Below are 72089 nucleotides of genomic sequence, written 5' to 3' on the forward strand. Positions count from 1 at the left end.
ATTCCTTTCTGAAACGTTGGTTCCTCTCCCCTTCCGGTTTGCTATGAAAATGTCTGTGGAACCGACCTCTCTCCAAAGTAAATGCTCACCCAAAATTCAAACTAAAACTCTCTGCTGGTTAGAAGCTGGACCACTGTTCACCTCCCCTTGACTTTATAAATACTGGGACTCTCCTGCCAATTCCAACAGGCGTACAACCAGAAGACATGCTTTCTGGACGTTGCAGCTGAATACCACCTGTTCCCCCCTAGACAGAGGAACACATTCTGGACGAAGCTATTCTGACTGTGCCCTGGCCGGCCTACTTAAAATATTATTCGGTACAGCAGATACACTCTAGCATGAGGAGGACATCAACTTCAGCCCTCAGCCAACCTGCCAGTCCTCCAGAGATGCCGTTTAAGTGCGTACTGGTCGTGCGACTGTGGAAACGTGACAGGACCGACCAGGCAACAAGTGCAAGTGAGAGCCCTGTTGTGACCTTACCAGGTAGGCAGATTGTGGAGCCTGCTCTGATGGATTTCAGGGCTCCAATTGTAGCAGCTGTGGTATTTTAGCTCTGGTGTGTTGGGGTCCTCATACCATTTCAGTTGCTGCTGTACTTTACTTTAGAAAGAAAAATGCGACAATGCACAAGCAGGCAAAGCTTCTTCTAGACTAAAGACTTGCAAAAAATAAATTTTTATCAATATGGCAAAAGAATGAACCGGCTAAAAGCATTTTTGTTGTGCACATTAGCACTACGGTGTTCACGTAGCCAAACTGCGGTTGAAGGAGCATGTGTACACCAGGTTTGTAGTCGCATGGTGCAATTGTGTTTCACCATTGAACGGTTGCCTCTACAATTTACTCTTCTCTGGGGGTATCACGCACCACATAAGCACCCCACCTAAAGAGGGATGAAGAGACCAGGCACTCTTGAGTACTGATTCTCGTCACAAATGTAGTGGAAGATGTAGGGGTGAGGGGTTTAGGGTCACAGGAGTAAACTTACTATGAGGGCCAAGCTGATTGCAGTGCCATCCACTGGACAAAGCCCACTCCCAGGGCTTTAACTTTGGAGCACTATAACTTTGCAGTCCACTTGAAATGATTATGACTTTCCAATGCAGGGCTGATCAAAGACAACTGCTGATCATGTTCAACATTTTCTCATGCTAGAGGGTGCCCACTGATCAGGAGGTTTGGACAGGGGGTGGGACAAAGCTGTCACGAATCCTAATTCACAAGCAGGAACCTGCATGGAATCAGATGTGGTTCAGTCAGCATTGCCTTGCCTGGCTAAATTACTGGAACTCTCTAGGACATCAGGTAGGACTAAAGTTATCCTCGCATTCCTATGGAGGCAACTAAGGACACTCTGGGGAGCTGCAGATCAGGGATGAAGGGGGGCTCAAAACAGATTCTTACTGCACTTCTCCTGAGCCCTAACCAATGGAGTTGTAGATTGTTTCTAGTCCCTCCTGCACAGCTCCCATACCCTTCAGGCAGTTGGAGTGTTGGTCTTCTCTTCTAAGCAGGCTCTTTGCTGTGGGGGCACTCTCCTGTAATCCTTTCCAAAGCAAGCCGGGCACTTCTCCCCTAAAGGCAGTCCTGCTGCAGTCCTAGCAGGAATCAGGACCCTCCCCTTCTCAGTTCCAAGCCTGATGGGGAGGTAGCATTCACAGATCGTGGCCTTCAAACGCAGTAACCTTCTCACACCCCGACCCAAACATAGTAATCTTCTCAACTACTCGAATGCCCTGGTACCCTTTGGTTAGTGAGAAATTCTGGAACAGTGTACTGGGCAAGCTGGCCAGTATTTATCCAAGAACTAAGTAGTCACTTTGGGGGCAGAGGCCAAACTGTGGGATCCTCCAATCCAATCCTACATGGCTCCTGGGAGATGAGTGCATCATCAAAACATGCTAAGGTGGTGTTCCACAGGATCCCCTCCCGAGCTAGTTCCAACTAGTACAAGTATGGATTTATATTCTGGCCCAGACAGGAGACCAAAATGTTTGTGCCACAGGTCAAGGCTACAAGAGGGCTGCAGCTGAGCGTATGGTGGCAAGGAGAAAAGGAGGAAACTGCCACCTGCTTCCCACAAGACACAGCAACCTCTTTAGTTACATCTCTTGTGGAAGGGAAGGAGTGTTGAATGGAGGTTTCCAGGCTCACAAAGACTTATGTAGCCTCACCCAAGGCCCACCGCCATCTTTTATTCCATTCACACAAAGGGAAGGCTAAATAAATTCTCCATTGTACTTGGGCAGAGAACGCAATCGTTGCAGTCTAAAAGACAGGTGCCATGCTCTGGGGTCTCGGTCCATGTGAACAGCTCAGTGGAAGTATGTATATGGTATTTATAAAGCCAGGCACTAGCTGACAGCCAACAGAGCACTGTGAACATGCATGACTATCATGTTCACTGAAGTGAAAAACGCATAGAGTGACACTGCTGTGACATGCCGGGCGATCAACATCGGAAAAGGGTGCATATTCTCCAGAGCCTTGCAGGGGACATTTCCAAGCCAATAATGACGCTCCCTGTAACAAGTAATTCTTGCATCCACCTAAGCTAATCTTTTCCTCAGCACTGCAACACACAACTCCATCCACTCTGGATGTTCACTTGCGATTGTCAGCTTTTTCTTAGTGACCTCGGGGGACCAGGCCTCGTTATCTGAATCTTTTTATTGAAGTTTTCTTTAAAGTTAATAGTACATCATCTCTGTGGTGCAGAGTTTTCGGGCATAAACTTATAGACAAAAATTATCACACTGAAATAAGTGAATACTAGAGATTTCAGCTAGCTCGTGCGTTTGTGTAAAACTAGGAACAATAAACAACAACTCTACTATGAGCACTATAGGAGAGCAACATGCACAGTAACGTAGCAGGCTTATTCCAATGGTTCGCCCCATGTATCAGAATGGGGGGAGGAAAATGAGAGGACAGGAGAGGGTAAGTCATCACTTCCCTGGGACAACTCCTTGTGATATTAGGGTGATGCGGACACACATGTAAACAAGCATTTGCAATGCAACGGGTCTCGCGTTTGCTCATGTTAGAGCTGATAGCGTTGTAAACTCCTAACCCGACTTTTCACCTATCGGCAAAAGTGCATTTATGTACGTAACCGAAAAAGTGCAATTAACTATGTAAAGCGCTCGACTTCTACCAAGCGAAATCACGCTAGTAAATTAGAGAAAAAGTAGTCCACGAGCCGGACAGAAAACAGCGAGCCTCACATGTTTTCTGTACTTGGTCGATGCGCTGGAGGCGGGCTAGCCACCGGAAAAGGCATGACGTATGCATGCCTTCGACTAATGAAAGCAAGCAGATTTTATTAGGCAAGCCCACGAACCAATCAAAAACACTGACGTGACGTAGACAGGGCTCCGAGCCCTTTTCTAAACACTAAAGCATCTCGCTGCGATACGCATGCGCAAGCACATGCAACGCAGGCTCGACCCTAAAAATGTAACACGTATGGCAAACAATATTGTTCACAGTATCAAAGTAGCACCTTCTAAATTAATCTATATGTCGCTATGGTTTTAAAAGAAAATCAGAATTGTACCCCATTCCATTGAAATGCAGTGCTTACGAAAGCCACCGGCTTCCTCCCTTCGCAATGCTCCAGGTTCCGCTTCAGCCTATTGCACCAAAGGAAACTGCCATAAACCAATTGTGGGGGGAAACTGAGTGCGGCATTGTAGGGTAAGCATAGGTTTGGCCAGTAGTGAGGCCAGGTCAATGAAGTGAGCCTCTACCTTATTTGCTGTTGTGCGTTCAAAAAGCTCTAGAGCACATTCTTCATAGGTGTTGGGCATACGATATTGGGCAGTACTGGCTTCTTTGCCAATACCGTGCCAGAGAGGCGCAGCTCCATAAGGTGTTTGATGCCAGCCTGCGAGGAGTTACAACGGGGACACAGGAAGCTTGCATCCAGGAAAATATGGCTAAGGTTATCTGACGTAAAAATGTGCCCTGTGGAGAATGAATTGGTGAATGCATTTTAATAGGACATTAAGAGAAGCCGTTTGAGGGTTTGCACGTGCCCTATACCACTGAGAGTCATGCAGCGCTCTGCCTATGTCTGCCTCCCAAACATCACAAAGCCCAACTAATGACACTTCTCAGTACAAGATATAACCAGGTGATAAGGCATCTCCCACTGCAAAAGGTTAGTATTGCCTGAATTAGCACATGTAATGGTCCAATGTGTGGGGCAAGGTTTGCCAATCACCCCGTATGTTAAGAATTAATCTCTGTGAAGCCCCAAGAAGTAAGAGAGTTATTTAAAAGTGAGATACTGGCCCTCCTGGAAAACGCTCAATAGCACAAGTAGAGCTCCCTCAGTCCAATCCTGCAGTTCGTGGCTGTCAAATAAACCTGGTATTTGCATAGACCTAGGTGTGGTATAGTTGAGGCGTAGGGAATAATGTTGGTGGTCAGTGGTGCGCTTCTGCTTCAACAGACATGTGCCACTCCTACCAAGCGAGACATTGTGCAATTAGGATACATTCCATGCAGTAATCGTTGAGTCAATGAACCAGGCGAAAGTGGACCTAGTCCATTGCTAGATTCACTTATCAAGATGCTCTCCATCCATTGGAATACCCACCACTGCTGCACTGCTAGGTAGTGCTGTTCAAAAGAAGGGGTGCTAAGGCCTCCGCTGTCAATAGGGGGCTGAAGTTTAGCCAACTCAATTTTGCAACGGCCATTACCCTATATTAAGTCGATTAGTAGATTATCTAAGTTTTGAAAGACATTTTTTAGTAGGAATGAGTGGGATATTTTCCAAATAATATAGCAACCAGGGACGCATGATCATATTTAATAGGGCTACACAGCCAGTGGTAGCCCCTTCCAAAAAACCAATCTGAGAACACAGGGATATCATCACCCCAATGAAATTCCCTTCATATGGGTCGAGGTCAAATTCAAACTCCAAGATACCAGAAGGTTGACCCCTCCCACGGCAGGGGACTGCCTGCCAAGTCGATGTCCACTCTCTTTGTACCAGAACGCAAAAGGAAGACACATGATAGTCCAGCTAATTTTGAAACTTTCCAAATTCGAACAATGTACCACCTATGCTCTTGTAAATAGAGAAGCATGTTATTGTATATAGCAAGACCATTTACATCGTGTCATCTTAGGGGATTCCCCAATTCTGCCCGTTTTGATGCCACCAGGGTTCTATAATCAGTGCAAAGAGAAACGGTGACAAGGGGCAGCCCTGCCTGGTACCCCTGATGGATCACAAATAGAAAAGGTATAAGCCTGCCAAGCCGGATTCCAAAGGTAGAGGTGGTATGGAGCAGCTCTGTCAATGGTGAGGACCGAGCCTCATTACGAATCAAGGTCACTCTGGTCCATGGACACCATAACATGATCCAGAATGAACTCCGAGATAAAAGAAAAGTCCTACTGTGAGTGTGAGATCTTGAGATACTGACTTTCAAAGATTTCTTCTATGCCCCAAAACTAAACCAGAAAGTTCTGCGGACGCAAGACATCATCATGCCACCAGAAAATCCGGACCATAAAGAGTGTATTTTAGAACAGAAGCCTGTTATCCTGCCGGGTGTCCTCGAGCTTCATCCTGAGTAGAAAAGGACCGCATTCACACTAGGGTTACCTTAAAAAGCAAGTTTGAAGCGTAGCTTCTAAGTCGCATGTTCATTTGGCTTTTCTAGGAACAAAGGAAAGACCAAGACTAGAGTTGGCCATCAAGTAACCTCTACCAGATAGACCAGTAATACAAAGTTTTGTTTTTAATGTCATAACATAGTAACATCAACCACTGCGTCAGACCTTAATGGAGAAATCAGAGGAGCTACCAGTGCTACCTTGGTGGGTGACAGCCTTTCACTCAATGCAACTTAGTAAAGATCCACTGCTGTACTGGTAGGCATTACCCATCAGTAATGATTTACGCACCAGGCCAAAGCTAAGCCCGAGTGCTTTACACAGACTGAAAATCCAAGTGCTTTTGAGGCTTCCTGAAGACCTTCAACAGAGTAACATTGGCCCCATCGATTTAAAGCCACCATACTTTGCTATGTTACGTTATTCTGTGTTACATATTGCACTAAGTACATGGACCAAAGATGTTCGATTCATACCAGGGATCACCTGTTTTACTGTTCTATTCATGCATGTGTGTAACAAAGGCACAGAGGGTTACTGGCAGACCACCAAGTCGCTGGGCTGTCGGACTTATGGCAGCCTACCCCCCATACTAACAATAGCTTGCAGCTCCAGCAGGCCATTTTTTAATAAAGTGCTTCTGCTCACTTAGTGGGAGCTCTCTTGCTAGGTGGGAGGGAGAGGGGCGCCATTAAATCTTTCTCCTTGCACTTCTGGGTCATTTCTGTCTTTTCCGGACTTGAATACCAATCCTGAGCAGAATAAAAGAACAAGGCTCCGGCTAAATAGCATGGGCCTTCCAATGTTCACACAGCAGCAGCTCTGTAGAAGATGGGCTACCTGTCAAAGATTTCCGAGGTGGAAAGCCATCTGAGGCTCTGCCGTCCATTCTGCTGCTATACATATCTAAATGAGGAAGGGAACTGCAGTTTGTTGATTTACGCTAGATTTCCCGCTACCTCAAAACCTATATAACCACTATATTCTTACAAAGAGTAGCACCTCTCATCGTAAGTCTGTCTTCTATTGTAAGAACCTGTTAGGCTATATTTGTAGCAACCAGCCCCTACATTGTATTGGTAACAACTAGCACACCACCTCCTTTAAATACACCTTATCTGCTCAGCCGCAGATGGTGCCGGGTGGTCAGGAAAACTGAGGCAGTTCTGGCTTGCCCCTGCAATCCTAGCAGCGATTATCCTGGGGCAATGGGAAGGGCTGGCAGGCTCATCTGTGTGACTGCTGGTTGGGACCCACAAACATGTATTTAATGTGTGCCAGTGGTTGTAGGTGGTCAGCACTGCCACTCGTTTTTGTAACCACCTGACTTTGATCTAGAGCAAGAGAGACAGCCCGGAAATTGGAGAAAAAGAAAGATAGGAAACATTGACAAAGGAAGAAAGCAGTGATGAAAAAAGAAGCTGCAAAAATGACAAAAAGCAACAGGAGGCACAGGGTGGTGGAAGACAGAAGCATGGGGTGGAATCAAGACTACGAAGTGCTAATGTTCAGGAACCCAGCACTTCTCTGTGCCAGGCCCCTGTCATATTTTTTCACGAAGTAAGCACTGGTACAATTCAAAGAAACTTGAAGAAAGACCTGATATCAAGGAGCTTCACATAAGTAGAAACTGGAGGAAAGTAATGAAGCTACCAACAAAGCAGGTCAAGTTTGAGGAACAAAAGTGCCCTCCCCTCCCCCCCCCCCCCAAACTGATACATAGAAAGTATGGCAGAAAGGACCACCGGGAGCATTGCATTTGCCCACTTCACTCATTCTTGGTCCGTGGAGACCTTACTGTGTCTCTGGGCTGCACGACGGCTTTCTTTCTACTTCGGTTGCCCTTCATGAGTCGCAGGCTATTCGGTCCCTTTGAAGCCCACCCCGTTCATACAGAGCCGGCGAGCCGAAAGGCTTTCACCGGCCATCAGCCTAATTTCCATGCGGAGCAGAAGTCCTCGCGCGGCTGCTGCCTCGAAGGGACCAGGCATCCATCTCCAAGGCTTTAATGAAGGTCAGAGAGCAGCTCCTCGAGGCAGGCCTGCTGCCGCTCTGACATACTGCCTTTTAAGAGCAAGGAGAAAGCATTATGCTCTCAAGTGCTCATTAAATTTTATATTTCTGACAAGGGTCAGTGCAGTTACAGACAGAGAATGATTCTCGAATAAATCAGGGGGAAGGAAAGCGGTGTCTTGATAATACAGAAAAGGAGAGAGAAAGATGGATTAAAATAAGGGAGGGAGAAATATTGGAAAGGAGAAGGGGCGAAGGAGGGAAACGAGGCAGGGGAGAGCCGTGGGCATGGAGCGAAGGGAAAAGTTAAAAGAAAATAGAAAACGAGAAACAATCTGAAGTTAGCCAAGGGGAATGAGGAAGCAAATGAGTAACGAAGGAAGCAAGGGGTGAAAGAGACAGATGAAAAATAACAGAGAAAGGCAATTGAGGCAGAAAGGAAAAGGAGAAACGAATGACAAAGTGGGAAGATAAGCGAGGGTTGTGAAGACACAAAGAAAGCATGGACAGTGAGGGGAAAAGCAGAAAAAAGGATGGTGGAAAAAACAGACGGAGGAAACAAAGCACATGGGAACGGTAGACAATTGAATAAAGAAACCTGGCACGCAGGAGAGGATGAAAAGCAGGCTTGGTAGAAAGAAGAAAGCGTAGAATTAGGAATCAAAGGAAAGAAAGCCCTAAAGGAAAAGAATAGGGGGGGCGATTTAGCGAAGGAACGAGGAAAGGTAAGGAAGTGGGAAGGGGATTAGAAGAAAAGACTGAGAAAATGTAATGAGAAAACTAAAAGAAGAACATAAGGTATTGAAGAGGTGGAGACAACAAGCAGATTGAAAGAATATGTCTGAAAATTAGGAGAGCATGAAAGAAAGCCCCTACAGAATAGGGAGCACTTTAGTGAAGAAAGAAAGTGAATGGATTGGGATGAACAATGCAAGATAAAACAAGAACTGGAATGAGGCAGCAAAGGAGTGAAAGGATGAAAGTCCAGTGTTTCCTGTGGTATGTGCGCCATTCTGTGACTTTTTGACCCATATCTATACTTTTTTAGCACCGCATTTGCGTCATTTTTTGATGCAAAAGCGGCGCAAACTTGCAAAATACAATTGCAAAAAAAAGTTCGTTTTTTGACGCAAAATCAGCGCAAACTTACAAAATACAATTGTATTTTGCAAGTTTGTGCCGCTTTTGCGTCAAAGAATGGCGCAAATGCGGCGCTATAAAAGTATAAATATGGGCTTTTGTCTTTTCGATTGCTTTGTTGTGATATTTTTTAGCTGGTGGTCTGGTAACAGCCAAGCACTGTTCGGCTGGCCTTTTAACTTCCCAAGAAGCAACCTCTTTGGCGGGCTCCAGCGTCTAAAGGCGCAGTGTGAACTAACTGGAAGAAAACATTTTCCTTTCCTCTTAAGGTAAGGTCCGCTGACTTGCAAAAACCGGAGGTGGTCAGCTCTAATTACCTGTTCTTTTTCCCTACTTCCCCAAGCAGATTGAACGAATGAATAATAAAGGCTACCAGGCCCTCTATTCCTCATGTCTCCATGCTGAGGTAACCCAGCAGCACAAAGGAAGGTGATCTTCATGCCACAGCTGCAAAGAGGTTACGTCCTCGAATGACCCATTTGACATTCTATATTATTTATTCTGAAACACAGCTAAAGCCTTTAATGTGGAAACTTTCCGTGTAGAAACCTAAAGCATCCCAAGCACGACACAACGGATGATTCTCAGAAGTCCTTCTTGATTCTTGAAACTTGAAACAAAGAGAACGTTATGGGGAAATGCTGCGCCTCCCTAGCTGTGAAACTACATGTTACATCAAAGACCTTGTGTATAAATCAGTTATATGTAGCTAAAAAGGCATACCACCAGCTTTGAAATGCTGATAACTTTGCCTAACAACTCTTTCAAATTTATGAAGAAACGTTTGCAACCCACACTTATACGCGTGTGCAACTCCCACAAAAAAGCTATACTGGCTGGGTGCCCATCTCCAGCAGTAACACGGCAATGCTCAGGTTACTCTAGGTCTAGATCACAAATCCCTGGAAGATCGTAGTGTACAGGTAGTCAATAACCAACTAAGAACAGGTCTTTAGCTGTGTCTCAGGATAAACTCAACACCATCTTGAATAATCTCAACCTGTTGCCTCAACCACAGATCCTTGTGATGAAAAAACATCAAACTCTGCCAGTCTCTAATCAAACTGATCACCATAAGCTACTGGGGATTGTCACACAAACACTTAGATGTCATATTTACCCAGCGTCTTCGGAGACTGACTGCCCATCGATCAAACTAACCCAACTACACATCAATCTCCATCTACCACCTAGCACTAAAATCCTCAGAACTGTTGTTACCACACAATTATCAAATTACCTGGAAAGTAGAGGTAACAAAAATACATTACTAAGCATCAAACAAGAATTGCTCTCTACCAATGACCAGAGTCAGAATCCTCCTAGACATGTTCTCTGTATTCATTACAGTCGATAAATAAAATTAATCAAACTTGCTAGGTGAACACTTGTGGCACCAATGAAATTGCACTCTAGTGGATACATTATTCCTCTCAAACTTTACCTAGGAAGTAAAGCTGGTTCCCATACTCCTTAAAATATCACAAGTGACATGAGGGATCCCAAGAGTCTTCCTTTTCAAATGTCCTACATGTCACCACTAAAGGCCTTTCTCAGTAGCCATATCACTGATTATCATATGTATGTCAACGACGCCCAGATCCAAATCGGCACTTCTTAAGACCTAGAAAACTAGTGCATGCACAAGGACTGCCTCTCCCACATTTCAACAGGTAATGGCTATCAGATCCTTCTTTAGCACTGAGATCTTGGGAACATTTCTTTCATTTTGACTCTTGCTCTGTATACTCCCCATAATCCCTCAGGCATGATTAGAAAACATGTGGTCATATAATCTCAAATGTATCATGCACCACCCAAGAAAATAATGTGAACAGGATCCTTGCAAATATCAAGGAAATGACTCCCCATAAAATCTACAAGCAAATTTCAAGGTGCGCAAACTATTGTTTCATTGATCATATCACTCCAAACAGCTATCTTTCCAGTGCCTGCCAATCAGTGCTTTGCATGGCATCACTCCAGTCTATATTTCCATACGTTACCACCAAACACCTAAAGTTATCCTCCCAGTATTGTCACTCAATACTTCCCTAAATATTCAAATGGTTTGGAGGGAGGAGTTTACACTGTTACATTTTATATTGTTAGAATTGATCCCCGTGAGACTCACTTCCTTTGTCTCTTCACACCAGAGTGGACCTACAAAAATGCAACAACCATCTGCAGGCACAACCTTTACCACATTTTCTTTTATTTCTTCATTCCCTCTTCCTTTCTTCAACTACTGGTCTAAAGTATCCATTGGCTGCACTGGGCTTTTACAAAATCACTTATTAATAAACATGTATCTGATGTTGGGACTTGAGCAACATGCAGCCATGGGTAAATCTAGTTCTCTGGTGTGGAAGTCTAGGGAACACCCTGCAAAATCTAAATTCCTAAGTTATGAGATGATGATAGAACTTCTGAAGGCTCCACAGTCCTTGACTGGAAATGGATCCCTGTCCAGGACTCTTTCGAACTGAAATGCAGCTCATGAAGTGGAACAACTTGGGAACCCATCACCAGCTCAGCTAAGACCAAGGTGAGCAAATCTGTGCCTGAAGCTTGCCTGACTGTCTTCTTGGCTTCTCGCGATTGAAGCACTTCCCAAAAGTCTGGAACCGCCTGTCTATTGTGCCCAAGAAACCCTGGGTTTTCCCTGAAAAAAATATGGAAGAAGAAATCCATGGATCCAGAAAACACATGCAAGGATTTCAAAGCCAAAACTGCAGATAAGAAGGCATTGACTCGTATCCTTGCCTGCAAGCTTACTACATCCACAGCACCACAGTAAAGAACATTTGATTCTTCCACAAGGGAGTCCTGCCCATTCTGGTCCAAGGTCCAGTGGCCTGCCTCCACTGCTGCTAAACATGAGGGATCAGTGGCTTAGACATTAGTGGGGGTGTGAGAGCAACTGTAGACATGGGCTCCTTGAACCCATAACATGGGTCACTTTTTAGTTGTGTGGACCTTGGAATGTAGAATCCCATCAAAAAGTTGCTTTCTGCCTGCTCCCACCCACAGTTTAAAACTCTGATAGTGACCAGCCATTCTCAAGAGATTGAAAAAGTCGAGAGTGAACACCTGCCTGCATGTATGTGATTTATAGTGCAAATCTAATTACAAAGCAACAGAGTGATGACACATTGGGGTGGGTAGTGTACTAATAAGAGTGGGAATTACAGTGGAGAAAGAAAGTGTGCTGCAAGGTCTTTATGTGTGCTAGAACATTTGACGTTTAGACTGGGGTAGGTCAGTAACTGAGTAACTTTTTATTGAAGTGGCATTGAAAATATTAATGCAGAAGTAATCCCATGATCTGGGACCTCTGCAAAGAAGTCTGAAAAAAAGTACCAAGTAAGATTCACGTACACTGACAAAGCTCAGTATTCTCCAACTTTCTCGGCCCTTGAGAAAAGGTCAGACAAGGAGCAACCAAGTAAAGAGGGAATTTACGGAAAAAGGGTGTGAAAAGGAAATAAAGAGAAAAAAGAAGGGACTGGGGAAACAAGTGAGCGAAGGAAAGAAAGAAAAGTAGGAGTGTGTGACAGTTGCAATTTTGTTGCACAATTTTGGTGAGATTTGACACACTAGCCCTCATTATGACTTTGGCGGTCTTCCTTGAAGACCGCCAAATCCACGGGCACCAGGAGACCGCCAATGCTGGCGGTCTCCCGCCCGCCATATCACGGGTACCTGTGGGTGGAAATCCGGCTGGCCGGCGGAGGCGCTCTAGCGGTTCCACCACCAGCTCTGCCCTGTCAGTAGGACACCGCCCGCCATATTATGGGCCATAATATGGCCTGGTGGTGTCCTGCTGGTGGGATGCTGCCGGAGGTGGAAGCGCCCCATCCCGTTCCCTGACGGACGACCTTTCTCCCTGGACCAGGTGAGGTGATAGTCCGACAGGGGAGGTGGGAGGGTGGGGGTGTAGTGTGTGCATATGTGAGTGTGCGGTGTCTGCGTGTGTATAAATGTGTGTATGAGTGTGTGTATGCGACTGTGAGTGTTGTGGTGTCTGCGTGTGTGCATGAATGTGTGTGGGTGGTTGTATGCGTATCTGTAAGTCAGTGTGTATGCGTGTCTGTAAGTCAGTGTGTAAGCGTGCCTGTATGTTAGTTTGTATACGTGTGAGTATGCGTGTTTGGATGGGTGTGAGTATGCGTGCATGAATGCGTGTATGAATAGAGTTGTGAATGCGTGTATGAATGGAGTTGTGAACACGTGTATGGATGTTGTTGTAAATGTGTGCGTGTAAGTTTAGGTGAATGGGTATATGTGTGGTGAATGTGGGTGTCTGAATGTCTGCAGGGAGGGGAGTGGGGGTGCTATGTCAATAGAGGGGGTATGGTATGGGGGGGTGCTGTGGCTGGAGGGGGTTCTAGTGCTTGCTAGGGGGCGGAGCCATCTACCAGTGACAGGGAAGGAATTCCCTGTCATCGATAACCCTTCTGCCATCGTTTTCATGTCGGTACTACTGCAGCAGAAACCATGTCAGAAGGCCGGCTCCTAATACCTCCAGCAGTCTTCTGTGGTCCGCCTGTCGGAAGGCCGGCTCCTAATACCGCCGGCGGTCTTCTGTGGACTACCGGGTCAGAGATGAACATCCGGCAGTTCAGACAGCCATGGTGGTATGAGTCATAATGTGGCGGTCTTCACTACCAGCCTGTTAGCGGTGGGACCATCACATTTACCATTGCAATCCGAAGACCGCCAGGGTCAAAATGACCTCCATTATGTTGAATACCTTTTGCTGATATCTTCAGTGACTTTTCACCACAAGGGCAAACCTCACACAACAGATACACTTGAGTCTGGTTCAAGGATAGTATCTCACATTCGAGGAGGGAATGTTTCTTAAGAAAAGTTTTCTACGCAAACATTCTCCCAGGAGGAAACACACACAAATGGCTGTGTTACCAGACCACTCTGTTTAATCAGGACTGCCAAATTTATACCAGGAAACTAGGAGATCAATATTAGAATTAACAATGATTGTGGAGAGGCTACGCTGTGTACTACACTATGTAGTCTAAACGGTGACCATATTGGGCAGGGCAGTACACAGTTAGTGTAACCGTACATTTTCCTTGTTGCTAATATTATATATCAATAAAGGATTACAGACTGGATAAATTAGATACATTAAGTATACATACATATTCAGGAAATAACGGGGGAAGCATTTTAACTGTAACCAAGTCAATTTAGGAACAAACTCAGACAAAGGGATTGAAATGGTACATCTACTGCTTGTCAAAGATTAAGAAAATATGTCAGGCTTTTCCTCCCAACCCAGAGGGAGTTCATGATGGCATATCATTGCGGTGCTGTCATTCTACATTAGTGTGTCATGGCCCAATAGACTTCCTCTGTCCTTTTGATTTTTAGGTTGAGCTTGACAGCATGCAGCGCTGTCTGCAAGACATGTTGTATTCAAGATGGGCTTTTAACCACGCCCACTCTTGCCATTTGTTCTTTGTTGTGCTTGTCTTAAATGCTTACTTTTTATTGGTCCATTTCTCAAAATGTTCCTGCCTTTTTGTGCTTAATTCCCTCATAGGGGATTTCACTAAGAGAACATTTATGTTGGCCATCACAATACGCTCATGCTTTCTCCAGTTCCAGTGTGATGGCCCCTCCTCCCTCCTCTCGTCTGGTTTCGGTTTTGCATTTAATCCCAGCTGCAATCCTTTCTACTTGTGATAGTAGGAAAGTAGCCTCTTTCTAGCTTGCTTACCCCCACCTTTTCCCTGTTTGTTAGTGTGTTTGACTGTGTTCACTGGGATCTTGCTAACCAGGATCCCAGTGACTGTGTTCTCTCCTCTAAATTTGGTTGCTGGTAACTATTTCTTCTTACAATTGGCATACTGGTCCGCCCATGCAAGTCCCTAATACATAGTACCTATGCACCCAGGGCATTAGGGTTTCAGAGGATCCCTGTGGGCTACAGCTGTTATTCTGCCACACATAGGGAGCCCATCCAAAGGGTTCTACAGGCCTGCCATTGCAGCCTGCATGAAACGGGTGCATGCACCCGTTTTCACTACAGGTCACTACACCAGGTCACTGTAAGTCACTCCTATGGTAGGCCCTCTCAGCCCAGAGGGCAGGGTGCAGGTACCTGAGTGTGAGGGCACCCCTGCACTAGCAGAGGTGCCCCCACAAACTCAAGATCCATTTTCCTTGACTATGTGAGTGTGGGAATGCCATTTTACGCGTGTACTACCTATGTCCAGCTACATAATGGTAACTCTGAACCTGGGCATGTTTGGTATCAAACATGTCGGAATCATACCCCAGTACTGTTGCAAGTATTGGAAGTATGATTCCATGCACTGTGGGGGCTCCCTAGAGGACCCCCGGAACTGCACCAGTCTTACAGGGTTTTCTGGGCAGCCCAGCTGCTGCCACCCCTCAGACAGGTTTCTGCCCTCCTGCTGCTTGAACTGATCAAACCCAGGAAGGCAGAACAAAGGATTTTCCTTTGGGAGAGGGAGGTAATACTCTCTCCCTTTGGAAATTGGTGTGACTGACTTGGGAGGGGCTGCCTCCCCTAGCCACTTGTTTGCTTTGAGGGGCAATTTTTGGTGCCCTCCGTGCATTAACCAGTCCACACTGGTTCAGGGACCCCCAGTCCTTGGCATGAAACTGGACATTGGAAAGGGGAGAGACCACTCCCCTGTCCATCACCACCCCAGGGGTAGTGCCCAGAGCTCCTCCAGAGGACCCTGGGTTCTGCCATCTTGTTTCCAAGGTTGACAGGGAACTCTGGGAGCATCTGAGTGGCCAGGCCAGACAGGTGACCTCAGAGCCTCCTCCTGATAGGTGCTTACCTGGTTAGGTGACTGATCCCCCTTTCAGGGATTTTTAGGGCCTCTCTCTTGGGTGGGTCCTCAGATTCGGCTTGCAAGATTCCAGCAGGACTCCTCCCCAACCTCTGCTTCGACTTCTGGCTACTGGAACCGCAAGTGGACCCTCCAGGAAATGGCAAATGCTGCCACAACGAAGAAGACTCTTCTGCAACTTTGTTTCCATGTCTCCTGTCAGCTTTGCAACATTTCCCCAGTTGTGCATCCTCAGAAGACTGTAACTCTTCAGCCTGTACAAGAAGAAGAAGGAATCTCCCTTGGAGTGAAGGGGTCACTTCCCTGCAACCGCAGCCCCCTACAGCAAGCTGCATGGATCCTGCATCACGGGTGGTAGTCCGGAGTAGTCCTCTTGGTCCTCTCTGCCAGCTATCCAACTTTGGTGGAGGTAAGCCTTTGCCTTCCCACGCACTAAATCTTTTGCAGCTCCCAAGGCTTGTTTGCATCTCCTCCAAGGGGTCTTAAGGTGACGTGTAGCTCCAACCCCCAGGACTCTATACTGCAAAGCACAGTCGCCTGCCTGGTTCTCCAGCGATGACGGATCCCCTTTTGTAGTGCTGCGTGGGCTTCTTCTGCGACTCCTGTGTCCCCGTCCTGTGAATCTCCTGTGGGGTCTGCCTCTGCACCTGTGGACTCTCTGCAATGCTGAGGGTCCCCTCTGACTCCCTCTCCTGGGATGAGTCATCCTGGTCCTTGCTGGTCCACGGCAGACCCTATTTTCCACTAACTGCAAGTTTGCCTTTGCCAAGGCTTGTTGGTGAAATCCCTACACCGACACCCATCTGCAATCTTCCTTCCAGCGTAGGACTTCATCTGCACCCATCTGGAACTCTCCCGGATCCAGGGCTGCAGTGCTGACCTGTTTTTTTTCATCACTGTCGACTAACTCCTGCATCTACAGCTGGGTGGATAGAAGCTTCTACTCCTCCTGGACTCCACTATGACTCTTGGACTTGGTCCCTTATCACCACAGATCTTCTTTCTTCAGGAATCCACTGCTGGTTTTCTTGCAGTCTTGTTTGGGTGTCTTCTTTTTCTTCTTTTCCTCCTTTTGGGTGGTTTGGGGGAAATCCAGTGTTTTACTCCTGCATTCCTGGTCGCTGGGGGCTACTAAGTTACTTACCTCTGTGGTTTTCTAGTACTCCCAGCTGGCCTCTAAACATTTTACTTACCTAGGTGGGGGTACCTTATTCGCATTCCATTTTTTTAGTATAGGGTCACTATTGGTTATTTCTATTTGCACTGTTTTCTAACAGTCTCTATGTCTGTTTCTGATTACTATTGTATATATTTAGGTTATTACTTACCTCCTAAGGGTAGGTTACATTTTCTAGTATTTTGTGGTGATTTGTTCCAAAAATAAAGCACCTTTATTTTTGTACAACTGAGTGTTTTCTTTCATGTGTGTAAGTGCTGTGTGACTACAGTCGTATTGCATGAGCTTTGCATGTCTCCTAGGTAAGCCTTGGCTGCTCATCCACAGCTACCTCTAGAGAGTCTGGCTTCTAGACACTGCCACACTTCACCAAGAGGAGATACCTGGACCTGTTATAAGGTGTAAGTACCATAAGTACCCAGCACACACCAGGCCAGCTTCCTACAGCGGCTCAAAGCCATGCTTCATGTTCAAATGTATGTTTAGTTAACTGCTACTGAATGCAATGCAGCAATAGTTGCATGTTTGTTTTCAGTTGAAACCCTTTAAAAACAAATAATCGGTGTGATAAATTGCTTGTTTATTTAACTATCCCTGTGTTTTCACTTTGACCTAAAAGTACGTTTTTGGGGCTCATGGCCCTTGGCAAAACGCCTGTTTCCCTTGCTGCAGCTTCCCAGAGTCTGCTTCCGATGAGCGGAGAGTGACTCTGGAGGTGCCAGGGTGCAGGGTCTGGGTGAGCCAACTGGGACGTGTAACCTTTTCCACCATTCAAAAGATACTTCACAAATAATTAACTGCACACCGTGCCTGAGTGTCATCCTCCAGCGCACGGCTGAACCCATGGCAGTAGCATAAGCTTGCATCTGTAGTTCACTTTCTGCGCTCAGATCCTTCTCCTTTTAACTCAGCACGCTGAGGAAAAAACCCGCTCATTACGTGACCAGAACGCATGTAAAACCTACTCCAGTCAGGGAAGAATTCTATTTCAGGGCCGGAGGCTCCGATTATGCTATCTCTCTCTTTACTGATCCAAAAACAGCAGCCAGTCAAATGACATATAAACAAAAAATACTACACATCCCAAGATGCTTAGCAAACGGTCACATGGTCCAATCACCAACCCCAACCTTTGTCCATAAATACCATGACTTAAGATGTCACTTCCTCTTTCTTTAAGTAAGTACCATTTCTTATTTCTTACTCATATTGGATTCATTATATGCATGTTTATTTCAAGGCATGTTTATTTCATTTATGCTATTAGTGACGCGATTCCGCTTGCTTGATTTCTATTTTTAGCGCTTCACGTGCTGTCAAATTTCGGCTTGTGATGAATTTGAATGCCCTTCTTTATCGTGGAGGGGGAGCAGGCTACGCGCTGTGCGCGTAGTCTTTCTTTTTTGTCTATTTTCCTTGCGTCCTCGCGCGTCCAGCACAAGCCGATCTCTCCAGTTTCCTTCTTCTGGGAGACCGGCTCGTGTGTCTACTCGCACTGGATTCAGAGGCCTGTTTGTGCTTCCCCCCTATGCTCCCTGACGCCCAGTTGATCCAATAACAACTTGGGCTGTAAAACATTTGAGGGCTGGCCTAGAGTGCTTCACAGGCTGCTCCCTCCACACTCTATTGGGCTTTATTCTGCCTGTTAGGGGTTTTCGACACTCCCCCTCTTGATAACAAATATTAAAATATTGAAATTATTATTCCACTCCATTATTTTTTCCTTTTTCAACATGGCTCAATGGAGTGATCAGGATGCAGGGTATTACCCTGAAGAGATTGGTAACCAACTTGAGGTTGACCTAGTGGAAGCCCTTGATACTAGGGTTCAACAATCTGTTAATGATGCCCTGGTGAGAGCCTTAGGACCTTTTTCAGGACAACTTTTTGATTATGCTCGTTCCCAGGATTGGCTTCAAGGGCAACAACCACAGCCTGAAGGGGCAAAGTTAAAGTCCAAGTATAAATCTAAGAATTTAGAAGGAACTAGTGTGGTTTCTGATAAATTACATGCTGTCGCTTTTGACAAGCTGTGTAAAAAACGAGTTGCTGAACACAACTATAGCTCTAAAAAGGATGCTTCCTTTTCTCCGGCCTCCTCGGATAAAGATTTCTCTTCTAACGACTCCGATGACTCGGATGCTTCGGTTCCCAGTAAAAATTTGAAGAATCAGGCTTCCCCTTTTCAGTTCCTAGATTTCGATCCTACTGAGATTGTGCACCCCAGAGCTTCCAATTGGGTCCCGTCCCCTGAGGTGGCACAATATGTCCAGTCCAATATTAGATGGAGTTTTGATCAGGAGGTACGGTCACGCCTTCGGGCGGTAGACCGGATCTGGATGGTAAGGTCTCGACACTCCTGGGATTGACCCCACTGTGGTCACGTTCACGAAAAAGTTTGCGAAAGATCCTAAGAAGGGTTTGGATAGGTCTTGGCGTAGTTGCAAGGATAAACTTCTGGACTTGACTGGTCCTTTGACGAAGATTCTTGATATGGCCTTTCTTGCCAAAGAGTCAGAAACTCCTGTGGACACGGATGGCTGATTGGCTGGGCCCAGAGAGCCATTTGTCCAATAGGCAATACTAATTGTGCTATTTCATCGGAACGCAGGAAGTCCATTCTCATGCGAATTGATCCTAAACTGTCTGATTTAGCTTCTTCTGAGGCAGGTCACCCTGCCAATGGTCTTCTTTTCGGGTCTTCCTTTATTAAAGAGTTGGCCAAGTTTTGTTCTACCATCTCTTCCTTGGACAAGGCACAAATGTCCCTTAAAAAGGTGTTCAAGCGAGGCCTTTTTGTCAGAGCCGGTCGTTATGGAGGACGTATGCCCAGCTGAGGAACTTTCATGGTCCTCAGAACTACTACCCCAGAGGGAAAGGAGGTTGGTATGGAGATCAATCTGACTCCACCTTCTACCCTATGCGCTCCAGAAGAGGTCGTCCCAGATATCGCAGATGCTCTCATAGGGGACAACAAGGAGCGATCCAAGATGCAGGTTACTCAGGTGAGCATTATTCTGTACTTTCAAGTGATTCTTGGGGGCAGAATGGGATTATTTTTAGAAAATTGGAAGAAGATTTCTGGGGATCCTTGGAGTCTTCAGACAGTTTTGGGTTTTCATCTAGAGTTTGTCGGGGCTCCCAAACAACTAAACCCACCGCTTCCAATGTATTTTTCCCTCACAGATCAAGCCTTGATAGACATAGAGGTTCAGGCCTTATTGGACAAAGGAGCAGTACGTTTTTCATCCCCACACCCTTCTGGGTTCCTCAGCCCCATTTTTGTAGTAGACAAAAAAGGGGGAGGTCATCGGCTAGTCTTGAATCTAAAGGATTTCAACTATTGGATCTTGTACAGGCACTTCAAAATGGAAGGGATTCACATGTTAAAGGATATTCTATAAGAAAGAGACTGGATGGTCCGCCTGGACCTAAAATATGCTTACCTTTCAATTCCCATCTTTCCCCCACAAAGGAGATTTCTGCAATTCCTTTGAAAGGAACACTGCCTAGAGTTCAATGCGCTTCCGTTTGGCCTCTCGTCAGCCCCCTGGTGCTTCACAAAACTGTTAAGACCAGTGATGGAATGGCTGAGGACCAAGGGAGTCCGATTGATCATTTACCTGGTGTTGGACTTTTTGCCTTACGCAGGGTCATCCCCAGTCTTTTTGCCTCCTTCCTCCTGGTTTTTCTGACCTCTCGCTGTTGGCTCTAGGACTCTGAGTACTTTATCACTGCTGACCAGTGCTAAAGTGCAGGTGCTCTCCCATCTAAAGTTGGTATGATTGGCTTATACCTAATTGGCATATTTAATTTACCTATAAGTCCCTTGTACAGTGGTATCTCTATACCCAGGGCCTGTAAATTAAATACTACTAGTGGGCCTGCAGTGCTGCTTGCGCCACCCACTGAAGTAGACTTCCAAACCTGTCTCAGGCCTACTAGCACAGGGCCTGTGTGCGCAGTTTTCTGCCACAGGGACCTGGCATCTAAACTTACTTGCCAGGCCCAGAACTCCCCTTTTACTACATGTAAGTCACCCCTAAGGTACGCCCTAGCTAGACCTATGGGCAGGGTGCCATGTATGTAGAAAGGCAGGACATGTGCCATAATGCATGACCTGTCCTGGTAGTGACAAACAGCCTAACTCAGTGTCTCACTGCTGTGACTGCTGCCTTCTCATAGGATTGCATTAGAAATGCCCTGCCTTATGTGTAAGGGGTATTGTCTGATTTATGAGGGGTAGCGTAGGCATGTTTGGTATGGTTGTGATGGTGATAATAAATGCTGCTTACTGGTGTGGGTGTATTTTGTATTACTATCACAGAAATGCCACTTCTAGAAAGTGCGCATTTATCTGTGCTTATGACTCTGGTGTTTTGCAGCTTGACTCCAATCCACGTCTGGGCAGAGTGACAGTTGGGGCTTTGTGCATACTTTTCAGACAGCCTGTACACAGGGAGGGTGGAGGTGTCACAGAGGTGCATCTGCATACTGAATAGTCTTCCTGGGCTGAGAGAAGGGAGAGGCGGGGCACACCTGCATTTGTAAAGACTGTGCCCTGGCCTCACACAATAGGGTCGTTAACCCCCCACTGATGTTTGGAGCCTGTGCTGAAAGAAGAGAGGGGGCACTCCCAGAACTAGTTGTAACTGGCTGGAACCTCCTCTCCCTACCATTGTAAAACACTGTAAGAACTGACTATAAGTACAGGGGAATTTTCCCCACAATTTGGAGACTCTTGGAATCATCTTGGAACTGGACACCAAAGGCTGAAAGGACTCACCAGGAACCGCCATGGACTGCTGCTGCTGTGCTGACCTGTGACCTACCTGGTCACTGTGAAGGACTTACCACTTGCTGCCTTTCCCTTGTGCTGGCCTGTAACTGGGCCCTCCACCTGAGGACCTTGTCTTAAGATTCTGCTTCCCAGGGGCAGGGTGCTGTGGCCCCTGACCCCTGCATCCATTTCTTCACGAGGGGTGCTTCTCCGTGGTTGCGGCTGTCTTAGCGCTGATTGCAGTGCGCTTATGGAGCCTTGGGAGCTCGTAGGCTCCTTGCTGCATTGTGCCCCTTTAAATAAGCTCACCGCAGCGGCCCGGGAAGCTGGAAGAACACTTGCGCACCACATCGGGTGCAGGCGAGCGTCTGCTTGGGCCCCAGGAGGGGTCCGATCTTCTTGTGGCTTCACGGCAGGACCACGGGAAGGCGCGGGGAGTGCCCCCTTCCTCCTGGCCTCCGCGTTAGGAGCAGGACGCTCCTTTTCTGCTGTTAGGTAAAACGGGCATTATTGTGGGGCACCCCTTGGTGGAAGGGCCAGTGGAGGCCCGGGGCAGCCCCCAGAGATCGCAAACTCCCAGGAGGGGCCTGTCATTAAACCGGAGGGGGTGCATGGTGCCCCCCCTCCTGCCCTAAGTTGTTTTTGCTGGCTTTGGCCCCCCTCGTGAGGGCCGGTTGAGGCCCTGGGGGGCCCCCAGTAATCACAGTCCCTGGAGGGGCCTGTCTATAAAAGAGAGGAGGTGCATGTCGCCCTCCTCTGACCCCAGAGTATAAGGGAGGCCCCCGTTTTACGCATAGGAGTGCCGGGGGCCCCATTGTTCACCTTCTAGGCACTGGAGGTGCCTTCATCCAACCAGGTACTGTTTAAAGGACCAATATAGTTGCAATCCAAAGTTCTTTCTACAGACTTTTGTTTGATTCATATATTACCTACCTGCGTTTGATGTTTTTACATATGTGTATGCAAATGTTCCTTTTATGGACATGCTTGCTAATATGTTTTTCTAACTTGCCATATGTTTTCTAATGTTCCTACTATGGGCATTTTATGATATTCTTATAACAAGTGCTGTGTAATAACGTGTTTTCCTGACTACTGCTTATGTTGCAGAATACTGAGTAACCTGTGTGTTATGTGTGACTACTGCTAGTTTGCAGAGTAATTAGTGTGTAACGTTCTGACAACTGCTAAGGTAGCAGGATAGTACTGATATGTGATGTTTGGTCTGATAATTGCCTTGTGTACAATACAGTATATTTTCATATAATCTGGTGTTGTGTTTCCTTTGTGGTGGGGATATTGCGTCACGTGTGTTGTGTGTGTTGTGCAAATGCTTTATACATTGCCTCCAGGTTAAGCCTGACTGCTCGTGCCAAGCTACCAAGGGGGTGAGCAGGGGTTATCTTAGACGTGTAACTCCCTTGCCCTGACTAGAGTGGGTAAGTTCTGCCTGGCTGAGGTGCATACCCTAGCGAACCAGAAACCCCATTTCTAACACCTGGACGATATTTTACTGATGGCTCAGTCTCCCCAATCCCTTTTGATTCATTTAGACTGGACCATCAGCCTTTTGCAGGATTTGGGTTTCCTTATCAATGTGCAGAAATCATTACTGTATTGAGACAGACAGGGCTATTTTCGGTTCTCACCCAGAAGTGGTGATCGAGTCCGATACCAGTCGTTGGGGGTGGGGAGCCCGTTGCGGCTCTCTAGTAACAGGAGGTCGATGGTCAGACTGGTTACAGACTCTTCATATCAACTGTCTTGAGCTTCTAGCGGGCTCTTTTGCCATAAAGAGTCTTTCTCTGCAGAAGACAGACTGTTGCATATTGTTAAGGAGTGAGATATGTGAACAAGTTGGGGGGGGGGGGGGGGGTGGGACGAAGTCCGGGATCTTAGCAGATATTGTCAAGGATTTTTGGTACTACTGTCTCAATCAGCGTCTGGTTGTCCTAGCAGAATATCTCCTGGGAGATCAGAACACAATAGCGGATTGGAATTCCAGGTATCTGACAGATTCCAGTGACTGGAAACTAGACCCAGTGATTTTCTTTCAGATAATCAGGGATTGGGGCTCTTGCAAAGTGAATCTCTTTGCCTCTCGCCTCAAATTTCAGATTCCAAAATTCTTCAGGTCTGATGGCAGATGTTTTTCTTCAGGATTGGTCTCAGATTCTGGGGTATGCATTTCCTCCTTTTCTGATGATTTCCAGGGTACTGTCTCAGGTGCAGAGACAGAAAGAGGAGATTATATTGGTGACTCCATTTTGGAGAGCTCAACCTTGGTTCCCAATTGCTCTACAGTTAGCTTGTGCTCCCCCGCTTCTGATTCCTCCTCGTCGGGATCTTCTATTGAATCCAGAGGGTGTTCAACATCCACTGATCATATCAGAGAAGCTGACATTGCTGGCTTGGATGGTTTTGGGTCGCGATGGAATGCCGCAGGCCTTTCGCAACAAGCTGCTGACTTCATTAAGCAGGCTTGGGCCTCAGGCATGCATAGAACATATTCCTCAGCCTGGCGCAGATGGAATAGTTGGTGTGATGGAAGGGGTATTGATCCTGTGGAGTCAAAAGTTGAGCTGATTGTCAATTTTCTAGCGGAATTGGCAGGTTCAGGTTTGGCTTATAGAACTATCAATAATTTCAGATCAGCCATCTCAGCTGGCCATGTTCATATCAACGGTAAACCTGTTGGTGAACACCTGCTAATCTGTAAATTGTTGAGGGGTATCAGTTTATCAAAGCCTTCTCAAACAAGGTATTCTGTGTTGTGGGATGTGAACATTATATTGAGATTCTTAGACTCTTGGCCTGTCAATAGATACCTGTCTCGTAAACAAATTTCAGCAAAACTGACCATGTTATTATGCCTGATTTCATGTAAGAGGATATTGGATGTCAAAGCGTTGGACTTAGCTGGTAGGGTGTATTTCTCTGAAGGGGTTACGTTCACTATTACCGGAAGCACAAAAACTAATTGCAGATCAGTAACTTATCCAATTTATCCAGACAACTCGGAATTATGAGGAGTTCAATGCTTAAAGGATTATGAGTTGGTAACAGAAGAATTTAGACAAATGTTAATGGTCAGTTATTAATTTCTTTGCAAAAACCTTTCAAACCAGTTACTTCAGCCACTTTATCTAGATGGATGAGATGGTTAATGAATGAAGCAGGTATAGATACCAACCAATTTGGAGCTCATTCTGCTAGAGGGGCTATTGCCTCGAAGACGTATGCTTTAGGATCTTGTTTGGAAGACATTATGAAGGCAGCTGATTGATCATCTGAGTTTACTTTTCATAAATTTTTATCATAAACCTGTGGTAGATGTTGCTACTGTAGTAATGGAACAACTTTGAACGAGCATAATCGGAGCCTCCGGTCCTGAAATAGAATAAAACAAATTCTAGCTTACGCGTCAAGAATTTTCAATTCTATTAAGGACACGGAGGCGAGGATTATCCCTCCCATTGGAAAGTATTGTAACTTTTATTCAAAATATTTATGTTACATTGACTGTATTTTGATATTATATGTTACCTACCCATGTTTTATATCAGATGGTTTTCAGTAATATGGGCTGCCTTAAGTCGACAAGATATTACCTACCTTTGTATTATATTTATAGGTTCTGATTAGAAGTCTTTGTTTTATGTGGTGATGAAGACTTCTTCTCGCGACTTCTCTTGTCTTGGAGTTTTTGTGCAAGATTTGGCTCCTGTTGAGCCCTGTTGGTGTTCTGAATTGGTATTCCAGGATCTTTGGTTCTACGCTTCTGTAAGAAGTTTTGTTTCGCATATTGAGGATTATCTGACTTCGACAAAGAAAAAGGAAGTGACATCTTAGGTCATGGTATTTATGGAGAAAGGTTGGGGTTGGTGATTGGACCATGTGACGGGTTACTAAGCATCTTGGGATGTGTAGTTTTTTGTTTATATGTCATTTGATTGGCTGCTGTTTTTGGATCAGTAAAGAGAGAGATAGCAAAATCCTCGCCTCCGTGTCCTGAATAGAATTGAAAATTCTTGACGAGTAAGCAAAAAAATTTTTTACTCACGTCGATAACCATCCTGTCAAAATCCATAGCACACGGGTGAGCCTCAAACGTCATTGCTACTGCCCACATGCCCAGATGGACCGGTCGAGTCCATTGCACCGATGCTCCACCTTAACAGCTGTGACATATCCTTTACAAATCATTGTTTTAGGGATGTTGTTCTAATGAGTGTAGCTGAGCTGCCTAAATGCTATCACTAAACAGCACTGATATATTAAATGAAACCCCAGCAACTGAAAAGTGGTGGCCTGATGACAATTTGGCATCAGCCAGCTCAGTACAAGTGACCATAGACACAATTTCAAGTTCTGGGATTTTATGTGACAAACTGACGCCCTCTGGGTGCTGTAGTTTTGTTTTGCTTTCTTTGACCAAATTACACTAACGCATCTGATATCAATGGATTTGTAGCACAAAAGTCCATGACTGGAAATAGTGTGCCTGTTGGCACAAAGCAAGTTGGCCACCATAGAGGACAGTTAACAATTTGGCATCAGTGGCCACAGCATGTGTGTCCTAAGGCATCCACATTACAAGCTACACATCCTTAGCTTTACTTCCTGAGTCACCAAGATCGATGCATCCCACGGTTTCTACTGCCCTAGCCCTAGACTAGGCTTACCACGTTTTTGTTCTACACATAAACAACGTATTTTTATTACCACGTTTGGTTCTGTTTAAATTAACCCAGGGAAACTTACAGTTAAAAGTGTAAATGCAAAACATAAAACAACACAAAAATTCAAAGCAAATGAATTTGTTACATTTTTTAAATTCTGTTCATAATACTTTAAAGAATGATTTAAGTTGCCTTTTTTTATAAAAGTTAAAACATTTCTTAAATGATGCAGTAAGTTTAAAAATATGCCTACTGCATTTCCAATTAATCGTTCCAAAACAATTTTTCTTTAACAGTGCTGTATAAAATATTCACCAAACTGGAGCATAATAGTGGCCTCACTGGCAACAATGTTTCCTCTAAGCAACCAAAGATTTATCTAGACCATGGGTACTCGCAAACATTTTCCCAGGGGCCAAAAAGTTGGGTCTGTGACGTGCCTGGGGGCCGCATTGATGCCAGGGCGGTGGGGGTCAGGTGGGGTGACTAGAGGGATTGGTGGCAAGGTAGGTGTAGGGGAAGCAAAGGATATACATCTAGTGGGTGAAATAAACGATGGGAAACCAGAAAACCTGAAATTAATCCCGGCTTACCCACTTTTCCAAATTTTGTGATCCTAGGCAATTGTTTAGTGTCACTTTCCTGCCTTTTTCTGCATTATCACATTTAAGATGACCTCAAAATACATGATTCATGGTGTGTGCTGCACAAAACCTGCTTTTATGTTTGATTTAATAAACTATAATGTTGTTTATGTATGATAGGAACCCAGGCCACCCATAAAGTGCACATACCAAGTGACTTGCCTCTTTAATTTACTATTGGTGGTGTTCTCAGGGTAAGGGAAATAAATAATGTTTCCAAATTTATGTTTGAAAACTATCACTTTAAAATGAATACATCTCAATGCACTGATAAAATAAATTGTACTAAGGCGAAAAGGTTCTGCATGTTAACTAAATACACTTAATTAATTTTGAAGAGACTGTTTTAGTTTACACTTATGCTGCAAGATGTCTTTAAAAATGAAGGCGTTTCTAAAGTTAAGTGCAGGAGTCCCTAGTTACTTTCTTTCTTTAAAACCAATTAAGTTTGAAATAAATGATTGTGTGGGTATTTAATATTTTCGTTAGTGCGGAGTCGAGCAACCAGCTGCCCAGTGCTCCTGTTGCCCCAAGGGCCGCATGTAAAAGTCAGAGGGGCCGCATGAGGCCCGCGGGCCGTACTTTGAGTATCTTCTATACCAAACAGCATAAGGGTGCTTAAACCCAAGTGTTTCCTCTTAACTTAAATTCCAGTTCTTCTGATTCGACCCAATCAGATGTCAGCCCTACACAGCACCTGGTTTGCCGAACTCTGTGGAGCAGAGAGAAAAGTCTGCCTCCTCACAATTACCACCTAAATATATGTGGCAATTGAGTACTGCATTTCACGTTAAGCCATCACTTACACTATACCAATGGGGGTCCACTGCCATCACTGTCCAAAGCACAACAATCATTCACTATTATTGCCTCAACACACAGATAACTTTCTCATTATCATGACTTTCTGCTTTATCCTGACACACCATGCTGCTAACCCTCCACTGTTGCTGCCACACCACATTTGTATCCGTCCAACATCCAAATGAACACAAAAGTAATTCCTCACTCTCAATGCAGGTAACCTTTTAAAATCCAGGTAGCCAATTACAGGTAAAGAAATCAAAAAAGATTACACACGGTTCCACCTAGTGTCGTGGGTTTCTTTCGAGGAAAAAATTCAACAAATCATTGAAAAGCGAACTTACTCTTAGCCATTGATTCGGGCCCAGGAGATCAGGGGGTCGAACCACTATGGGTCTCGTGTGCACCACCAGGTCCTTAATATTGGGAGTTCTTTTGAAGGCAAAAGAACTCCCAATATTAAGGACCTGGTGGGAGTTCTTTTGAAGGCAAAAGAACTCCCAATATTAAGGACCTGGTGGTGCACACGAGACCCATGGTGGTTCGACCCCCTGATCTCCTGGGCCCGAATGAATGGCTAAGAGTAAAGGGTCATTATCCCTGCAGTTCTTGTAATGTCTGCCCCTTTACTTATAACACTCAAGAAGTGGACATAGGTGAACAAAAAACTTGGCAACTGAGATCCCATACTAACTGTCGGACCAAGAACTGTATCTACATGATTACCTGTCCATGCAATCTGAAATATATCGGCATGACAACGAGAATGGTGAAAATTCGTATTAACGAACACCGGAGCACCATTAGGTGCAAGAGATCATCTACTAAACTAACCAACCATTTTATCGAAAAACAGCACACCCCTAATGACATTAAATGGTTTGTTCTAGAAATTATAAGAGGCAATATTGACAATACAAAGAGGCTTTTTGAAAAGGAACAACGGTGGGTTTTCAGACTTAAGACACATTTAGTTGGCCTAAATGATGATATTCAATGGACTAACTTCATCCATTAACCACCTCTCTCCCTTTTCATTACTATGACCAAACCTTGAGCTATTTAGGACAAGGTTCGTTATTTGGAAGTCCCCCAGATTGCACTGAATTTTGCTTCCCTGCATTTAACTACGACTTTATTCGCTAGTCACATACACACCAATTTGTATGTTTGCATACTCTCAATCTATTTCATGAAAATCTTTCAATAATTGTTTTGATTTTATGGTTTGCAAGGTAGGGCTTAGATTGTTCAACCATTCTTGTCATACTTCAATATGGCCGACACCTTCAGCCCGCAATTTATGTATCTACATGCCAAGATGGCCACCATCTTTCTGCCCCAGTAGAAACTAGTCCTTTTTTCCTTTTTCCTGCTCCCCCTGTTTGCTCTTATACCCCGTGGTGACAGAGAATCTTCGTCTCCGGGGTAAAGAACTTGGCGTAGGTTTATCGGCAGTGTCCATAGACTTCTAAAAGTAAGTGTTTTTTCCTAAACATACTAACCATATTTCTGAGTAACCGGCGTTACTGTGAACCCTACGGTGTGTTCTTTTGCCGTGTTTTTTGCCGTATCCTTAAACCGGCTACCTATGTTATTACATAGATACCCGAGACGCGGGTTTTCGAGGTTTCTACCTCCTCTGTGTCCGCGCACACAGACACAGTCAAGGGCGACGCGTTTTATTCACGCGCCCCCTTGTTTTTCGGTACTCTTCCAAAGTTGATGCACGTTATTAATCTTATGCGCTCCTCTGACCGGTAACGACGAGCCAGCACACATAGACACAATCAGGGGCGACGTGTCTTTACTCGCGCACCTTCTATATTTCGGCATTTCGTCTAGAACTAATACGCGCCTCTAATTTCGCGCGCTTTTCTGACCTGCAATAATGAATTCATTTGGTGTGTCTAGATACTTGCAGGAGTGACGCGTGGTAACCGTACGCCTCCTCCTTCCTTTTTTTACAGCGCTTGCACACGCGCTTGTTACACACACATTTCTTCCCCAAAATAAAAATAATTTTTTTTTTACACTTGCTGGGCCTTACAGGCACATTATCCCCTACTTAAGAGTCTAGCTGTGCCTATATTTACTCCCAACATTAACTTACCTATTCTAAGCAATTTCGTTATATGTATGGTAATGCAATAGTCAGTTCTCTGCCCCTGCAGACTAGATGTCCTTCTGGGATATCTTAGGCTACTTGTTAATGGATTATTTGAAATAGTGTTATAATAGTTTCGCAAATATCTTTATGAATTACTGATTCTCTCAATAATTGTGTCTCTTATGTCCCTTTAATTTGTGCATATTTAGATCAGAATTGATTGATTTTTTTAGCCTGGCCTCCCCCGATGTGACCCTACCACTAATTTTTGGAGGGTAAGCTATTTTTAGTGCACTTTGATTTACCTTAATCACTTATATACCACTTGGCACTAGAGTGTATTTGCACTTCCATTTGGGGTTGCACTAAATTTAATATTTTGTTGTTTGTTTCATATTAACTGTGGTTTCTTTTCTTCTACATTTTTGTAGGTTTTTTTGACTGTTATATGTGATAACTTCACAATTTAAAGGATTAGGTATGTTACTAGGTCCTGACGAATCGCATAAGGTAATTCCTTGGTGACAAGCGAGAAACATGTTGACCAATTATATAGAGTGACACAGGGGACCCTGTGTGCTCCGTCCTTTGACGTTTATACCTTCCTAGCTTTCATGGGAATTACGGACATTATCCTACCAATTCCCAAATTTACTCGATTTTAATCTTGTCAGAGGTAGAGTCATGAGTATCAAAATTTATTAATTTTTACCTCTAGACATTTTTTAACCTTTTCTTATTTACCAATCCTTCACTTCATTTCTTTTTCAACCGGCCACAACCGATTCTTAAAAGATCTCCGGCAAAGAGCCCCCTGGCGGGGCCCGTCAGGCATTGCAGTGCCGGCCTGACGAGGAGCTGGCCCTATGATGAAGCATGTCACCGGATGGTGAGTGAGGGCTCTTGCTTCGATTAAGTTCGCTTTTCAATGATTTGTTGAATTTTTTCCTCGAAAGAAACCCACGACACTAGGTGGAACCGTGTGTAATCTTTTTTGATTTCTTGTCCATTGGGAACCTTACACACGGGACCAGGAGTTATTCTCCGAATATCCCATTTCTCATGCCCCTCCTTTGTTGCTTTTTTGATGAGCCAATTACAGGTAACCTTTCAAAATCACTAGCTCAAAAGCAGGTATCACATCACTATCACATCTGCACACGTTTTTTTTTTATGTTGGGGTTGTTTGGCATTTATATAGTGCACAGTCTGCATTACCATGGGCCTGTAGCACTGTTGGCAGCCTGGACATGCCTCAACATTCGGTTCCTGGATTTTGCATCCCTGCTTAGAGTTTGGGTTATCCTGCGATGATCAATTCTGGGTGTAATGTCAGTCTCTGGTTGGTTAGATCATGTTTAATTGGTTGTGATTTTGTGGTCCACGAGTTCTACAAGAGAACATGTACTCATTGTTTATGCATCCAATATCCTTAATTTTTTCTGGTAACAAGGATCCCTCCACATTCACTGATACAGGTTGTTTTTAGGTCGAGCCTGGCAGTGCGCATGCGCTGTCTGCAAGACATGTATTTACTAAAAGTTCTTTGACCCCGCCTGCTGCACCTAATAGGTTCTCTCCAGTGTGGCTCTTCTTTGCTGGCTCCCGATTGGTTGGTGCACCTGATACATCACCTCCGTTTGTTAGCTGAGGAGCACCACTCAACTACATATTAATTCCCCTTAATTAGTGGCCATCCGCTTTGATCAAGTACTATTTCTTCGACCCAACTCCCATTCCCCTGCCCTATGGCTTTATTCACAGTCTTGCTCTCGGCCGCTTCACGGTGGCTGTGCTTTATCACACAGCATGTCGGCCTCTTGTTGTAAATTGGGACGAGCACTTCCCATTAGTGCTCATGTTTGTTTTCATATTTAGTGCACTTACTATGCAGCTACCTAATGCGTGTCAACTGCTTAATTTGTCACTAATCCACACCATGCATTTCCAGACACACAGGTTCTGCGGTCCACATATACACACGCATGTGCAGCATGGTCTTTTTCTCCATGTCTTGGTCTGATACGTGTGCGATATGATCCTCTTTTCAGTTACTCAATTCAGGTATCACATGGTCAGCTTTTTAGTTCTTCGCCATATTATCCTGAGCTGAGGTCACATGGTGCCTCTCACTTTCGCGCTTCCTTTTGGCCATTAAGTCAGGCTGGCACAGAGGCAGCACTCGCAATTCACTGATGTGTTGGAACCGGAGTGAAGATAAAGAAAAACACATAGTTAAAATACATTGTCATTTATAATGTCATTAGCTCTAACTCTCGCAAATGTGAGACCTATTGCATTGCAAATGCTTGTTTCACTTTATTACGTTTTCGACCTAATGCCTTTTGTCCAAACCCAGAACATATTTAAGCAGTGTAAAAAAAACTAACTATCTGAACACAACGTACTAAATTTATCAACACGCTCTTTTTTGCTGTTTTATATAGCACAACTCAACCTGAAGGTACAGGAGCACACTACATGAGCACCAGTTACATTATAGAAGGTCAGATTATTTTTTTAAGGCATGGGGCAATTAAGTGTTGGCAAAGTTAGCAGCTTTGGCTGTTACACCACAACCTTTCTCCACTTAAATATAATTAAATCTAGTACCTGAAAAGTACTTGGGTTAGGAGAAGAGCGTCAAAAGATAAAGGTAATGAGTAAGTGGCGGTAATGGCAAATTATGCCAGCGGGAGGTCTGCTGCATAAGAAAACCCAATGCTGTACAGGCAGATTACATCCTGAAGGAGGCTGAAAAACAAGTCCTCAAGTTTCTTGGATTGCTCAGATTATTTGGCTTCTTTGCCATTCAGAACCTCGTCTAATCCAACCAGCAGAACACACAACCAGCTCCAGGTTGAAGAATCCAGTCATTGTCCCTCAATCGGAGTCATGGGATCTTCAAATAACTCAGTGATGCTCCTCAATCATCTCTCTATATTTGTTTCAGTGAATCACCCAAGAAGTGTTCAATAACCTTTGTCACTATGTGGTGAGTGCCACATAGTGTCACTATCACTGTCATGTCTATATTCTTGATTAGTCAGAGAGCAATATTCTTCTTTCTCAATGATTTGCAGGGTGGTAAGGCCAACAGAAAATGTCTGATTCTTTCCATATAATTAAGGTGATCTTTTCAAAGACATCAACATGGACTGTGGTAGCACTCAGACTAAGTACTAAAGAAATACCTTACCACAGACCTTCAGCTACACGCCATATTATAGTGATAGATGCAGTCCGTGCATTCCCATTTCTTCTGTCCATTCTCAAATTTAGCTCCTCTGAAGACCTGTGATGAAAGTCAAACATCATGATGTCAGGAGATTACCTCCGTGAAATGGAAACGTACACATCTTTAATTGAAAGAAGATTACCTATGCCATTAAAAATTGATCAGCAATTTCTGCTAAAATGAAGACTGAAAAAAGGAGTGGAAAATGCAAAAACCGCATTAACCACAAAGCCTCGTAGCCTGAATGAAGATATACATCTGTGATAGCTTCTGTGCGCCTCTGACTGATTGTGGTCATGATCTGTGTTGATATCTTTGGAACTCCCAGCTCCCACAGTCAACGGTCTGGAAGAGGCGCTTGGGCAGTTTCCCATCTGAATTGTCTTATAGCATTCAAAGTCAGCACCGACCAATACGTTTTAACACCACTGAACACCATTAATAAGAGGAAAACGTCATCATATCAGAAGATTAGTAAAAATTTAAGTGAACTAACTGTTTAAATGAAAGTAGAATACTGCACGGAAAATTGATTAGTAATGTAGCTAAAATGAAGATTGAGAAAATAAATTGAAAATACAAGGACTGCATCTGCTACAGTGCCATCAGACATTACCAAAGGCCAGTGCCTGTGCTGCTTTGACTGAGTGTGGCCACAATATGTGTTGACATATTATTCCTCCTTTGACAGCCTCCACTTATTCAAATTTTTAGATAATGGAAAATCATCCCACGTAGCAATGGTAAGCAATCTCCTTTCTTAAGGTTTTGAGGTGTTGTGTGAAGCTATTACATACAAATTCATAACCAAGACTTGAGAGGTTCTGCAGAAATACTCATGATCTTTTCACTTCTTAAATGTTTTTCCTCTTCTTGTTTCAATAACATACATCTGGACATGATATCTTCAGTGTGTGCAGTCACACAAGCTAACAGCTCTGTACTTATGCTTAACTCTCCAATTGTAGCTTTTACAAGTAGTTGCGGATGACCCTAGAGTTGGTTTAGGTCCCTTTATAGTATGGCACAGTGACCACACATACATATTCATTCAGAAAAGCTGCATACAAATCTAAGGGAAGTGAGTATCAAGACTCAGCAATCATGAACAGGATTTTGATGCATGTTACAGTGTAACTCTATCTGGCTGTCTGGGCAGGATAGCTCAACAGCAAAACAGGTGCTTGCAAAGACACCCGTACTGCATCTCCGACATACTACTGCGGCATTGTCACTGGTGCAATATAGGTGGCAGTGTCCATCCCACAGTCATCTCTTTCCCAATTCTATGTGGCGGGTAAGTTCTGCCTATTATCTGCGTACCTTTATTTTTTGATGATCATTATAGGAAGCTGGCTCTGCATATACTATATCAAAATGAGATATAGTGTGTACAGAGTCCAGGGGTTCCCCAGCGGCTTAAGAGAGGCTAAAGTAGATAATACTAATGCGCTCTTTTGTGGTAGTGTGGTTAAGCGGTTAGGTTTATCAGAGGGAAGTGCAAAGCATTTGATGTACACACACAGGCAATAAACGAAGCACACACTCAATGACTAACTCCAGGCACATGGTTTTTATATAGCAAAAATATATTTTGTTACTTTATTTCTAGAATTACAAGATTCAAGTTGCAGGTAAATTCATTTGCAAGTATGTATCCAACATATATATCAATGCCACTTTGTTTCAATTTGGCAAGTTATACTTTTTTTTTATAAATAGCAATAATCTGTCTTAAAAGTTGACAGTGCAATTTTCAGAAACAATTCTGGGCTGAAGAAAAGTTAGCACGGTTTTGAGGTAAGTACAAGACTACAGTTCCAGTCTCCGAGGGTTAGGGCTGGCTGGGTGCAGAGGTCAAAGTTGAGGCTGATTTAACATGGGCTCCTATGGAGACTGGGATACTCAAAATCAGGCCTGCTTGCAGGTAAGTACCTGCGTCTTCGGAGGGCAGACCTGGGGGCTGTAGAGGAGCACCAGTGGGTACCAAACACACCCCCTCAGCTGCACAGGGGTGGCCGGGTGCAGGGTACAAACACAGTGTTTGGCTCCCAATGCTTTCCTATAGGGGGACACCAGGGGTCACAAAGATGCTGTAGGCTGAATCCAGCGGGATCAGTTCTGGGGAACCACAGGCTGGACAAGGAGGAGGGCCGCCTGCTGAACGTTGCTGCACCAGAGATCCGGTTCCCCAAAGCCATGGGGTTGCGGGTGCAGGGGTACCTTTTGGCGTCGGGCATCATCACCCGGTTCTTTCACGGTCAGGGGGCCCCTCTGGATTCAGGCTGCAGGCGTCGTCGGGTTGGACAGGAGTGGGCAACCCAGAGTGGGCACTTGCTCAAAATCGCCTAGGGACCAGCTCTAGTTGGTTGGGCCACCTGGACACAGGCCGTGGGCATCGGGTGCAGACTGGACAGGCCTCGCGGATCCGGGGTTGTTCTGGAGTCCTTTGTTGGTGTTTTCTTCAGGACAGGGCTGCTGTCCACAGGAGTACTTGGGCCTCTTGGGTGCAGGCAGTCCTCTTGAGGCTTTTAAGAGATTGCTGGTCTTGCAAGATGCTTTGCCTTCTTTTAGCAGGGCTTTAGAAGCTGCAGGACAGTAGGGCTAGGGACAAGTCAGTTTGCATCTTCAGTCTTCTCTGCTGGGGCTCAGCTTAACAGTCTTTCCTCTGTCTTTTTGTGAGGTCGCCAGGAGTCTGATGAACTAGGTTCAGGGGAGACCTTAAAACCTGAATTTAGGGGCATTACAGGGGTCAGAGGGCAGTAGACAATGGCTACAGTCCCTGAGGGTGGCTACACCCTTCCTATGTCCACTCCCTTTGAGGAGGGGAACACAGTCCTAACCCTATTGGTCCCTGTCCTTCAAACCAAGATGGAGGATTTTGCAAGGGGGAGGGTCACCTCAGCTCTGATCACTTTAGGGCTGATCCCAGCTGAGGTGTGCACTCCTTGTTTGTCCTGTTTCCCGCCGAACTTGCCACCAAAAGTGGGGCTTTGTCCGGGGGGGGGAGGGCATCTCCTCCAGCTGGAATGCCCTGGGGCACTGTAAGAGGAGGCCTGAGCCTTTGAGGCTCACCACCAAGTGTTACAGTTCCTGTAGGGGGGAGGTGGGAAGAACCTCCATCCAGAGAAGGCTTTGTTCCTGTCCTCAGAGAGCACAAAGGCTCTCACCCCATGGGGTCAGAGACCAATCAGCACCTTCACTAGAGGGTTCCGTAAAACACAGGGGGCATCTCTAAGATGCCCTGTGTGTGCATTTTACAATAAATCCAACACTGGCATCATGTGTGGGTTTATCGTGATGAGACGTTTGATACCAAACTTCCAAGACTTCAGTGTAGTAATCATGGAGCTGTGGAGTTTGTAATGACAAACTCCCAGCCCATGTACTTAATATGGCCACACTGCACTTACAATGTCTAAGCATGGACTTAGACACTGTAGGGGCATATTGCTCCATCAGTTATGCCCTCACATGTTGTATAGTGCACCCTGCCTTAGGGCTGCATGGCCTGCTAGAGGGGTGACTTACCTATGCCACAGGCCGTGGTTGGTGGGCATGGCACTCTGAGGGGGATGCCATGTCGACTTTATCGCTTTCTCCCCACCAACACACACAAGCTGCATTGGCAGTGTGCATGTGTTTGATGAAGGGTCCCTCAGGGTGGCACAATATGTGCTGCAGCCCTTAAGGACCCTCCCTGGTCACAGGGCCCTGAGTATCACTGGTACCTTTTACAAGGGACATAGCTGCGTGCCAGGGATGTGCCAATTATGGAATAATGGTACAGTTTTAGGGAAAGAACACAGGTGCTGGTCAGGATCCCAGCACACACTGAGTTAGCATCAGATATCAGGAAAAAAGTGGGGGTACTGCAAACAAGGGACCAGTTTCCTACAATGCTCTTCTGTGGATTTTTTGGAAGAGTGTGTTCAGAAAGGGAAGATCACAACTCTGATGTGTACTCTGCTTCTGCAGCACACCTGCTCTGTTTTTTGGGGGGTGTTCTTTGTGAGGGGTGCATCTCCTTGTAGCTACTGTTTTTTTAATTCTTTATGGAGGGTGCCCCCTGTGGCCTCACTTATAGAGGGCTTCTCTGAACGCTTGTTTCTCCCCTCGTCTTAAATTGCCCTTCCTGCACTACCTGCGGCTTGGTATCTGGTGGTGGAGTGGAGGAAGTGAAAAGTCAGTCAGTCAGTCAGAAGACCACAGCAGGACGGCAGCTTACCAACTGGGCTGGAATGTGGCCTGAGTGATTGCCAGTAGCTCAAATTAATTGAAGCAGTGTGTCCATCACCTTGTTGTTTATTGTAGTAGATGCCCTAAGTGTGCAGCATATGCCAAGACATTGGTCCTGTGCTCCCTGTGCCACAGGATTCAAACTATACTTCAAGAATAAGGCCTAGATAGGATGGAACTGGTCTGTGATTGCTTGTGCTCCTAATTTGTGATTTGAGGGGTCCTAGCCGGGCAGTTCGGGCTAGACTCTTCAGATTAGAGCAATAACAAGACTGATTTGCATTTAGCAGATCTCTTTTTAGAAGGGCATAATGGGTGAAAAGTAATGGAATGGAATGCGGCACACGCAATTGCTAATGATTGAGATTCATTTAAGCATTCCATTCATCACCGTGTTATTTGTTGCAGTAGATCTGAAACCTGTGAGAGGTATTTCCAGACATGGGTGCTGTGCTTAATGTGGCACATGACTCAAACTATATCTCATTTACAAGGGAAATGTATGCTGAAACTGGTCTACAGTTGCTTGCATTCCCGTCTGGAAGGTACCTGGCCTGGTAGTTTGGGCAAGACTGTTCCAATTTCAGAAGGACCAAGACTAATTTGCATTTGGCAGGCTTATTTCTAGAGTGGCATAGTGACAAAAAACACTGGACTGGAATGTGGTCAAAAATTATCAACAGTGGTTGAGATTAATTAAACCATTCTTTCCATCACTTTCAAGCGCTACCTCGATGATGAGACATAACTAGCCCAGAACCTGGATAGCATTGCTTGCATTCATGTCAGGAGGGGACCAAACATGGCAGTTCGGGCTGGACCTAATGGAGCAGGACTAACACTCATTTGAATTTGGCTGGTTTTTGTCTCTAGTGGCATAGAGAGTAGAAAATGATAGACAGGAATGTGGCCTAGGCAACCATAAAGGCTGCGATTAATCCAAGCATTCCTTCCATCACCTTGGTGTTTATTGCTGTAGGCAGTACAACAGGCAAGGTACTGACACTGGGTTGTGGGTTTCTTTTCCAATCCGAAATTTGTTTGGAGCTCACATCCACCTCTCGGTCAGCATCTTCTACAACAGCCTCATCTGCAATTGACATAACAGAGTGGAACGCGTTTGTATGGGGATGTTCTCACCCAGGAACATCCTAAAAATCAACACATTATGGTGGTCATTCTGACCCTGGCGGTCTTTGACCGCCAGGGCGGAGGACCGCGGGAGCACCGCCGACAGGCCGGCGGTGCTCCAATGGGGATTCCGACCGCGGCGGTAAAGCCGCGGTCGGACCGGCACCACTGGCGGGGTCCCGCCAGTGTACCGCCGCCCCATTGAATCCTCCGCGGCGGCGCAGCTTGCTGCACCGCCGCGGGGATTCCGACCCCCCCTACCGCCATCCAGATCCCGGCGGTCGGACCGCCGGGATCCGGATGGCGGTAGGGGGGGTCACGGGGCCCCTGGGGGCCCCTGCAGTGCCCATGCCACTGGCATGGGCATTGCAGGGGCCCCCGTAAGAGGGCCCCTACAAGTATTTCACTGTCTGCTGCGCAGACAGTGAAATACGCGACGGGTGCAACTGCACCCGTCGCACAGCTTCCACTCCGCCGGCTCGATTCCGAGCCGGCTTCATCGTGGAAGCCTCTTTCCCGCTGGGCTGGCGGGCGGTCTGAAGGCGACCGCCCGCCAGCCCAGCGGGAAAGTCAGAATTACCGCCGCGGTCTTTCGACCGCGGAACGGTAATCTGACGGCGGGACTTTGGCGGGCGGCCTCCGCCGCCCGCCAAGGTCAGAATGAGGGCCTATATGTCGTCTTGACTGACAGCAGTCACAATCTGCAGCTTTCGCTGTGATGAGCGTCAGGTGAGATTGAAATGGCATTAAGAATTTGGAACTGTGATGACTGTGGTATGCAAGCACCAACTCTCCCTCACTACAGCCATAGTTTTCCCTCCCAAAGACTGCTTATGCGCTCATTGTTGTCTCTGCAAGTGGTTTCCATTCCATTTGATAAGAGTCCAAGGGGGGCTGACAGTCATGATGAATCATTGGAACGATGATAGTGTAGGGCAAAGAGAGCATGAAATACATCCCTGATTCATCCTGATCTTGGCAGACTTGCCTCAAAAGGAACCGCTCATAGTGTGGATTTATCTGAAGGTCAACGTGAACACCGAGTAGGACTGCCACTATCATAAAATGTGTCCGCAGACACCGTTGCAGCGCATCAAGCATATCTGATGAGCCCAAATCCCGCAAAATGAAAACATCAACTTGAATGCGGCACCATCCCTGCCCTCCACCACCTTCCAGGTTGCTGCACAGCCATGTCAAACACGGCTTTTACCTTGGTGTTTCGTTGAGGGTGGAACCCGGAGCCAGAATGTTGTGGATGTATTAACCAGAAGCCCCTGCCTGTGCATACCACTTGTGGCACCATCTTCCTCTGGCATGTGAGTGAGCAGAGACCACACTATGCCGAGTCACATGTGCCAGAAAAAGGCTGACAATCACATGCAGCAAGGTTTTACACAAACTTCAAAATTGAAAAGACGGCCATTATATGAAGGAGCCGTATGGGTAAAGGAAGACGTAGCATGAGTTAGCTAGCTAGCGTTGGGAGCAGGGGCTGCTCCTCCGTTAGGGCGGAGGAGCGTAGCCACCACCCTTCAGCAGCATCAAGGTCCTTTTTGTAAGTTTAATTGCCACAGACTGCACGAGGGACCCGAGTTACGGGTGGGCAGACTAGGCATGCTCGCTTATTAAATGAAATAAGAGGTTGTTTCTTATGCACACAATTATTGGTGCAGGTCATCGTTCAAAGTTTCCCAGTCAGGGGACCCTTGGAAGATCAGGCCCTGGGATATGGTCCACTTTTTTCTGTCCTTGAAGCGTCTCTGCAGCTACACACGTACTCCTAGGTGTGTGACTGCCGCTCGGGCATGGAAGTCTTTTTATTATATCCACCCGGGCAATCATGGAGCACCCGGGTCATGTTGAAAAACTATAGAAGCAACATGGCCCATTTTAAAGTAACTACGTGGTTGGCACAGTCAGTGACGTAGCAAGATTGTCATGGGCAGTGGAGTGGCCAGTATGTCATGGGCCCTTGTGTAAGGAAGGAAACTGCCCCCCGCCGACCACTGTTTGAACTGTGATATACAGTTATAAGCAGGGTTCGGAAGGCCCTTTAGATGCCTGGGCCTCGGTGCCACTGCGCCCGTTGTGCAAATGGAAGCTACGTCCTTGGAAGGGCCGCGAATGCAAATGGACCACCATGCCAATGGCTCAGGATTGAAAAACACTATAGTTGGGGGTTCAGTGATCCCGTCACACCTCTGCGCCACTACACCTGCTGAACTATTGATAGTTTCGCACCTGGGCGAGCTATTCATAACAGTACAGGGGCCCAAGTTAGAAAGACTATAGGTTGACACAGAGGAACTTTTTCGGACTGCAGGGCCAGAGGCCGGGTGATACTGACTGACCAGGGGGTGAAGAAAGATCATGTTTCCCTCCCAACAAGATGCCGGTTATTGTGCTAGTAATATTAAGACAAGGACACGAAAAGGAGTGCGCCAGAAAACCGAGCCGTTTATTATTAAACACCTAAAAGCAAATAATTGCTCTGGAATTCATAAGAACAACAGAGTGAAATGAAAAACTCTCTTCTGGCAAAGAGATAAATCAATATTTTGCTAAACACCAATCAGCACGGGATGGCTGTACCTTTGAGACAGTGGCAGTGTCGGCCTTTAAAAGGCTCCCTTGAAGTGCTGTCAGCCGCGCGCGCCACGCGGGCCTCGGGAGCAGCTCGCGCTTCTCGTAGGCGCCCTCGGTTTACTTAGCGGCTGTGAAAGAGAAAATCCCCCACATTAAAGGCAACGCTTCCCGGAGCAGCCGGGGACTCGCCGAGACGGGTTTGAAACATTTCTCTAAGCTCCACAAAGCATGTTTAAAGAAGCATTCAGTCTCGCATCACAGACCTCGCTCGGTGGCCACAGCCCGAGCGCACGGCCATCGAGAGCTGTGCAATCCAAACCCTGCTTGCTCGAGGGTAGAGAAGGGGTCCACTGGAGCGTTTAGGAAATCACAATGGCGAGAAGCCATGGTCCACTGGGGTGTGCAATAATGGCCCACTGCAAATATACTAAGTTATTCCAACACCATCTCGGGTCTGAGTGGTTCACCTAGTCTATGTTTTTGCTTTGCGCTATGAGACTTGTGTTTTTCTTTTGTCCATTATAGGCAGGACCATAAGTCGCAGAACGCAACGCATAAAACATGGACTGAAATAGCTACTCACGCATGGGCCTAGGAATCGTGAGAGGCCTGTGCAACCAGTAGCCACTTGGCATGTGTCTCGCAACATTATCTGTTCGGGTGATGCATGGCTTTCTGATGTCTGTAGAAAAACTCTAGAGGAAACTGCATGCATGGCGTGTGCTACACATCAAGGGCCCGTTGGAGTGGTGAAAGTATGACCGGCTGGTGATACCATTAGGGTGAACACCTTACATGGTGATACATTCGGGCAGTGGCTTTAAAAATTCAGGGCAAAGAGTCGATATTCAGGACAAAAATTCAGAACAAAAGGTCGATTTTACAGACAAACCTGGGTAGGTCAAGCAAAAACATAAATGCAAGAAAATAGGCAAATGTCACAAGTAGAAGACGAAGTTGGTTTATTTTCTTTCGTATGAATAATGCAAAGCACTATTGAGCAAACATTAACATCTAACTGGACTGATTTAAAGAATGAAAAAAAAACGTGCACACTAAGAACAAAATGACAGCCAACAATAAGACCGTTGTCACAAGAATCTGCCCCTTTATCATGATTAATACCACTAGAATCAATGCTCTGTAAATGAACTTTGACTTCCAGCTTACAGGCACTAGTACGATTACTACTAGATATAATAAAGAGGGAAATAAATACAAAGTGGTGAGGGTTTCTCTGTTGTTTCTGATTAAACTTGTGGTTATTCCAAGCAGCTTTAGTACTATTGTACTCTCCCTCCTGCAGCCAAGAAAGAACAGTCTCTGGTAGTAGCTCTAAGGCTTTGTACAAGTAAACATGGCAGATTGCAGCATGATAAAACATAAATAAGCACTGGCAAGGCCAACAGGCTTGACACACGTCAATGCTGTCAAAAGCAATACATGCCTGCTGCAGTTTGAAACAAACCAGGATTATTATCTTGTCACTGATCCAATGCTTGTCAGATGCTCACTTGGATTGCATCACAAGAAGACAAGAGAGAACACAGTGTGTTTCTCAAGGCCCACACTGCTTTGAAACTGTCTGTGGTGTTTCTCACAGCCTTTCTTGGGATCTGTATGGGTAGCAGCGCCTTCTGTATATCAAAGTGCAAGCCAGAACCCCTTCCTCTGTAGCTAACACAGCTATATTGCTCATGTAACAGAGAGACTCAGCAGAAAGGGTAATAGTACATTGTAAAAAAGATGGACAGTATGCATCAAAGGTTTGTTCAGATTGAAGTTCTATGGGGTAGCCATACTGCTCAAATGCCACCCCTCCTTCCAAACCCTACAAACACCACACAAACAGATAGTCTAATTTGTTGTCATCTCAGACATCCTGTATGCAAAGCTGTGGTGTATACTGAATTTATATGCACCCATCAGTCTCTGTCATCCGCCTTCCTGGAAAGAAAAGGGAAAGCCTGACCCAAGCCCCCAGATGAGTGTTGTTCATGGGTGGAGACTTCAATAGTGTTATAGGTCAGTCATTCAATAACACGCACACTCCTACATGTAAATAAAGAAGCCCCTCTCCTCTTGCAGACTGTGCAAGATCCATGGTCCTGAGCAACCCTTGACATCTTTCACACCCCAGTTAACCAGTGGAGCTCCTCTGTTTGGGCGGAGGAGCTTTGTTTATGATCGTTTTCTGGCAAAGGGGGCGGGGCCACGGGGGTGAAGAGCAGCGAGGGGGAGTGCTCAGCACTTCCCCTCACCGTGCATGTATGTTTGGCCGGCTGTCTCGTGCCGGCCAAACACACATACGCAGTAGGCTCTCTCAAGCCCGGCAACACAGTTGCTGGGCTTAAGAAAGGCTGCACAGGCTACCAGTCTGCCTGGAAGCGCCCTTGCTGGGCACTCCCAGCCAATCCTGACACTGCTCTGAGCTGGGAGCCTGTGCCTGCAGCATCCGGCGATGGAGAGGGGTGGTGACGAGGAAAGGTAAGTGTTTTATTTTTTAAATTAAATTAAATAAATGTTTATCCCCCGCGCGCCGCTCCGCCCCTTCAGCTCCCCTCGAGCTGCTACTGCAATTAACAAAGGTTTTTGTTTTTCTCTTGGGCTCAAACATCCTCTTTTAGATACAATACTTTCTAATGCCACTCCCCAACCTTGGGCACTTCATGAATATACATTTCTTGCTGTAGGCCTGTCAAATTATTCACTACTGGCACTCAAGCTTGACCTTGATGGGCAGAAGAAATGGACCGGGTGAAGACTTAGATGATGGTGGCTGACTGACACTAAATGTATGACTCAGCTAGTATCAGACACTGACACTCATCCTCTGGTAGAATGGTTTCACCAACTTGACCAAATTCGATCTTTGACTGAACTAGAGATGAGGACAGTGTGTCCCTATATGCAGGTGATCTCCTTTTTTACCTCCAATATCATGCCTTGTGCTGTCCACGAGCTCTTCAAATGTTGCACGTATGCAGCAAATTTTCGGCTTCATCATTAATATTGTCAAATGAGTGGTCTACCCAATGAAGGGAGATTCACTAGACCTCTGGTATTAAGGTTGTGATCAATGGTTTTACATATCTTGGCATATATGTATCTCAAGATGAGAAGACTGAGTAGCAGGAAAACGTGGATCTGCTGCAGGACAGTCTCTTGCAAGACCTGCTATACAGATCCCACTCTGGCAATCCTTGACAACGCAATCCCCCATAATCAAAGTCATGCCACAACCTCAAACACTGCACTAATATCCCTACTGCTTCACTGTAATTTCTCTTCATGTCTTATCGCCATGTTGAGAATATACATACAGGATGGGCATAATCCCAGGTTGGCCATTAGTAAATGCATGAATTCCCACTGTGACTTAGACTTGGAAATGGTTGACCAGCTGACATACCACTCAACCCAAATGCTGGTTTTCAACTGCTAGATATGCAGCCTCATCTTAGACCCCAGTGGCGGTCCATGGGTAAGTCACATCCCCTGCATCTTTTATATAGGGGGAACCCTGCAGTCTTTCACCTCTGACTTCCAAGTACAACCTCTGACTTCCAAGTACATTTGGGTGTAGAAAAATAAACTGCAGATGCTAAGTGGGATAGATGTCTCACAGGTGAAACTTCTGTGGCTGAACTGAGCATTAAAGAAGGCCAATTCCAGCTGCGGCCATCCATATAAGCGGAGGTGACATGCCCCATACGTTTTTCCCAACAAGAAAAGTGTCTATCCGGCTGAACAAAGGTCAGCCTGATAGAACCTTTCTTGCTCAGGTCAGGCAGCCAGGAGTAAGACATGCGGTAAATGCGCAGATGCACGACTGCTTGAGCTGACCTTTGCCAGGCTGAGGATTTCACAGCCCTGTGGGCGTGAACTCCTTAGCCTGGCAAAAGTGCCTTGAGGCCTTTTCCCTCGTGACGAGGCAGAGCATCACTGATAGCCTTGGACCTGGGCACTTCAGTTCTAAGCCCTGAAGTGCTTAGGGCAGTGTCAATCAGTGACATATCATTACAGACCGGGCTGAGGTCAGTTGTCTCACTGACCCCTATCCCAATCTGTGATGCGTGAGGGACTGCTGCCTTCCAGCCAATGAGGGAGGGCAGAAGTCTCAACCCTCCTAGTGCTTCCGAGGCTTCCCTCCTGGAGAGCTGCAGTGAAGGTAAATGTTATTTTTTATGTCTGGTGGGTGCTTGTATTTATGAATGTGTGTATGTATGTGTATATGTGTGAGTGAGAGTTCTGAATAGGTGTGTCTAAGTGTGCGAATGCATGGGTGTGAGTGTGTCTGTGGGCGAGTGTGGCCCTAGCCTTCTCCCTACTAAAATTATTAACCACCACTGCGTCCCTTTTTGGGTTTCAGGGATATCTCAGGCATTTTTAAATTTGGTGTCATAATGGCAGTAAACTGTTTGATCATTTTCAAACCTACAATCAGAATTTTGAAACTATACACATCATTTTTTAAGTACTTACAGCTTTGCAATGCTATCAATCAATCAATCAATCAATCAATCAATCAAATACATTTCTTAAGTGCACTACTCACCCGGTAGGGTCTCAAGGCGCTGGGGGGGGGGGAGTTACTGCTCGAAAAGCCATGCTTTGAGGTGCTTTCTAAAGGTTAGGAGGTCCTGATTCTTGCGTAGGTTGGTGGGGAGGGAGTTCCAGGTTTTGGCGGCGAGGTGGGAGAAGGATCTGCCACCGGAGGTGGTGCGTTGGATGCGGGGAACTGTAAGGAGGGTGAGATCAGCGGAGCGGAGCTGTCAAGTTGGTTTGTGGAAGTTGTCCTCCCTTGTGTCCTCCCTCTCCTTAGCCACAATAGCACTTCCTTACTGTTTAGAATGTTGGTGGGAATTCTATCTAGCCAGAAGAACTTTCTGTGAGATAGGAGACAATGAATAAAGAAGTTTCCACCTCTACTTCGTTGTCTTGATTACTTCACTGATGACTGAGAATCATATTGTGAAAGGCGGCAGTTGTCATCTCCTCCTGTTTGTCTCTCCTCACACTGTTCATCACCTTCGATCAAGAACTTCCCTATACATGATTAAAAAAATGTATCTGAATCTATTAGGCTAAAGTGTTATTGTGGGGGTTGCAGCAATCATGAAGCTAATAATATATATTGTCAGGCCAGAAGTGCCGCTTGCAGAAAAAAAGGCAATTTTGCCAGAGTTTGCAGGGTAAACAAAAATAAAGATGTGGAGGATACTGCTCAAGAAATTAAAAAAAAAGTGTTTCAAGTAAATAGTAAAGATATGAATACAAACATCAAGTATCCTGAATGTAAAACATACCTACATGGTAACACCATTACCATGTTTGCTGTTTTCATTAGTAAAAGCACAGACCTCAATATATTCTCATCTAAAGAAAATTCTACTCCTCAATCTCCTAACATTTCACCTAGTGACTATAATAGGGACCCTATTCCCATTGAGGGAATGATCAAAGCACACATTTCATTTGAGGACCTTTCCACCGTAGGCAAGATATACATTGAAGAATGTTCCAACCTTCTTAGGTGGCAACACCAGAAAGACCCCAAATAGGTGGCATCTCATTAGACCCCAAATAAAAAGTCTTGGTCATAAATAGCTGGACCAAATATGTAACAATTTCCTAAGGTGTTTACTGAAAGGCTAAGCTTATTACATCATTATCAGCACAGAATGAAATTGAAACCTGATGCCAAACCCACAGTTCATAAACTCCACCCTATACAACACTTAATGAAAGAACCTTTAGAGAAGGAATTTACTAGGTTAACCGATCTTGGTATCCTACAATCCATAGATTGCTCAGAATGGATAGCCCAATTGTTATAGCCAAGAATTCCCAAACAGAAGGAATGAGACTGTGTGTTGACTTGTGTGACCTTAACACAAACATCTGGATCGAAAGACACCTATCACTCTGCATTAATGAAAAGTTGAGTACAAAGGGCTACCCATGTTTCAGTGTAATAGTTTTGTCCAAGGCATGCCACCAGGGTGAACTGCATCCAGAATTTATGTTGTTAACTGCTTTTACCACACCTAAAGGTGCATTCATGTTCTTTTTGATGCAGTTTGGTCTAGCATCCGCAGTGGTTGTTTTTCAAAACATCATGCAGCACATTCTTAAGGATGTACCTAAAACACCCAGTTTTAAAGAAAATGTTCTTATTTATGGGGCCACAGTCGAAGAGCACAACATCGGTTTGCGAGAAGTGTTCACAAAAATGAGAGATGCAGGCTTCACTTTAAAAACAGATAAGTGCCAAATCGGGGTCAGCTCTGTTGACAACTTGGGACATACCACCTTGAAAGACAGTTTTATGCCTAAAATAAGCCTTTTAGATCCTGTCAAGAAGGCTCCATAGCCAAATAAAAAGGAAGAACTAAAGTAATTCTTAGGACTTGTAGAATATATGTCCAACTATGCCAAAGATTTGCTGATATATCAGTTAATCGCAGGGATTTACTAAGAGATAGCAATCAGTTCAAATGGCATGAAGAACAGCAAATTTCCTTTGAGCAAGTAAAATAAGCTATTCTCACAGCTCTATCACTTTGTAATTTTGAACCTAATAGGAAAACCATTTTAAACACAGATGCTAACATCAAAGGACTAGAAGGCACATTATCTCAGGTTGTTTCTGGTAAAAAAAGATCAATTTTGCATCACACACCCTATTCAAATCTGAGGGAAATTGTTCTGCTGTAGAAAAAGAAGCGCAAACATGTTTTGGGGCTGTGAAACCTTTTCGATTTTTCCTGCAGGGATTACAGTTCAGTTTATACACACAGATCATAAACCACTCATTTATATGTTTACGACCAAAGGAGCTACTAACAGCACTCCAGGCATAGCAAAATTGGTACTGGATCTGGAAGGATGTTGTTACAAAATTTAATATGTACAGGGTAAACAAAACAAGGCAGCTGTTATTTTTATCTAGAGCACCAATAGTAATAAAAAAAGAATATGATACTCCAAAATATTCTATTCTTCAAATCTATATCACTGCTATTTCTAGTGATGAGTGGAATGACTGCACCACGAATAGCAAATTTGTGAACCAACTCAAAACGTATGTTCTTCAAGCATGTCCCACAAAGTCTAAGGATATAAATGAAGATCTTAAGGGATACAGGGAGGTCAGGCACGACATCAACATAAATGGGAACATGATTTTAAGAAATGATAAAATTATACCTCTCCTAGCACATGAAGGACATTTGCGAAGGAGCTTTACTAAATCTAGAATCAAAGTGATTTATTGGTACCCCAATTTGGATTCCACGGTGGAGCTAAAAGATAAAGACTGTACCATTTATGCAAATAGCAATAAATCTAAAATAAATCACAACACACCTCTAGCACATGTATCCATTCCGGATACGCCATGAACAAAATTATCGTTAAACGTATTCGGTCCAATTAACCGCAAGGGTGTGATTAAACAATTCATGTTCATCCTTATAGGTTACCATTCACACTCATTGTTACCAAAATGGCAAACCAAATCACTATTGATTACCTTAATTATTTATTAAGAGATACTTTGGAAGACATTCTGTAAACTTTATTCTCTGACAATGGGATGCAGGTCATCTCCAAAAACATGAAGGAATTCTCTCTCTCTCTCTCTCTCTCTCTCTCTCTCTCTCTCTCTCTCTCTCTCTCTCTCTGTATATATATATATATATAAACATATATATATATTCCACATCTTAAAAGAGCATTGTACTATCCCTGTGTGAATGGCATACTTTGAAGAACCAATAGGTTGATAAACAAGTGTATACAGTTAGCATGTATCAATGGCCTCCCTGTCAAGAGATCCAACCAAGACATGTTAAGGGCCTAACACACAACTCTCAATTTAATTACAGGAATATCCCCATTTTCATCTCTTAAAGGGAGAAATCTGAGCACCAAATAGTGCAAATTTGGTTAGGTGGCAGAGAACATGCTTGTAAGAATCTTGATATAATAAAGAACAAAATTAACCTGCACCAAGCCAGCTACAAAAACTAGTACGACTCTAAACATGGGGCAAAACATCAACATTGGATAGTGAGGGATTTGGTACAAGTCAAGAAACCCTGGAGGAGAAATGACCACGACTCCAGGTACTCTAAGCCTATGTGTACTGCTGAGGTCAAACACAATGTAGCCATAATGGAAAATGGTCAAATGTGGACAGACTAATTAGATGTACTCCAATAAGCAGGAAAGTTACAGGTACCAATGATCAAAACTTTAAAGAGAAAGAAGCAAGGAAAACAACCCATATCAATAAAAGGTCAAGAATCCCACCTGGGGGGCTAAAGGATTACTACATAGGAAGATAACATGTTTTTAGTTTCGTTTTCCTATCGAAGGGAAGAAGTGTTATAATCTCTTTCCTTTACTTCCATATACTCTATTGATATTGATATCTATTGAGATTTATTTTCTTCTCTTTCACCTTTTTCCATGTTGGTACTGCCCTCCCTTGTCTCCCCCCTCCTTTGCCACAAAAGCACTTCATTATTGTTTAGAATAGCTTTGAGAACTCTACCATTCTATCTAGTCAGAAGGATTTTGTGTGTGGTAGGAGGCAGTGAATAAAAAGTTTTCTGCCTTTCAACTTAGTTATTTTGAATACTTCAATGACCTTGGCCCACCTGATGAAAAGGGTTGGCGAGACACATTAGGATATCCATGGGAGCCAACAACCTGAGCCCAATTAAGATTGATCAAATTTAGGTACATACACTACAGCTACTTAACACCAAACGTGACTCCTCAATTATATGTCATGTAATGATTTGGAAGGGGACTTCCTGCACATGACATGTTTATGCCTCTTGATTCATACCTTTTGGCTTTAGCACTGTCCACACACTGTCATAAGTGTTAGGGTATTTCTCAAGCTCATACCCAAACCTGCCCAGGTCAATATTCCGCTGGAATTTAAAGCAAATACATGTACAAGAACATTTTTACACATTAGTGTAATAGTGACTAAGAGGGAAACTTGGCATGTTGTGACTTCCTCAGCCCTAGCAACTTGGGCAGGTGGCTAGGCCACTGCATGACACTTGACAACTCGATATACAGGCCACGGGCTTCCCTCACAAACACCTGACTGATCTAGAGAGCATAGTTAAGGGGTAAGAGGTTTGTGGGAGAATGGCCAATGGAAATATATGTGTGATCTGCCTATTCTTATGGTGCCTTGGTCAGCGCTGATTTGTCTACATGAATACTAATGTTGAGACTATGGGGGTCATTCCGACCCCGGCGGTCAAGGACCGCCGGGGCCGGGGATGCGGGAGCACCGCCAACAGGCTGGCGGTGCTCCTCAGGACATTCTGACCGCGGCGGTTCAGCCGCGGTCAGAACAGGAAAACCGGCGGTCTCCCGCCGGTTTTCCACTGTCCTGCAGAATCCTCCATGGCGGCGCAGCTTGCTGCGCCGCCATGGGGATTCTGACACCCCATACCGCCATCCTGTTCCTGGCGGGTCGCCCGCCAGGAACAGGATGGCGGTATGGGGTGTTGTGGGGCCCCTGGGGGCCCCTGCAGTGCCCATGCCAATGGCATGGGCACTGCAGGGGCCCCCGTAAGAGGGCCCCACTTTGTATTTCAGTGTCTGCTTTGCAGACACTGAAATACGCGACGGGTGCCACTGCACCCGTCGCACATACCCACTCCGCCGGCTCCATTCGGAGCCGGCTTCCTCGTGGGGAGGGGTTTCCCGCTGGGCTGGCGGGCGGCCTTCTGGCGGTCGCCCGCCAGCCCAGCGGGAAAGCCAGAATGGCCTCCGCGGTCTTTCGACCGCGGAGCGGCCATATGGCGGCTCTCTCCAGGCGGGCGGCTCCCGCCGCCCGCCGGGCTCAGAATGAGCCCCTATATGTTGTGTGACCATACAAGAATTAGTGTGTGTGAAACTAGTGTAATTTCATGTAGATGGGATATTTCAGGAAAATTACAATGAAATGCCAATCTAGCATTTAGCGCTATATTTTAACATGAAAAACAACCACACACCGACTTTGGGCACGAGAAAGCGTTTCATGCAAAAAACATTGCACCAAAAACATAAGTCCTGCCAATAACAGCCGCTCCTGTTCTGGTCATTTGCGTTCTTCCTGTGCTATAATTTCCCTCCAAATGAAGCCTAATTACATGATGTGGTGCAGGAATTTCATGTAACAAGAGTAATACAAAATTCACAAAATTATACTAGCGTTGTTTACATTTTGTCTAGGACTAACAAGGAAGTGATCTGTCCTATGTGTGTTGTATCAAGTAATGCCATTAAATTTGTAAAAAATATTTTGTTCATATCTATCTAAAAACCATCCATGTGACCACTAGATCATTCATTCATCCACCCACCTAAATCCATCATTTCACGCATCCCTCTGTCCAAGCACCCATTCATCCATCCATCCATCCATCCATCTATCCATGCACCACCCACACAATGCATCTCCCAGATCCACAAATTCATCCATCATTCAGGGCAATACAACCATTTATCCATCCATTTACCAATCTACACACAATCCATTCACTGACACACTTTACATCCATGCACTTATTCACCCGTCCGTCAGACCATCCCATTGCACCTCAAACATTAATACCAAAATGTCAAATGTATTTAACAACATGCTCAATATCAATGAAAACTTGATATATGCTTAAAACTCTTTATGTAAATTATGTTGGAGGAAAATGGCAACCAATAGACGTAAATGTGAACATCAAAAGAATAAAGGCACTTCCACAATGTTATGTATTCTGTTGACAATATATCTGTGTTCCATTCAGTGCCCTTTAACCTATTAACCTTTTGTAAAGCAGGACAGAAAGACACCACAGCAGCTATTAGCTGTATTGGATATTAGGATGAATTTATGGACAGTCCCTTGAATTAAGTTACAGGTGGTCACTCTAGATACCATGCCCTGTGTAACACCTTCTGCCAGCCATGTGTTTTTTTAGAAAACATCACTGTGCATACTTACATTTTTAACCCCACACTTACACTGTTCAAAGCTAAAATAGAACATCCAGATGCAGAGTGCTCATGTCCCAAAAGCAAAGACTGGCTGAAGGTGTCATGCATAACACCAGGGGTGACTGATGTTCATGGGCAAAAGGGGCGATGCCCTGCCATCCTCCATAGAGATCAGGAAAATAAACAGAGCAGCTGAAAATAAATCACTGCTATGAGACAGCTGCTGAATCTCTTGGGTGAACTTTAGTAAACTTTGCAGATGTCCTAGTGCACAAGTGCCAGTGGAGCGTGTGACCTGCAGGCACAAGCTACAGCAGTGATATCGTTGGAGAGGGAGTGTTGAATTAGAAAGCAAAAGATGTGGTTGCTTTTGGGGTGCATAAACAGTGGCCCTGGGAGGAAATTCAAAGCTCCATCCACTTTAATGATTGGGGGTGGGGCAGGCCGATGAGACAAGGAGGGAGTGGGTGGCAACAATTTGTTGATCATCACAGAGGGGCAGGCTGTAGGAGAGGTGCAGGGGGATGATCTTCTTGCAGTAACACCTATTTAGTATTGCATTTGCTTTCACTTTGAAAAAACACATTATGGAGCTGAACATGTCAAAGTGTTCAAGTCTCCACCATAGAGGCCCTAGAGAGGGAAGTAAGCAGTTGTGGACAACGATTACGCTAGTGGACTGATGTAAGTGTACAGTTAAGCTTTTGCCTGAATCAGGGGCACCGCCAACCCCCCACCCACCTTTACCAGGTACAGCAGGGTGGGGTTCTTGATGGGCCTCTTCTGTCTGCAGCCTGGCAGGCAAATGCTCATAATTAGCATGGGAGGGTGACTGAAAGGAATAATGGGTGGATGGATGGATGAAATGGTGGCTGGATAGATGCATGGATGAATTAGTGAAAGGATTGACGTCAGATTGGAAGAGTGAAAGGCAGGGATTGTGTATGAGTGTAAGGAAGGGTGGATGGATAAAAAGGATGGGTTGATTGATGATGAGAGAAAGGATGGATGGATGGTAGAATGAGTGAAAGGATGGATGAGTGGAAGGGTAAATGGATGGACCAGTGGATGGATAGAGTGAAAGTATGGATGGATGATACTAAGGATGGATGAGTGAAAGGATGTACATAAAGATGGATGAGTAAAACAATGGATGGATGAGTGAAAGGAAGGGTAGATGGATAGCTGGATGAAAGGATGGATGGTTGTATGAGTGAATGGGTGAACTGATTGATGGATGGATGGGTAGATGGATGTGCAAGTGAAAGGATGGATGTCTGAGTGAAAGGGTAAATGGAGGGATGTATGAATAGATGGATGGATAGCTGAGTGAAACGGAGGACAGATGGATGAGCCAAAGGGAGAATGATGGATGGATGAAGTGAAAGGATGGATAGATAGAGCAAAATGGTGGATGGATGAATGAAAGGATGGATGGATGAATGAATGGAAGAATGAATTAATGGATAAAAGGGTGGATGGATAAGTGAGAGGATGGATGACTGAGTGGATGGATTGGTTGATGGATAGGTGTCCCTGAACCAGTGGCGGCTCTCCTTTATGAGCTCCACAGATACACTACAACTTCCTCGTTTTGTGGTCCATTTTTAGAGTGTATAATTATTCACTCTTGATATCATAAACATAAAATACAGACCGGCTTCGGGTCCAGCAACAAACCGAGGCAGCTAGTGGCATTGTTTGATTGCTGACACAGGTGCATGAAAGTGCATGCGTCAGCCATCAGAGATACTCTACTCCAGAACTCATCAGAATGGGACCCCAGAGAGAAAGGAATTATCTGGAGTAGAGAGAGGAAGTGGGGTAGGAGTAGCATCTAAAGAGGGATTGCTCTCAAGGACATTAACTTGTGTAATTATTGAATTGTGTAGTGTGCATAGTGTGATTAAAGTACTTTCACTGTTGTGAAGAAAAGCACAGGGCAGAATATTAAGATTATGGCGTCAGTTGGTTGGCTGTTGAGTGTGGACTTCGAGCATCTACACATAACCTCCCTTTGAAGCCTGTGACTGCTTGCGCACAATACCCTGAGAGTCAAGTGTGGAAAGTGTTGTGCTTGGCCCAGTTTACAGAATAGAATGGGCCCCAGGACATAGGAAAATAGGGTTAATACCCCCTCTGTGCTCCAGACTAGAATGGGTCCCAGGACATCAGTGGAAAATAAGGTTAATAGCCCCTCTGCGCCCCACTTGATCCTCAGTAACCACTTCCTGCTCTGTGGCCCTCAGAAATGGCTCTGACACTTGCATAAACTACACACAGTATTTTCGCACAATTATTACCAATAATGTTTAACATTGAGAAGCTAACACATTGTCATTGGGGTATATGGTGTTTTTTCTAAGAAACATAGACAACACTGATATTCAGTAGTGCTTCTCAACTGATTTCAGTGACTATACACAAAGTACAACATTGCATCGGAGGAAAAAAAAGGTTTTTCCTTTCCCTCAATGTCTCTTTCAGCATTCCTGCAGCCCGATCGCACAGCACCGCGATCGGGCAGCAGGAATGCCCACTAGACACCAGGGATATTTTTTTTGTCTATTTCACTACGGGGGAGCGGCACCTTGTGCAAGGATCACTCCCCTTAGGAGGGGCATATTATTTAATGCAATTTCAGCCCCCCTTGGGGGCAGATCGGCCTACTAATTTTGGGCCGATCTACCCCCAAGGGAGGCAGAAGCCACAGAGACACCAGGGATTTTTTTTCTTTCTTTTCTTTTCTATGGGGGTGCCCCTTGGGTGAAGGGTCGCCCCCCCCCAAAGGGGGCACAGAACTGTTGCCCATTTCTGTCTCCCTTGCGGGCAGATCGGCCTTTTATTTTTTTAGGCCCATCTCCCCCAAGGGGGGCAGAAGCCACTTGGGCACCAGGGATCGTGTGTGTGTGTTTTTTGTTTGGGGGGCAGACCCTTGGGCAAGGGTCACTCTCCATGGGGGCACATTACTAACGGCCATTTCTGCCCCCAAGGGGGGCAGAAGCCATGAAGACACCAGGGATGTTTTTAGTTTTTTTTTCTTTTTGTGTGGGGGGGCCACCCCTTGGGCCAGGGTTGCCCCCCAAATAGGGCCGTTTCTGCCCTCCTTGGGGGTAGATTGTCCTATTATTTTTAGGCCCCTCTGCCCCCAAAGGGTGCAGAAGCCACTAAAACGCCAGGGATTTTATTAGGTTTTTTTTTGTGGGGGGGCTAGTGGGATGTCCCTTGGGCAAGGGTTGCCCCCCAAATGGGGCACAGAACTGTTAGCCATTTCTGCCCCCTTTGTGGGCAGAAGCCACTGAGGCACCAGGGATCATGTGTGTGTGTTTTTTGTTTGGGGGGGTCGGCCCCTTGGGCAAGGGTTGCTCCCCATGGGGGTACAATACTAATGGCAGGGGGCAGATCGGCCTATTTTTTTAGGGGGGCAGAAGCCACTAAAACGCCAGGGATAGTTTTTGTTTTTATTTTTCTGTGTGTGGGGGGGCAACCCCGTGGGCAAGAGTTGCCCCCCCACCAAAGGGGGCACTTGACTGTTGGCCATTTCTGCCCTCTTTGGGGTCAGATCAGCCTAGGTTTTTAGGCCCATCTCCCCCCGAGGGGGACAGAAACCACTAGACACCAGGGGAAATGTCTAAATGTTTGGTGGCAGGATGTTTGTCAACTGGCAAAGTATTTACATTTGTGATCATAACGGTTTATTTCTCCTTTTTGTTCTAGTTCAAGGCTTTTGCTTCCTTTGCTGTGACTCCTTGTGGTTTTGGCAGTGGTGACCTGCACTTTGCTTAGTTGTATATTTTAAGTAAGAAAAAACAATTTACTCCGAAGTAGTATTGTTGCCATGCATGAATTAATTTTTTTTAAGTGGTGTACTAAAAACAGGATTGTGTGTGAACAATGATATTTGTGTTGTCTTATGTTTAATATTCTTTTTTTTCTTTTTAGGGGGGTATCATTGGTGATTGCTGTGTCTGTGCAGAGTAGTTGCTGGTGAGTCTAGCTTTTTCAGGCAAGTGAGTGGTATAGTTTTTGAGTACATAACTTTTTGTGATAAAGCCACACTTTGTTTATGACTTATCTTACATAGTGCTGGTTGTTGGTGGTGCATTTGTCCAGTTACTTTTCATAGGAAGGATCATGGCTAGCCGCAGGATGATCGCTCAGCAGGTTGTTGGCATGCTTTTTGAGTCGTCTTCTGATCATGATCATGAGACTGACTCTGCATCTGAGGCAGAGGAGGAAGTGAGAGATTCTGGCAATGAATTTTCTGTCCGAGAGGAATCTTCTGATGATGAAGCCCCTCTCCGATGACAGGTCTCTTTTAGAGGAGGACACTGATGTGCCAATAGTGCAGCATCCTGGGGCTGAAACGTTTCCCATTGGAAGACCTTAACTCTGGGTTGCCCCAAACAATAGAGCAGCCAGAGTTGCCTGACTTTACTGGTCTTTCGGGGTGTAGAGTGAATATGGAAAACTTTTTGCCTATCAATTTCTTCCAGTTGTTTATGGACGATGTATTTTTGGAAGAGATTGTTTATCAGACTAATTTGTATGCGGAGCAGTATTTGAGGGACAATGCTGCCAGATTTAGGCAACACTCTAGAGCTACCCCGTGGATTCCCACAAATTTGGAAGAGATTAAAAAGTTATTGGCTTTTTTTATGGGGTTGATAAAGAAGCCATCACTGGCTTCTTGTTGATCTATTAGTCCCTTGATGGCAACGGCTATATTTCCTGCAACCATGAATCGTAGTCGGTATTCGCTTCTTATTCAGATGCTGCGTTTTGTTGACAATGCTTTAGCCTTGCCACAAGATCACCCTGATTCTGATTGTGTTTTTAAAATTAGGCCTGTCCTTGATCATTTTGTAGATCGGTTTTCATAGGTCTATGTTCCAGGCAAAGAAATAGCTGTGGACAAGTCTTTAGTCCTCTTCAAGGGTCGTTTGGTTTTTCGGCAGTACATTCCTAGCAAGAGGGCACGGTATGGAATTAAAATGTATATGCTGTTTGAAAGTAGTACAGGATATGATTATAATTTCCGGGTCAACACTGGTTGGGATTCCAGTACTGACCTCCCTGGTTGTCCGCCCACTTTTTGAGTTATTGAGAAAATTGTGTAGGAACTTGGTGGAAAACTGTTTAACAAAGGCCACCACTTGTACGTAGATAACTTCTACACTGGAGTGCAGTTGTTCAGGGAATTGTTCAGAGTGAACACTTGCTTGTGGCACAATCCGCTCTAACCGGAAAGGCTACCCATGGGAGCTTATCTGTAAACAACCTGAGAGGGGACAGTGCAGTGCCTTGCAGAATGATGAGCTGCTAGCTCTGAAATTTGCAGACAGGAGGGATGTCTACATGCTAATTACCATCCATGATGAGAGTACTTTCCCTGTGACTGTTTGGGGTCAGGTAGCTGAAGTGTGCAAACCTGTGTGCATTTTAGATTATAATAAGCACATGGGAGGTGCAGATAGAGTTGATCAGAGGTTGGAACCTTATACTGCTGTTCGTAAGTCTTACATTTGGCAAAAGAAGTTAGCTATTCACCTTTTCCATTTGGCAACTTTTAATGCTTTTGTTGAGTTCAAGAATAGTTTTCCAGAGTGAAGGATGACCTTTGTGAAATTTCAGGAGTCTGTCATAGAGAGGCTTGTTTTGGTGGAACAGGCAAGAGTTCCTAGCGAAGTAGTGGTGGAGGATGTGGCTAGATTGAAAGATTGCCACTTACCTGATCACATTCCTCCCATGCCCATAAAAGACTTTCCCGCTAAGAAATGTAGAGTCTGCGCCAGAAGCGGTATCCAGAGGGTGACTCGTATGTACTGCCCCGATTGTCCTTCAAAGCCTGGGCTGTGTGTGGCTGGCTGTTTCAGGAACTACCGTGAGCGTAAACTGCCTGTTTTATATTTTCATATGTTCAGTTTCACGGTTGGCATTACTGTCATGTATTTAGTTAGAGCTTTTGTGTTTGTAGTTTTGTACTGATTTATAATTAGTTATTGGTTTCTTTGTTGTTTAAAAAAAAAGTGATGAGTTGTGCGTGGAGTGGCACTTGGCTGGCGGTGTGCGTGGAGTGGCGCTTGGCTGGCGGCGTGAATAGTGACTTGCTGTTGGCCACTGCAAGACACTGCTAGCCACACACCAGTCCACAGACTCCCATCAGCTGGTGTGATTGCTGTGTCAGGCATGTGGGTGTATGAAACTGATGGGCCCTTGAATGGCGCTGTCTGTTGATGCGAGTGTTGTAATGTGCTGGCCCGCGGCTGGCGGCATGAATGGTCTTGTGCATGTCACGTATGAAAGGTGGGTGAATGGACTATAAAGCGATTGGTACCTTGAGGCGCCTTTACAGCTCACGAGCTTTGAGTCATTGGTTCAGTTTTTTGGCCTTTCAGTTATTAAAAGTGCATTTCATTTTTGTGGAATCTCTTGTTAATAAAATTTGATCTTCTGAACCATCACTCACCCTCAAGCCAAATCCAACCAGTATGTGTGGTAAAAATGAAAAAACCTGCTTGGGTGGACCCCGATGATGAAGCATGCCACCAACTAGGTTGGTGGGTGAAGGGTCTTTTAAACATAACCTAAGTGTGTTTCTTTTCACAATTTTACTGTTTGGATCATCATAGAAGTAAGAGCCTTGGTAGTGTGCTTGCTTCTTCTCTGGGGGAAAAACTACCAACTCAAGATTAGTTTGAAAACTGGACACCCGGGGGAGTCCGGCGAGCTGTGGCTTGCGTGGATCCCCCAACATTTTCTTTCCCAGACTTCTCTGCAAACCTCAAAATTTTCTTTTAAAAAAATCACATTTTCCTCACTTTTCTTGGTAGGATCACCATGTTGCCACAAATTCCCTATCACCCAGCATTCCCCTCTGTCTCCCAAGTAAAATGATACCTCATTTGTGTGGGTCCCCAAAGCAGAGTCAGCCAAAAAATGTATAATAAAAAGAATTGGGTTTATCAACGCGCTGTGCTATCCCCTCAATCTCTAGATGTTTTTGGCTCTTCCCTGTTGCAGGAACCTGGGCCACCCACACAAGTATAATTTTTTTGCGGGAGACTTGGGGGAACTCTGGGTAGACGGAAGTTTGTGGCTCCATTCTGATTCCAGAATTTTCCATCACTGAAATGTGAGGAAAATGTGTTTTGCCCAATGTTGAAGTTTGCAGAGGATTCTGGGTAATACAACCTGGTGAGAACCCCACAAGTAACCCCATCCTGGATTCCCCTAGGTGTCTAGTTTCCTAAAAAAATATACAGGTTTGCCAGGTTTCCCTAGGTGCCAGCTGAGCTAGAGGCCTAAATCCACAGCTAGGCACTTTGCAAAAAACATGTCTGTTTTTTTGGGGAAAATGTGATGTGTCCACGTTGTGTTTTGGGGCATTTTCTGTCGCAGGCACTAGGCCTAACCACACAAGCGAGGTACCATTTTTATTGGGAGACTTGGGAGAACGCTGGGTAGAAGGAAGTTTGTGGCTGCCTTCAGATTCCAGAACTTTCAATCAGCGAAATGTGAGGAAAACATGTTTTTCTTGCCAAATTTTGAGGTTTGCAAAGGTTTCTGGCTAATAGAACCTGGTGAGAGCTCCACAAGTCACCCCATCCTGGATTCCCCTACATGTCTAGTTTACAAAAATATATAGGTGTTCTAGGTTTCCTTAGGTACCGGCTGAGCTAGAGACCAAAAGCCACAGCTAGACACTTTCGAAAAAACATGTCAGATTTCAATGTAAAAATGTGATGTGTCCATATTTTTTGCTCTTTGTATTTTACCTAATAAATTGGTGTATACCCAGTATGCAATGAAAACCCATTGCAAGGTGTTGCTGTATCAGTGGCTGGTCATGTGTGGTGCTGGATTTGCTACTGCTCCTTTCTGGCTACGGCAACTTGCGGACATACATTTGGTTCTACCACTTGCTTTTTTCGAGTGGTAAAGACATGCAAGTCTTTACTTTGAGTAACTTTACACTCATAAATGTTGAGCAGCTATAAGTGCTAATGTTACTCAAAAGCATACGCGTAAACTTACATATATATTACTTATGTGTGTATGTTACCTTTGTGAATAGTGTCTCAGAAATTAAGGTCCAGGGGAACGCGAGTTGTGCAGGTGTTTGGGGGCAATCAAAGGCATAAGATGGTGGAGGGCTCTTGGGTAGCTTGCTGCAAGTCTGAGGCACCACACTACTGCACATGCAGAGGAAATCTTCATTCCATCATGCTTTACTGAAGGTGCCCATGTTTTAGAGCCAGGTTTGGGAGAAGGGTGTAATATGTATTATGTTAAACCCTTTGAGGACAACTAATGTTTTTGCACCCCTACATACAAGAGCACCGGAACGAGGGGTGCGTGCAGGAGTTGCTGTAGCACCCACAGAATAACCTTGTAAGACTTCAAAAGGAGAATGACCAGAAAGCCTTTCATTTTGTTGTCATTTTTTTGTAGAATTTGTGCATTCAAAGACAGAGAATAAACGTCGGACAGTGCCTTCTAGCAAGCTGCTGATCCTTCTTTGTTTACATGGAAATTGGTGTTTACTTTTCTCTCCTATTACTTCAAAGTGAATACATTTTGCTACCAAGTGACAATCCTCCTGGGCTACAAGTGCGAAAGGAGAATGCTGCATTATGTCAGATGTTTTCTAACACACAATAAAATTAAAGTACTTTTAAATTAACTTTACAAATGTATCAAAATATATCAGCAGCAAGTAAAGTGCAAGTGACCACTGAAGATATCCCAGGTCAAATATTGGAAAAATATACAGTTGGCAATGAGATATATTATTTGTTTCTAATTCTGAAGTGCGATGGAAACATAGGATCAAAACAAAGCAAACACCTTTATTTGTGTGATAAAAATGTAAAGAACCGACATGCTTACACGTTATTGCTTATGCCCGTCATAGGTTTAGCAATGCAACTGCATGACTGATACACATTGTAAAGCTACTTCAAGAGGATATTTCAATGGAAAATGTGCTATTTCTACCCCTCCATGCTTTAGTCTTATATTTGGGACTATGTGCTTCGAATTACACCACTGGACACTTTCTACAAACATACCATTCTCCTGAATGGATGTGACACATTTGTTACACTTATCCTTCATATAGTCCTTTGATTTTTCACAAACCTGGTGATTTCAGTGACGTAACACTGATTGCAGCACTCCCACTTTGACAACTATTCCAGCACCACTGCCCACATGTTCAAGATCATAAAAGATGATGTGGCATCTTAAAGCCTGCAAGCTTTGTATATTATTTATTTTTCTTAAACCTTTAGCCAAGCTGTTATTTGCATTACATTAATAGTTAATCTTTAATTAACTTCACATAACCCCTTACCTCAATCATAGCTGTGGTTGTCTACTTTACCTACCTCTGAGGATAACTTAAAGCCTTTATGTGGTTGTTCTCGTTTCTCTTGTATTAGTCTCAAAAGACATTCTTTTAGAAGATCCAAAGAACCACAAAGAATCTCTAGAACTCCTCTTTCACAAATCTAGGCATGCAAATTCTCCACTCTCTCAGGTAACGTTACTAGTCTGAACACTCAGATTAATATAGGCTTATAGCCTGCAGTAGCAGGCTCCCCGGCCAGCGTGTGAGGCCCTAGAGGGACTTTAGTGCCAGTATAGTCCAGCTATGGAGGATTATAAGGCTATTAAAATACTCCGTCAGTAGAGGGCAGAATGTTCTAAAACATAAAACAAAGGCCTCACGGAGCCGAGGGGATTGAAATTCCCTCAGGCTCCCTGAAGCCTTTATTCACAGCAACATCTTTGAACGACAACATTGGATGTTGAAGCTTCAGGCTTCTACCGGCCATTAAAAGCCCAGAGCACTCCATTGTTTTCAATAGAGCTCCCAACATTCCAATAATGTAATAAGCAGTTTGAAATACTTTAATCTCAAGGTACCAACTTCTTCACTTCTGGCCGTAATGAATCCAGAAGGAATGGGTTAATCTTTAATGACATAAGCAAAATCCCACAGGAATTCAGTGCTGCTAATAATATCAGTTCAATCAGGGTGGAACTCTACTACACCTTCACACTATCCTTCATCCCGCCATCGCATCAAGCCAGTCAATCAGTCAAATTCAGTTTATTGGGACAGTGGTTTATTACACTAAAAAGACACTCATGGCCTGATTAAGAGTTTGGAGGTCAGACCGCCATGTTCGTGGTCCTGAAAAGACCATCATGCCAGCTGTCCTCCAGACTGCTGTATTACAAGTTATACAGGCAGGACCGCTGACTCTCAAGCAAAAAAAGGCAGATCACCAGCAGAGTGGTGGCTTGAATATAGGCAGTCTGATCTCCAGCGCCATCAGCGCTGCGGCCAACCACCGAGCATATCACAATCACACAGTCTCTGTGGAGGTCCCCTTATGGCGGTCCATCACCGCGGTTCGCGGTCAGCAAAGTATGAGACAAGTGCACATTGGATGAATTCAAAAACAACACAGCTGACACACACTGACCAAGTGGACACACCTGCAAAGTACACTATAATATACGCCCCTTCACAGACCACAATCCTTTGCATTTCCACTCAGAGCCAAAGAACCATGACAAGCAAATATAGAATTTTACATAGATTAAGCACCCCTTTTTCCACTATTCCATAGAACACTCTGCACACACTTTTGTCTATTCATACCGTATTGCACTTCCCCTAAGTAAGTCCGTGTCACCCTCTTTTTTGTGTCCACCATGTCATGTATAAAAAATCCCAGTTTCTCTGAAGATGGTTTAAGAGTCATGGAGGATGAAATCATAAGAGTGGAGCCACAATTATTTGGAGCACAAGTCCAGCATACGCCTCTCAGTAGGAAAATTCAAATGTGGGACAGGGTCGTCAACAGAGTAAATGCTGTGGGCACCACCCTGCGCACAAAGGAGGATATTAGGAAGAGGTGGAATGGCCTCAGGGGCAAGGTTTATTCCCTGATCTCAGGCACCAGCTTCAGGCCAAGAAGACTGGTAGTGGCCTTCCCAGTGCCCCATCACAACTCTTTCCCAGGAAGGAGACGGTCTTGGCCATCCTGCATCCTGAGAACTTGACAGGAATACCTGGGGGAGAGGAGTCTAGTAAGTTGCAACACAAAAACTGTCACAAAAATGCAATGTCAATCATGTTCACCTTTTACCACTGTCTTGTTGATGTATGTCACCAACATTCAATACCCAGAGTATCTGAGTGTCAACACTGTCAATCTGAATTGTCAGACCCAACATCAGTTACCAAGGCCCATCACATGCCATATGTCCAAATGGTGCATGGAAATCTCACAATAACAAAACCACATTCCAGGATACATGGTGTGTCCCAAATTGTAACTGTATGCTCAAACCTACATGCAGCCTGCATACAAATATATAATACAGAACAGTTATTAGTGTTGGGGAGTAGAGGGAGTGACTTGACTGCAACTCCCAGCAGGCTCTGTTTCTGTAACTCAAACCACCAGCCCAGTGTTCCCTTGTCTAAAGACCCGTTTGTCAACTCTCACTTGAAGTGTACTTACCTCGGAGGATAATATTTGTCAAGTGTGTGTAGTAGAGAGAATGACCTGACTGCAACTCCCAGCATGCCCTGTGCCAGGAACTCCAACCACCAACCCAGTCTTCTCTTGTCCAAACAACCCTGTTTGTCAACTCCCAAATGACGTTTACTCACCTGGGGGGATACCATTTGTAAAGTGTGTGTATTAGAGAGAGTGATTTGACTGCAGCTCCCAGGATGCACTGTTTCACCAGCCCAGTGTTCTCTTGTTCAAATACCCCTGTTGTTAACTCTCAATTGAAGTGTACTTACCTGGAAGGATAACACTTGTGTAGTGTATGTAGTAGAGTGAGTGACCTGACTGCAAATCACAGCAGGCCCTGTTCCAGGAACTCCAATCACCAGCCCAGTGTTCTCTTGTCCAAAGACCCGTTTGGTTAACTCTCAATTGAAGTGTACTCATTTGGGAGGATAACATTTGTCAGGTGTGTGTTGTAGAGAGAGTGGCCTGACTGCAACTCCCAGCAGGTCCTGTTCCAGGAACTCTAACCACCAGCCCAGAGTTCTCTTGTCCAAAGACTCCTGTTTGTCAACTACCAAATTAAGTTTACTTACCCGGGGGGATACAATTTGTCAAGTGTGTTGTAACCGTGTGGGTGTGGAGGAACCACTCCAGACTGCGTTATAGGTTTAAAACGAAGGATTTTTATTGAAGTTATGGTATATGGTGGAATTCAGGTAGGTTTATTTCAGTCTTTGCGAAGCTGGGCTTTAATTGGTGGGATGTTCTTGAGGTCCGTTCCTTACTCGTCTTTCTTTCTCTCTCTCTGGTTCACAGGACTTTCCCCCGGGAAGCGCATGTGGAGAGAAAAAGAACAAGAGCTGTAAGTGATCTTTTAAATGATATCTCTTTTCTTATACAAGGTCGTTATGTTTTCTGTCTTTCTAGTTTTGACAATATTACATTACTCTCCTTATCTCAGGTTAGCCCGTACTTGTCTTCTGTTTTCGTATTATTCTGATTCCTAATCTTTCTTGTCTTTCTGTTTTCCCTTAGTATTCAGCAGTTTCTGTGCTTGGGCTTCGGCGGGCCTTTTAATGGTAATGGTGGTCTACGGTGCCGGTAGGTACGTTTTTGTGTTTCTCCCTGCTTCTCGTTTGTTTTTCCCTTTTCCCTTCCTGTTACCCTAGTGCTCGTGCCTTCCCGTTTTCTCGGTGATTGTCTATTCCCTCCTCCCCTTTTTCCCGTGTTACCCTTTTCACTCCACTCCTTTCTCTCTCTCTCTTATTTACAGTCACTCAGGGACATAGTCCCACGCACCGGAATGGCCACGCTTCTCCTGGAGCGTGGCGGGATGCTGCATTTCGGCCTCCCGGTCGCCTGGAACAGGGTCTTCTCGGAATCGCCTCCCAGTTCCTCTTCCGATACCCGGACGGTACCTTCGGTGCTGGTTCACAGTCGCGCTCTGCTCCTCGTCTCTCTCCTTTCCACCTCTCCACCCTGAAAGTGCTGACTCTGGTATATTTGACCGGCTGGCGTCCCGCCGCTGCGGAGCGATTGACCAATCACAGGTAGCATGACCAGGAAGCTTCGGAGCAACAGGGGCAGAGTCTGCACAAGTGATAGCCATGTGCGGGCGCGCAGGCTCTAGCCCGTCACATGTGTGTAGTAGAGAGAGTGAGTGACCTGACTGCAACTACCAGGAGGCTCTGTTTCAGTAACTTCGACCACCAGCCCAGTGTTCTCTTGTCCAAAGACCCCTGTTTTGTTAGCTCTCAATTGAAGTGTACTCACCTGGGAGGATAATATTTGCATAGTGTGAGTAGTAGAGAGAGTGACCTGACTGCAACTCCCACTAGGTCCTGTTCCAGGATTCCCACAGCCCAGTGTTAACTCACAAATGAAGTTTACTCACACAGGGGATAACATTTGTCAAGTATTGGGAAGTAGAGAGAGTGACCTGACTGCACATCCCAGCAGGCCCTGTTTCAATGATTCCAACCACCAGCCCAGTGTTCTCTTGTCCAAAGAGCCCTGTTTGTCATCTCCAAAATGATGTTTTGGGGAAAACATTTGTAAGTTTGTGTAGTAGAGAGAGTGACTTGACTTCAACTCCCAGGAGGCACGGTTTCAGGAACTCCAACCACCAGCCCTTTATTCTCTTGTCCAAAGACCACTGTTTGTCAGCCCCAAAATGTTGTTTACTCACCTGGGGAGATAACATTTGTCGAGTGTGTATACTAGAGAGGGTGACCTAACTGCAACTCACAGCAGGCCCTGTTTCAGGAATTCAAACCATCAGCACAGTGTTCTCTTGTCCAAATACCCCTGTTTTTCAACTCCCAAATGAAGTTTACTTACCTGGGGGGGGGGGATAACATTTGACAGGTATTTGGGAGTAGAGAGAGTGACCTGACTGCAACTCTCAGCAGGCCCTGTTTCAGGAACTCCAACCACCTGCACAGTGTTTTCTTGTCCAAAGCCCCTGTTTGTCAACTCCCAAATGAAGTTTACTCTTCTGAGAGTGATCAAGCACAGAGCATGCTCAACTCATAGACATGTCTGTTTACCTAGCTCCATATTCACCTGCTAACCCAAGATAAAACTATTGAGGACAGGAATGACACCTTACCCAGTGTTTATAATAAGTATTCCCAAAGCCTCAAGATGCATCACCAGATTGGTAGAGCTGCAGATACATTGACACATCACTGTGCACATTATGACCAGTCACATATACAACAAAGTCCTGGCTCTGCCTGCATCCCACTCAACTAGGCATCAAATTGGTCAACGCCATATCTTGCCTCTCCACTGTGTTGGCTGCACTGGTGGTAAAATGTCATTTTCAGGCCATCCTCCAAAGTACAACGGATTTGCACATCTTATCAGCTGCTTGAGTCAAATTGGGTTGGCATGCTTCACATGTCATGTCAAATCACCCAGTACCATGGTTACTTGGCACAAATGGATTAACTACAACTTAACTACTGTAACTCTAAACCTTTGGAGGTAGATGTCACAATACAACCAGTAACAATATATGCTTTACATCAACAGGTAGATCTGCCACTGGGCACAGAGAGGCCAAGAAACAGATTACCACTACCCCCCTGGATGAAGCCCTCAGTGACGATGACACTTTTGGACGTCTGGACATGGAGAACGGTTCTGGCCCATCTGGGCAACCTGGTCAGAAGGCAACAGTTAGTCTCATTGTGCCCACAAAGTCACCTTCCAGCCCTCTTACTTCAACATCCCAGGCAACCATTTGCCCCCCAACCTGTGTCCCCAGCACAATGTCCACCATCCCATGCACCCCAGTCCTGGATCCTGAATTGCAGAGCAACACTTCACACAATGAGGGTCCAGGAACAAGTTGGAGAGGGCACCCTGTGGCAGGTAAGATGGGTGGGTGGCATGCTGTGGACCAGCAGGGTGAGGCCACTGTGGCAAGGCGTGATGGGCCAGGTGTTTACCGAACTCTAGGAAATCAAGCAGCTAAAGAGGGGCATGCATAGGGACATGCGTAAACAGATGGAGGCCCACAATTCCAACATAGCCTTCCTAACAGGGGTGTTGAGGGACATATATACCACCCAAGCAGGGATTTTCAAAACCAGTCTACCTCTTTCTTTGGCTCATTAACAGCAGGCCCATCAACATCGATGCCAGCCATAAAAAGGGAGGCCCTGCCAGGGAAACAACAAGCCACAGACACCCCTGCCTCTGTAGCAGCTGATTCCTTGCTCCCCCTGCAAGAAGAGACATCCAGCAAAGAATATAGGGGGTGCAGACGGCAAGACACCCATCACTGCCAGCAGCAACCCTCTTCCTTAAGGACCTCCTTTATGTGTTACACCTTCACTCTGGACTGATCCTGAACCACCTACCATTTCCAATGGGAGGAACACTCTGGATTTTGGACTCCCAAATGGTGTGGCATCTACTCCAATGATTTCATTCACCATGACTTAAGCCTTCACATTTGAACTTTTGTTGGGTCATGTCACATATATTTTCTGTTTGTTGTAGCTTCACAATGAAATCACTCTTTACTGACTCATTGTCTGCTGATTTTGTTTCCATATTTAGCCATGTAGATATATCATACCATGGGAATCATCCAATGATGATCTAAGGTACTTGTTTAAGATGGGATATGTTGCATATGCACAGTGTCCAGCTCAGGATTACAACCATCTCACACAAACACATACATATAAGTATCTGTTCAAAGTAAACATTTTATTACAGTATCCACCACATAGGCTGTCAACATGTCTGAACTATATGAAATCGTAAATGATTGACTCATACTGAGTAAATTAACATATTTAAAGGTACAGACTTCCAGGCCATGGAAGGAAGGGATTTGTCAGACATTGTCCTGTAGTATAGGAAAAAATGTAAGTGGTTGATGTCACCAGCTGGAGTCTTATCACATACGACACCAAAGTATTTCAACATCACATAATCCAAAATACAGACAGATGGCAGTACAACAGTCCCTGATCACAGGGCCAACATAATCCAAGGTTCATGCATTTGGTGGTATGACACAAACATATGTCAGTGTTGTGGCACAGGCACTGTGGCTTACAATGATGAAACACATCTACATCTATATACAGGTCATACAAAAAGAGTGTAAAGCCAATGTGAAGATAAATGACTTGGTCATGCTCTAGGACTACATATTTTACGGCCACATGATGACACACATGATGCATTAGGCCCACTACAGCACACAAAACAATCCAATGAGCACTTCTGACCTTCCACACAAACAATGTGCAAGCTGTCTTGGCAGAGGTCTCCTACACCCAAACTCTGTGACCTACATTACCTAGAACAATCCATGTCCACTTCGTATGTCAAAACTGCAGCATATACCTGCCAATGTCACTACTCTGAAACAACCCCTCTCAGTCTGGATTCCGAGCCAATCACAGCACAGAAACCGCCCTCATCTCAGTCACAGACGACATCAGAACCCTGATGGACAACGGAGAAACAGTCTCCCTCATCCTCCTCGACCTCTCGGCTGCCTTCGACACCGTCTGCCACCACACCTTAATAACCCGCCTCTGCTCCACCGGGATCCAAGGACAGGCCCTGGACTGGATCACCTCCTTCCTCTCCAACCGCTCCCAAAGAGTCTATCTCCCACCTTTCCGCTCGGACCCCACCGAGATCATCTGCGGCGTCCCACAAGGCTCCTCGCTCAGCCCGACTCTCTTCAATGTCTACATGAGCCCCCTCGCTGACATCGTGCGCAAACACAGCATCATCATCACCTCCTACGCCGACGACACTCAGCTGATACTTTCCCTCACCAAGGACCCCACCAGCGCCAAGACCAACCTGCAAGATGGAATGAAAGACGTCGCAGATTGGATGAAACTTAGCCATCTGAAACTGAACTCAGACAAAACGGAAGTCCTCATCCTCGGAAACACCCCGACCGCCTGGGACGACTCCTGGTGGCCCACGGCCCTTAGCACCGCACCAACCCCCTCAGACCACGCACGCAACCTCGGTTTCATCCTGGACCCACTTCTCACCATGACCAAACAAGTCAACGCCGTATCATCCTCCTGCTTCCTCACCCTCCGCATGCTCCGAAAGATCTTCCGTTGGATCCCCGCCGACACCAGAAAGACCGTGACCCACGCCCTCGTCACGAGCCGCCTGGACTACGGCAACACCCTATACGCAGGAACCACCGCTAAACTCCAGAAACGTCTGCAACGAATTCAAAACGCCTCCGCCCGCCTCATCCTCAACATACCCCGCAACAGCCACATATCCGCCCACCTGAGACACCTGCACTGGCTTCCCGTCAACAAAAGGATCACCTTCCGACTCCTCACCCACGCACACAAAGCCCTCCACAACAAGGGACCCGAATACCTCAACCGCCGCCTCAGTTTCTACACACCCACCCGTCAACTTCGCTCCGCCAACCTCGCTGTCGCCGCCGTCCCTCGCATCCGCTGCATCACGGCAGGTGGGAGGTCCTTCTCCTACCTGGCGGCCAAGACATGGAATTCCTTCCCCACCAACCTCAGGACCACCCAGGACCACTCCGCATTCCGGAGGCAACTCAAGACCTGGCTCTTCGAGCAGCAGTAACCCCATCCCCCTAGCGCCTTGAGACCCGCAGGGGTGAGTAGCGCGCTTTATAAATGTTTATGATTTGATTTGATTTGATTTGATTTGAAGGTACCTGTACAAAGAACAAAATAAGGAGTATAGGCTTTAAACCATACATATGACACAAGTCACATAGCAAGCATCTAGAAAATAAAGTACATTGCAAGGAAACTGACACAAACAAAGCAACATCATCAAGGTGGGAATGTGTCAAAAGCTATCTAATCAATCAGCCTTTGGCTGATTATTGCAGAGTATCAGCTCCTTAGCTCTTTCCAAAACATTAAACTCCACACATTTTCACACCACAGTTCATTGTACAGTCACAGTCATAACATTACATGACATACTAATGCTCATGAGAAGTAGCTGTGGGTGAGACCTTCTCATAAGTCAGTTCCTTCCTCTTCACCACTGCCATGCTCAGTTGGCAAGTCAGGATTCTCACCCGGAGGCACTGCAGGATCCCCCTCCTCTGGGATGTATGGGATATTCCTCTGCAGAGCGATGGTGTGGACCATGCAGCATGCCACAGTGATCTGACACACTTTCCTGGGTGAGTAGAGAAGGGCTCCACCACTCCTGCCCAAACAGCGAAATCTGGCCTTCGGGAGGTCAAAAGCACACTCCACTAGCCGCCCTGTCCTTCCATGGGCCTCATTGAAGTGGACTACCCCTGGCAGTTGGATTCTTCAGCGGCCTCAACAACCAAGGACAATTTGGATATGCAGAGTCTCCTGTTAAGGAGAGGGACATAAGTGAACCAATAAGCCACTCACTTCATGACTGTAGCACCTGACATTGCTCACACACAATCAAGCAAGAAGTGACTTACCAACCAGCCAGGCCCTCTCTGGTTGCAGTTGTGACTTCAGCTGGGGTAAGGTGCTGTTCTGCATTATGAAGGAATCATGGGCTGGTCCTGGAGAATGGGCTCACACATTTGAGATGTAGAGATCTGCCAAACAGACAACTTGCACGCTGATGGAATGGAAGTTCTTCCGTTACTATAGACTTGTTCATGTGGCCTGCGTTTACACCAAGCCAACATGTGTGCCATCAATGGCCCCCACCACATGTGGGAGGTGGACAAAACCACAGAAATCAGCCTTCACATAGTCTAAATCCACACCATGGGGGAACCTGATACAGCTGTCAATATGTTTCAACATTGCTGAGAGGAAATCCTTCAACACCAGACTGAACATAGATTGGGACATACCAACAGATAGGGCCACTGTATGTTGGAATGACCCTGTGGCCAGGAAGTACAATTCTGACCTGACTTGTACAATGGGTGGTATGCGGGTTGGATTACTGTTAGCTGGCATCAGATCTGGCTCCAACTTATGGCATGAGTCCACTACTGTTTGGCTATTCAGACAGTATAATTGGATGACGCTGTGTTCCTCCATGGTATGAATGTCTGGAGGTGGACCGCAGACAGGAGGTTACCACATCCTCCCTCTCCCAGACTACATATGTGTGATAAGACATGATTTGTAACATTATTCAGTGTGTCCACAGTAACATACATGATGCATGCCAACAATATCATATGACAAAGCATTCCTGACTGGATAGACATGATACTCAGTACACAGCACAGCTGGCAACTACACAAGTGTCCAACGTGAGCTCCATGGTTGTCAACATTTCACTACAACATGGATTCGGGTGACACAACTACCTGCTACACATTTACCGCCCAAAATGTGACTATATATTTCGACCGCCAAAAATACCGTCAGCTGTTAGGTACTGTACACCATCCTCATATGCCATCTGTGCCCTGCAACACACTACACTGGTGGTTGTGTAGTCGGACCAACACAACAAGACAGATTTAGAATATTTCTAATGATATGAAACATATTCTTGTTTAAATGCATTTTACAGGGCCATATACAGCATTTCAAGCCACCAAAATAGCACATGCCTGACCTACTCCACTGGACATCAAGAACCGCCTGAGTCCACCAGTGGAAGTTCTCTGCGCGTTAGGCGGTTCCAACGACGGTGGGCACAGTCATAAGCTAGTGTTGTTGCCTGTGGCAGTCGTGGCCCAATGGCTGTGTCTGTCGGCAGTGATGACTGCATACCTGGCGTACGTGTATGCTGCATTGTGCAAAATTAGTCACTAGACTCCTGACACTGCTGCCAGAAACACCACCTCCCCCACTTCAGCTACTGTACGTCGCCCTCTAGGAGCAATCATGGCATGTCCAGCCGGTGAAAGGGCCCCAGCCTTCTCTCCAGAGGAGCTGGAGAGGCTTGTGAGTGAGTTCCTTCCCCTGTATGGACAGCTCTATGGCTTACCAGCGAAGCAGATAAGTACC

The sequence above is a fragment of the Pleurodeles waltl genome, chromosome 3_1 (genome assembly GCF_031143425.1).
Source record: "Pleurodeles waltl isolate 20211129_DDA chromosome 3_1, aPleWal1.hap1.20221129, whole genome shotgun sequence".
In the NCBI taxonomy this organism is placed as follows: Eukaryota; Metazoa; Chordata; class Amphibia; order Caudata; family Salamandridae; genus Pleurodeles; species Pleurodeles waltl.